The 61,577-nt window shown below is 50.1% G+C and overlaps 3 protein-coding genes and 1 long non-coding RNA gene across 4 annotated transcripts in view; all 4 read right to left on the bottom strand.

Annotated features, from left to right (window-relative positions):
- Nucleotides 1–2,834: 2,834 nt before the first annotated feature.
- LOC311345507 (fibroblast growth factor 18-like) lies at nucleotides 2,835–11,887 on the bottom strand (the record flags this gene model as incomplete). Its single annotated transcript, XM_084469929.1, is given in 7 exon segments — nucleotides 2,835–2,911; nucleotides 2,914–3,051; nucleotides 3,054–3,111; nucleotides 5,045–5,151; nucleotides 6,358–6,535; nucleotides 11,679–11,715; nucleotides 11,856–11,887. Coding segments are annotated over 7 exon segments (627 nt in total).
- Nucleotides 11,888–26,215: 14,328 nt separating this feature from the next.
- On the bottom strand, nucleotides 26,216–40,161 carry npm1b (nucleophosmin 1b; the record flags this gene model as incomplete). Its single annotated transcript, XM_084469954.1, has 11 exons — nucleotides 26,216–26,653; nucleotides 27,286–27,360; nucleotides 27,459–27,551; nucleotides 33,743–33,838; nucleotides 37,511–37,592; nucleotides 37,689–37,753; nucleotides 37,859–37,956; nucleotides 38,621–38,714; nucleotides 39,296–39,415; nucleotides 39,730–39,812; nucleotides 40,113–40,161. 11 exons carry the CDS (start codon nucleotides 40,159–40,161, stop codon nucleotides 26,603–26,605), a joined length of 906 nt encoding a protein of 301 aa, XP_084326080.1. The 3' UTR covers nucleotides 26,216–26,602.
- Nucleotides 40,162–46,989: 6,828 nt separating this feature from the next.
- Nucleotides 46,990–47,993, bottom strand: LOC311344614. The gene is made up of 3 exons (XR_014633632.1): nucleotides 47,708–47,993; nucleotides 47,498–47,563; nucleotides 46,990–47,130 (listed from the first exon to the last, which is right to left on the bottom strand). It is a non-coding gene; the product is annotated as an uncharacterized lncRNA (long non-coding RNA).
- A 10,988-nt stretch (nucleotides 47,994–58,981) lies between these two features.
- tlx2 (T cell leukemia homeobox 2) overlaps nucleotides 58,982–61,577 on the bottom strand; it is a 13,416-nt gene continuing 10,820 nt past the window's right edge. The window contains exons 4-5 of the mRNA XM_084469343.1: nucleotides 59,773–59,953; nucleotides 58,982–59,134 (exon numbers count right to left, since the gene is read on the bottom strand). Coding sequence (XP_084325469.1) covers nucleotides 59,123–59,134; nucleotides 59,773–59,953 — 193 coding nt within the window. The 3' untranslated portion in view covers nucleotides 58,982–59,122. The remainder of the gene's footprint in view (nucleotides 59,135–59,772; nucleotides 59,954–61,577) is intronic.

The raw sequence follows: 61,577 nt of genomic DNA, 5'->3' as shown, positions 1-61,577 counted from the left end.
CTTTCTCTCCTCAAAACGTCCATCTCTCAATGTGACGGCTTCTGTAAACACCATTCCAGCGCTCGCATTATAACACCGCCGCATTCCTGCGCACACAAACATCGGAAACACACGTGTGTGTGCGCTCAGCGCGGCGTCAGAACCTGTAGATGAAGGTGTGTGCGTTGATCGGGTCTGCATCGAGGTAGATGCGTTCCATCCCGCGCCCAGAGCCCTGAAGGTCCTCGGTTTGAACCGTCGGGTCGGCGACGGTGTGTTTACGTGAGCTCCTGACCCCTTGGAGATGATTCTGCGTCTAATCCCGCTTCTCAGAGCTAGTGTCGTACATCACTGAGCTAACGTTAACGCTAACTCTGCGGCGGCTAGTGTCATACATCACTGAGCTAACACTAACGCTAACTCTGCTGCGGCTAGTGTCATACATCACTGAGCTAACGCTAACGCTAACTCTGCTGCGGCTAGTGTCATACATCACTGAGCTAACGCTAACGCTAACTCTGCAGCGGCTAGTGTCATACATCACTGAGCTAACGCTAACGCTAACTCTGCGGCAGCTAGTGTCATACATCACTGAGCTAACGCTAACTCTGCGGCGGCTAGTGTCATACATCACTGAGCTAATGCTAACGCTAACTCTGCGGCGGATAGTGTCATACATCACTGAGCTAACGCTAACTCTGCGGCGGCTAGTGTCGTAGATCACTGAACTAACGCTAACTCTGCGGCAGATAGTGTCATACATCACTGAGATAACGCTAACTCTGTGGCGGCTAGTGTCATACATCACTGAGCTAACGCTAACGCTAACTATGCAGCGGCTAGTGTCATACATCACTGAGCTAACGCTAACTCTGAGGCAGCTATCGTCATACATCACGACGCTAAGGCTAGGGTCTGCGTCGGCGGCGGCTAGCTCTGGGAGATATAAATAGTGCGGAGGTGCGGGCGGTCCGTTTGAGAGCGTCTGACCTTAAAAGCAGAGCTCACACGTCGGGTTTTGTGTATAACATGCATACCTTGGCAGGAGGAGGGAGAAGGGAATGTACCGCGGCCCGGGGTCTACCTGCGCTGGGCGAAACATCCCAGATTCCACGAACCGTAACTCCCCTCCCAGCCGCGAGCCCACCAGACATTATAGCTCCGTGTTTTAGAATATAGTCCGTCATTTTATTAGCAGAGGCCAGATAGAACTCATCACATTGTATTTACAAAGAGAGGCAATAAATATCTTCATAATAGTCTTAAAATTACTTTGTTTACATTTGCTTAAAAAAATGAAGGGTTGGTACATGAGTTGGGAGGGGGGGGGGGGGGGGGAGGGAGGTTAGGAGTCCAGAGGAAGAGGAGGAGGAGGAGGAAAACGCAGCCTCCTAGGGTTCAGCAGAGGCCTGTGACCTTTGACCTCTGGCGTTCTGAACTGCGTCATGGGGGCTCTCTGTTTCCCGTAAGTCTCAGGTTGAAATCGTCCAATGAGATGGGAGGTCATGGGTGATGATGAATGATGATGATGATGATGATGATGAAGTTGATGATGATGATGATGAAGATGACCTTGTGGACAGCAGAGGTCAAAGTTCACCCAAACATCTGTCCCGTCATTTCACGTTTCCTTCATTGGACATGAATTGGATCTAATGTCAATCTGGTTTTGGTCGAGTTCTGTCTACACACAGAGGAAGATGATGAAGATGAGGACCGGGTTTGAAGAGGAGGAGGAGGAGGAGGAGAGAAGGAGGAGGAGGAGGAGGAGGAGGAGGAGGAAGAGGAGGAGGAGGAGATGAGGAGGGGGAGGAGGAGGGGGAGGAGGAGGAGGAGGAAGAGGAGGAGAAGGAGGAGAGAGGAAGAGGAGGAAGAGGAGGAGGAGATGAGGAGGGGGAGGAGGAGGGGGAAGAAGAGGGGGAAGGGGATAAGGGGAAGGTTGGGAGGAATCAAAGGTGAGGAGGAGGAGGAGGAAGGGAGGAGGAGGCGAGGAGGAGAGGAGGGGGAGCAGGGATTAAATTGTGCTGTGATGAGGTTGGAAGACAGCGGAGAATATGAATCAGATCAAACACAGCCCCCCCCCCCCCCCCCCCCGTAGTGTTTAAACAAGAGCGCAGAGCGGAGCGCTCCGCCGACTAGTCAAAGCACGTCGCCCTCCGCTCAGGGACGGCCAGCGACCGCGCATTCCACCCGGCTAGCCCGCGCGCGGTGGCCAAGCTAGCAGCGGGCGGGAGAGAGAGAGAGAGAGAGAGAGAGAGAGATGAGAGAGAGAGAGAGAGAGAGAGAGAGAGAGAGAGAGAGAGAGAGAGAGAGAGAGAGAGGCGTGGCTGTCAGGTGGGCCGGTCGTCACGGCCGCGTCTCCATGGCTCCTGATTCCACTGGAAAGTATGGAGTCTGCGTCGTCAGGGGCAACGCAAACAGAAAGCAACACGGTATTCCCATAAAGACTGCGGGGTCCGCAACGATGTCAGTCGCTCAGCGTCCCCAAGCAGGACCCCCGCTCACGCCGTGACCCAGGGTCTCGACCCGGCCGCGTCTCCAGCATCAGCACCACCTCAACCCCACCCTCCGCGGAGTCCCGCAAAGTCCACAATAAAAAAATAAAACCTCTTTGATTTCTCCTCCTCCTCGTCTCCGCTCCTCCTCCGGTTCCTCGTTCAAAAGCTCCTCAAACGTTCGTTTTGTGTTTCTTTAACCACAGACAAAAAAAGAGTTCTTTACAAAAATAATAAAACCAGTCCCTCGATAGCATCCCGCAGCGGCGGCGATGGTGGCGGCGGTGGCGATGGCGGCGATGGCAGGCGGCGGCGGCGATGGCGCGGCGGCAGCGGCGGGCAGCAGCGGGCGGAGGCTCGTCAGTTCCGCCGCGGGCGGATCTTTAAGCGGCGCACGCGGCGCGTTCCCTTGGTGACGGTGGTAAAGCGGAACTCTCCAGCGGGTCGGCCTTGCCCTTGGGGTGGCGCTTCATGAAGTGCACCTCCTGCTGCGTCTGCGCGGTGCGCGAGCCGTTCTTGGGCCGGCCCTTGCGGTTGAAGCCCAGGTAGCAGCCCTTGTACTTGGCCGACACCAGCGCGTGTAGTTGTTCTCCAGGAACTCCTCCACGAACACACACTCCTGCTTACGGCCGTCTTGCTGCGGGCAGAGAGAGAGACACTCTGGTTACTGACCGCCTGGTGACTGACCGCCTGGTGACTGACCGCTGTTATTGACCGCCTGGTTACTGACCGCCTGGTGACTGACCGCCTGGTTATTGACCACACTGTTACTGACCGCCTGGTGACTGACCGCCTGGTTATTGACCGCACTGTTACTGACCACGCTGTTACTGACCGCCTGGTTACTGACCAGCTGGTTACTGACCACCTTGTTATTGACCCCTGGTGACTGACCGCCTGGTTACTGACCGACTGGTTACTGACCACCTGGTTACTGACCAGCTGGTTACTGACCACCTGATTACTGACCGCATGGTTACTGACCACGCTGTTACTGACTGCCTGGTGACTGACCGTCTGGTTACTGACCACCTGATTACTGACCGCATGGTTACTGACCACGCTGTTACTGACTGCCTGGTTACTGACCGCCTGGTTACTGACCACCTGGTTACTGACCACCTGGTCACTGACCGCCTGGTTACTGACCACCTGGTTACTGACCACCTGGTCACTGACCGCCTGGTTATTGACCCCCTGGTGACTGACCACCTGGTCACTGACCGCCTGGTTACTGACCACCTGGTTACTGACCACCTGGTCACTGACCGCCTGGTTACTGACCACCTGGTTACTGAGCGGCTGGTTCCTCCAGGGACCAGGGAACCAGGACCTGGTTCTGTTAGACTCAGAGTACAGGTCTATGTTTCTATGACGATGAACACGGGGAGGGAGCCACAGACAGACAGGAAGTTAGAGCCACAGACAGACAGGAAGTCAGCCCACAGGAAGTCAACGACAACATGGCTGACAGCTAGACCTCTTGATGCAGGAGGCGTGCAGGTAGACTGTGGGCCTTCTGCCAGGTCTAGGAGTTCTGCAGGTCTGCTAGGTCTACTAGCACACGCAGTACGGTATGGTTTCCATAGCGATGCTGTTGTTGTTATGCTGGTCTGCATCAGACTCTTGTCAAACAGAGCGTGATGAGAGAGTGTGATGGTGCCATGGCAACCAGTAAGGACACAATGACATGTCACATGTGAGGGCCGTTGGGGAACAGGTTATGGAGCTGAGTGTGTTTCATCTGGAGTGAAAGAGCTAGCCTCAGACGTACACACACACACACACACACACACACACACACACACACACTGTTACACACAAACACACACACACACACACACACACACACACACTGTTACACACAAACACAACCACACACACACACACACACACACACACACACACACACACAGTTACACACACACACACACACACACAGTTACACACACACACACACACACACACACACCCCCACACACACACACACACACACACACACACACACTGTTACACACACACACGCACACACATACACACACACACACACACACACACACTGTTACACACACACACACTGTTACACACACACACACACACACTGTTATACACACACACACACACCTCTCCAGCACGTCCCCAACACTAAGACGGGTATTCAAAGGGAAGCGGTTGTCGTGGTAACCACATGTGTGATGTCATTGCCCTAGCTTACTGACGGCCACTTGCGGAACGATCACATCATGGAACAAGGGGCATGCTGGGTAATATCATTATCATACTAGGTCATTAAGGAGCAGGTAGGGGTTAGACAGTACAGAGACAGGTCATTAAGGAGCAGGTAGATGTTAGACAGTACAGAGACAGGTCATTAAGGAGCAGGTAGGGGTTAGACAGTACAGAGACAGGTCATTAAGGAGCAGGTAGGGGTTAGACAGTACAGAGACAGGTCATTAAGGAGCAGGTAGGGGTTAGACAGTACAGAGACAGGTCATTAAGGAGCAGGTAGGGGTTAGACAGCACAGAGACAGGTCATTAAGTAGCAGGTAGGGGTTAGACAAACCACTCACCCGGCCCACTATCTTCTTCTTGTCCGTCATACAGATGTAGTGCTCGCTCTCCTTGCCCTTGATGCGGATGTGGCTGCCGAAGGTCTCCGTCTCCACCACTAGGAGCGCTGGAGAGAGAACAACGCGTCAGACTCCCGCAGAGAAAGAACCACAACATAACGAATGGTAAACAGACAGCGCTTTTCTAACCACTCACAAGCGCTGCTCAACACTGCCTCACATCCACCCGCTCATGCACACATTCACACACCGACGGACAGCGGAGTCAGCCCACGCAGGGCAACCGCCAGCTCGTCAGGAGCAGTCAGGGTGAGGGAGTCTCGCCTCCAGGGGGGTGGAGGCGGGAGTCTGGGGGAGGAAGTGGGGGAGGAGAGGAGAGGAGATGAGGGAGGAGAAGGGGGTGGAGGTGGGAGTCTGGGGGAGGAGGGGGGGAGGAGAGGGGATGGGGGAGGAGAAGGGGGTGGAGACGGCAGTCTGGGAGAGGAGGGGGGGAGGAGAAGGGATGGGGGAGGAGCGGGGGGTGGAGGTGGCAGTCTGGGGGAGGAGATGGGGGAGGAGGGGGGAGGAGGGGGTCCCAGGTCAGGTTCCAGGGTGTCTTCAGTGGTCTCAGAGTTAAAATGATCCATTAGGTAAAGACACTGGTCTATTCACCAGCACCCTGGAGGGAGGGGGACACACACACACACACACACACACTCTATGTTGGGGGGTCTGTGTTGGGGGGGTCTGTGTTGGGGGGTCTGTGTTGGGGGGTCCTTGTGTTGGGGGGTCTGTGTTGGGGGGTCCTTGTGTTGGGGGTCCTTGTGTTGGGGGGTCTGTGTTGGGGGGTCCTTGTGTTGGGGGGGTCTGTGTTGGGGGGTCTGTGTTGGGGGGTCCTTGTGTTGGGGGGGTCTGTGTTGGGGGGTCCTTGTGTTGGGGGGTCTGTGTTGGGGGTCCTTGTGTTGGGGGGTCTGTGTTGGGGGTCCTTGTGTTGGGGGGTCTGTGTTGGGGGTCCTTGTGTTGGGGGGTCTGTGTTGGGGGTCCTTGTGTTGGGGGGTCTGTGTTGGGGGGTCCTTGTGTTGGGGGGTCTGTGTTGGGGGGTCCTTGTGTTGGGGGTCCTTGTGTTGGGGGGGTCTGTGTTGGGGGGGTCTGTGTTGGGGGTCCTTGTGTTGGGGGGGTCTGTGTTGGGGGGGTCTGTGTTGGGGGTCCTTGTGTTGGGGGGGGGTCTGTGTTGGGGGTCCTTGTGTTGGGGGGGTCTGTGTTGGGGGGGTCTGTGTTGGGGGGTCCGTGTTGGGCGGGCCCCTGTCAGCGGGGGTCCTGTGGGGGCTCCGTACCGAACTTGCCGCCGTCGTCCCCGTTGGCGTTGACCCTCTTGTCCAGCACCTGGACGTGCTTCCCCGTGGTGCGGCTGTACAGCTGGTAGATCCGCACCTGCTTCCGGCTCAGGTCCTCTGGGTTCCGCGTGTGGTTCTCGATATAGAACCTGAAGTCAGCCGAGGTCTGCTGGGACTCCTGGGGCGAGAGAGAGAGAGAGAGAGAGAGAGAGAGAGAGAGAGAGAGAGAGAGAGAGAGAGAGGTTTACATTAGGACTTATTTTAGCATCAATAGAGAGACTCCTCGGGCGAGAGAGATAGAGAGAGAGAGAGCTAGCGATAGGGAGGGAGGGAGGGAGGGAGAGAGAGAAAGAGTGTGAGAGAGAGAGAGAGAGAGAGAGAGAGAGAGAGAGAGAGAGACAGGGATAGTGGGGAGGGAGAGGGTGAGGGAGGATGAGAGAGAGAAGGGAGGGAGGGAGAGGGAGGAGAAGAGATCTCCGAGGAACAGGTGTTGATAGAAATGCTTTATGGGCTCCAAGACGTGGAGCTGGAGGGCGTGAGGTTGAACAATGTGGCGATTGTCCTGCGATCATCTGAGCTGATCTAGATGATCAGCATCTAGATCTATAGACCAGGACCAGCAGCATCTAGACCTGTAGACTCTAGATCTATAGACCAGGACCTGAAGTATCTATGTAGACACTAGATCTATCGACCTAGACCTGTAGCATCTAGACCTGTATACTCTAGATCTATAGACCTAGACCTGCAACATCTAGATCCGTAGACTCAAGATATGTTTAGTAAGACTTGAAGCATCTACATCTGTTGTTCCCAGATATGTAGAATCTAGATCTATAGACATAGACCTGTACAATCTAGATATGTAATACTTAGACTTGAACCATCAACATCTGTTGTACCTAGACCTGCTGCATCTAGACCTGTAGACTATATATATATATGTCACACTTAGACCTGTAGCATCTGGATCTATAGACCTAGACCTGTAGTACCTAGACCTGTTGCTCAACAAATATCTGCCCACAGGCGCTGAAGCGCACCATAAATTACATAACGGCTGTAGTAAAAAAAACACACAAACACACACTTACATACACACACGCACGCACACACACAGGAAGTGTTGCATTTAGATCCACCTGGCCAGGATTCTGAAGTTCACCTACAAAAGGGGTATGTGTGTGTGTGTGTGTGTGTGTGTGTGTGTGTGTGTGTGTGTGTGTGTGTGTGTGTGTGTGTGTGTGTGTGTGTCTGTGTGTCTGTGTAGGTGTGCCTTTGTGCATGTGCAGACTGAGTATGTGCAGACTGAGCATGCTCAGAGCATGAGTGTGCAGACTGAGCATGCTCAGAGCGTGCATGCTCAGAGCGTGCATGTGCAGACTGAGCATGTGCAGAGTGTGCGTGTGCAGACTAATGGTGTGTTTCAGATGCCTCGGACACCAGCCTTCCAAGTTGCAAGTGGGGAAATCTCCCAGCTTTCTTGCGGCATTTCACAAAGGCACGCCCCCTTTTGGTCCCGCCCCCTCGGAATTCTGAGAGTAGACCGAGTTCAGTGATGACATGCTCAACAAAAATGGCTGCGCCCATAAAGAGATTTATTTTCTCTGTATTTGTACTTTGTTGCTCATTTTAATCTCGATTTTAAATGCTCTTACACACTTGATTACATTGCTACTTTATTCCGGTCACCAATGTATGCATTGCACGGTCTTGCTGTGCGTGCAATACAATGTCAAGTTGTGTTGTTTCTTTTCAAGCTGGTTTGCTAAAGAGGCTAATGTAGCTAACAATAAACAACGACTAGCCAATGACATGACACGCTCACAAAGACGAACAGGAACGCTATAAGTGCTACGACACAGGAAATGGTTTCGCAAGTGCAACTCGGAAGGCTGGTGTTCGAGGCATCTGGAGCACACAGTGCAGAGCGCGCGTGCGAGACTGAGCATGTGCAGAGCGTGCGTGTGCAGATTGAGCATGTGCAGAGCGTGCGTGTGCAGATTGAGCATGTGCAGAGCGTGCACTTCCGATGAGTCGTGGATCCGTTGCCTTCAGCTGTTGATTTCATGATGCTGCTCTGAACTAAACACACCTGACACTGCCCTGTCATAAACCCTAGACTACCATGCTAAACTCTAGCTAGCGATTCTAACCTCTAGCTAACCATGCTCACCTCTAGCGAGCCATGGTGTTTGTAACTGCGGTACTACAGTGCTACAGAGAAGCACAGTACCCACTGAGGTACTACAGTACACACTGGAGTTCTACAGTACTACAGAACACACAGTACACACTGGTGTACTACAGTACACACAGTAGTACAGTACTGTGTGTTGTGCATGAATTAGTTCAAAAGAACTAGTTCATTGAACAAGTTCATTTTTCTATGAACTTTGAACTGAACGTAACATATTTTTAACTAAAAAACTTGAACTAGTTCAGATTTTGTGACATCCTGAATTGATGCTTAGGTCCAGATTACATGTTTATTGAGTTTATGAGATTGTAGTGATGGGCAGCAGGTAATGGAGAGGATTCATTTTAAAAGATAAGCACAGAATACTCACTCCCACAGTTTTTCTTCGGTTTCTTAAAAAAAACTGTTAATGAACTGAACATGAACTAGTTCAAAACTGAACTGGTGAACTATGAACGTGAATTTATTCATTTTCTTTTGTATGAACTGAACTTTGAACTAGTTCATGTGAAGTATCAACTTGCACAACACTGACAGTACTACAGAGAAACACAGTACACATTTGGGTACTACAGTACACACTGGAGAACTATAGTACTATAGAAAATAGTACACAATGTGGTACCAAAATACAGACTGGGGTACTACAGTACTACAGAACACAGTACAGACTGTGGTACTACAGTACTACAGAACACACAGTAGCAGTTGTAGACAGTACTACTAACTGCGTATGTATCTAAACGTCTACACCACCGTCCAGACCAACTCCAGCCTTCCAGAACCTTCTGGGCTGGTAGACACCCCATAATACTTGGCCCATCAGATAGGGAGCAGCCTGTACTCCTTAATGCAGGAGGTTTGATATATCACATATCACACGTCAAGATTAGAAAAGGAACGTCCCACTGAGAGCACAGAGGACTACAGATAGAATGGAGTCCGTTCCTAAAGAACTACAACACCCACTGATACCTCACTGAATGGAGATGGGGGGTGTAGCTTATATGAGTTGTCAAGCAGTCAGAAGTCCTGATATCCCCTGATAAACAAACACTAAACAAACAAATAAACAAACAATGAGTAAACAAACAAAAAGTAAACAGATACATGCACACTTAACAAACAGATTAACAGACACTAAACAAACAAATAAACAAACACTGAGGAAACAAACAAGCAAACAATCAGTAAGCAGATGAACACACAGATAAACAAACTCTGCTCCTCAGAGCCAAAGGACAACATTCTTACCCAGCAGAGCATGGTCTAACACACACACACACACACACACACACACACACACACACACACACACACACACACAACACAATACACAAAACACTGTGCTCCGACACAACACAACACAACACAACACCACACACTACTACACACTATAGCGCATCACACTGCAACACAAAACAACATACCGCAACACAACAAACCCCAACACACCACAACACAATGCACCCCAACCCAACAAACCACAACCCAACAAACCACAACACACAATAACACAATACACCACAACACAACACTGCACAAAGCACTGCAATACACCGCAACACAACAGAACACACCACAAAACACTGCAACACAACACACCTCAAAGCACCACACAACACAACACAACACAACACAACACAACACAACACAACAAGCTGTGGTGATCAGGATCCGATCTGAAAAACTGAAATGTTGCGCTATTTCCTCTCGTCCCACGGTCCGAGATGATGACGATTGATCTAGTTCTAGATCATTGATATTCTAGATTACAGTCAGATAGATCTAGTTCTAGTTCTAAATTATCTAGATTACACTCAGATAGATCTAGTTATAGTTATAGTTATCTAGATTACCCTCAGATAGATCTAGTTCTAGAATATCTAGATTACCCTCAGATAGATCTAGTACTAGATGATAGATTATACTCAGATAGATCTAGTTCTAGATAATTGATATTCTAGATTACACTTATATAGATCTAGTTCTAGATAATTGATATTCTAGATTACACTTAGATAGATCTAGTTATAGTTATAGTTATCTAGATTACCCTCAGATAGCTCTAGTACTAGATTATCTAGATTACCCTCAGATAGATCTAGTACTAGATGATAGATTATACTCAGATAGATCTAGTTCTAGTTCTAGATTATCTAGATTACCCTCAGATAGCTCTAGTACTAGATTATCTAGATTACCCTCAGATAGATCTAGTACTAGATGATAGATTATACTCAGATAGATCTAGCACTATAGATGATCTATTATCCTCAGATAAATCGAGTTCTAGTTCTACATAGATCTAGATATAGACACGCAGAAAAACAGATACATGCACTGTGAATATATTGCAAATATTATTACACAAAGTGTGCAGATCGCTATGAGGTTATTTTCTATATGGTTTGAATTCCATTTTAATTCTAATTTAATTAGATTCTATATCGATGTAATTGAATAAGACAATAGTATATTCTCCATCATTCTGATTGAACAGCATTAGAGGCCCTGGTCGATATAATAGCCAATCACTGTAGTTCTATATTATTATTGAATCAGATCAAAGTAAATTTGATTATTTCTATAATTATAAACCATTGTATATTACCTTGATATTGCGGTATTTCTGAGCCCCTGCGTTGATTCGATTTAACTCTTTTTTTGAGGCCCTCAAATTCATCTGCGCCTCATTTCTCCGGATGAAGTACAATTACACTCTGCTAAACCAATTAACGCTCAGAGCCTCTCTCACATCAGATCACAGCCTGCCTATATTATACATTTGGAGAATATCCTCTTTTTACTATCACATAAACTCATCATTTGCACAAATGTTCCCGTTTTACAGAATATGCCAGTGTGTCTCTCTGGGACTAATTCATCTGTGGTTTTTAACCGCTGAATTTACAGCGTGTCGTTAAACCGATCCGGGATCAATTATGGACTCAATAAAAAGAACCGCCACTCTGCGCTCCGAACCGTTCTGAACCAGGCGCGCACACTCTCTCTCTCACACACACACACACACACACACACACACACACACACACACACACACACACACGCACACGCACGCGGGCGCGCGCGCAGGTATATGAGGTGGGGGGGAACGTACCTGGAGTTGGAAATAGAGGACCAGCAAATGTAAACACCTGGAGAGGAAAGAGCGAGCATGAGGGGAGAGAGGGGGAGATAAGGGGGAGAGAGGAGGAAGAGCGTGTCATTAAGTGAACTCTACCTGGATGACGACATAACACGTTTTAGTTTTTCTATTGACGCGCGGAACACTTACAGGTACACGAGCCTGGACGGGAGGACCGACATGGTGAGAGAGACACCTGAGAGAGAGACACCTGAGAGACACCTGTCTCACAGATCACAGTCCGGGACGCGGACAGACCCGCTCCTCCAGGGCGGGCTCACGCGCACGGTTGAATTCCAGTGTAATGACAGATCAGCGCGGGGCGGCGGCGTCACGGGGCGCAACATCAGGCGGATATGATCCCAAACACCCCCGGGGGGAGGGGGGGCTGGAGCCCGCTGTCCCGGGACGAGGCGGTCCGAGCGATCAGTTAGCGCTCAAATATTCTCCGCAAAAAAAATATGAATTTGCACCGAAAAATAAAGAAGTAAAAAAAAAAGTAGAATAGCCACGTCAATCACGCGGAAAGGTGGATGCACGCGCCTCTACCTGTCCGCGAGCGGGGACCACCGCGGACCTCTCCTCAGACCCGCGCGTGCCTGCGGCGCATGACGACACCTGGCGACGGGCGGCGTGTTCTGTCAGAGCACGAGCGGCACCGGAGAACGGTGACAAGGGGGTCCGAGTAGACTCTGAACCGGCAGCACCGGGACCGGAGGGTCCGAGTAGACTCTGAACCGGCAGCACCGGGGACCGGGGAGTCCGAACGAACTTAGAACCTGCAGCCGTCAATATGCCTCAACCAAAAGGTTCACGCGCAGAGAAAGGGTCCGGTACGTGGTGGCGGGAACGAAAGGTCTCGTGGTCTCGGTATCCAGGGAGCTGCGGGTCGCGTGGAGGCGCAGCAGCGGCGGCAGCTCGTGTCCCGGTGACGCAGAGCGGAGTGTGAGCGTGCGGCGGGAGGTGGGTCCCGCGAGGCTCCGGTGGGTGGAAACGAGTCGGGCGGTCCGCACCTGATAGGGCGACCCGCCCGCGAGCCCGTCGGACCCGCGGCGGCTCCGCGCGTGCACGCGCACCAGGAGCGAGGAGGAGGAGGCGGGCGACCCGATCTGTTCATCGTTAAATATGAAATAGTTCGTGTTGTTTTTCGAACTTATACGGCCCGTTAATATGCGATATGAAATATGAACCTGTTGATGATAAAAGACACATACAAATCGTAGCGTTATGATGGAACATGCTGTACATTATAGGCCTATTATTAAATTATTATAATGACCCGTATTCGTGTTGTGTTATTAAGTGTATCATTATGAAGGACTGTCACGGAATTATTAATGTAAAATACGCCCCAGTATTAACCTTCAATAGGCCCGTTAGGCAATAACAAATGTGATATTGATTCAGTGATTCTATCAGGAGTTCCGATCATCCTAGTACGATGATCAGACCTCCTTTACATGATCATCTTGAACATTTTGTTTTTTTGAAGCACTGTTGTCGGACCTTTAAGGGGAAGGAAGGACAAGGTTCTTTGTGGAACCAGAAACGGTCATTCTATGGCATCCCTCTGAAGAACCGTTTTCGGTTCCAGTGAGCGCCTTTATTTCTCTGTGTGCTGCAGGAGGCGGTGGGCTGCGTCTCGGACCGCATCGTCTCTCGTCGTCACACTAATGATAAAGTTTGATTATGATATATTCTATAATGATTATATACTATGAAGGAGGTCTGAATACTGAACTGAGTGAAGTGAAGTGAAGTGGTGGACCTCATCGTCTCTCTCTCGGCGGGTTTGTGGATTGGAGCCCGGACGGTTTGATACGCGGCTCTGGAGGTCTGGAGGCCCGGGTCCCTTCCCCTCCAGGCCACGTGGTGTCTCCAGGTGAGGCCAGGTGAGGCCAGGTGAGGGTGATTGGAGAGATGACGATGAAGACGATGATGATGAGGATGATGAGGATGATGATGATGACGCTGAACGAGACGACCACAGAAAGTCACTCGATGTTTGTGACAGCCGTCAGCTTCGTGACGTCACTCCTCCATTACGGCACAAAGGAGGAGTTTATGGTTTAGGGATGAAGAGTTTATCTTCTGCAGATCGGTTCGGGTTCGGCTCGATATCTTCAGGATAAATTAGTACATCGTTGTTTAATAATAGACTTAGGCTATTGTGAGATTTATGAGCGATGGTTCGGGTACCTTGTTGAGGACGAGTCTGAACGGATCAGATATTAGTTGGCTGTATGTAAATCTGTTTTTTTTTTGCAGGCTGCTTATTGCTTCATATCACCGGAGATAAACAGCATAAATAAAAGCTTAACACGAAGATACAAAATAAAATACTCAATCTCAACTGAGACTTAAATTAACGTCCAAACGGGATTTCATTTGATTGTTGATTTTAATATAGGCCTACCTGATTCAAAACAACAATACTATTGTATGTCGTCATCCTCTGTTGGTTGGCCAACTGTTGGTTAGGGAATGAATAGTAGAGTGAGAAGGGGATGGGGGGGGGATGTGTGTGTGCGTCAGTGTTTGTGTGTCTGTATGTTTGTGTGTGTGTGTGTGTGTGTGTTTGTGTGTGTATGTGTGTATGTCACTGCGTGCGTGTGTTTGTTAGCTTGTGTTCATGCGTGCGTGTGTGCGTGTGTATCAGTGCGTGCGTGCGTGTGTGTGTATGTGTGTGTGTGTGTGTGTGTGTGTGTGTGTGTGTGTGTGTGTGTGTGTGTGTGTGTGTGTGTGTGTGTCAGTGTGTGTGTGTGTGTGTGTGTGTGTGTGTGTGTGCAGATGGGGGTCAGGTTACCTGAGGGATTAGATGAAGCCAAACAGGTCCTGGTTCACCTGGGCAGGTGAGGGGGGCGGGGCCTACAGGGTCCCCCCACACCTGACCAAGAACCACCGGAGACCACTGACTGACTGGATAGGACTGACTGACTGGATAGGACTGACTGACTGGATAGGACTGACTGACTGACTGGATAGGACTGACTGACTGGATAGGACTGTCTGACTGACTGACTGGATAGGACTGACTGACTGACTGACTGACTGACTGGATAGGACTGACTGACTGACTGACTGGATAGGACTGACTGACTGACTGACTGGATAGGACTGACTGACTGTTAGCTGGGTGGGTTAGCTGGATGGGTTAGCTGGGTGGGTTAGCTGGGTGGGTTAGCTGGGTGGGGGGCAGTCTTCCAGGCTCCCGATTGGAGAGAGGAAGTTGGGGTGTGTGAGGGAGCCGGGGGCCGGGCCCTTCAAAGGCCGGCGGGGCCCCTACGGCGGCGGCTGGTTAACCTGAGGACCCCCCCCCCCCCGACACCCCTGAACCCCCCCCACCCCCCCCCACCCCCCCCCCCACACTCTTTCATCTTCAACACGGACGGACCCACTTAGAGGGGTGTGAGTGTGTGAGTGTGTGTGTGTGTTTGTGTGTGTGTGTGTGTGAGAGAGAAGGTTTATTAAAACCACCCAGAAGATTTCTCAGGGTTATATCACAACAGAAGCCAAAATGCCCCCCCCCCACCCCCCCCCCCCCCCCATCACCTCCCTCTCATCTCTGAGGAATCAAGCGCACCTCGTTACTATACAGGGACACACACACACACACACACACACACACACACACACACACAAACATACAGACAGACACACACACACACCCACACCTCACACACAGAAGTGCTGGCGGGGGGTCGCGGTCGGGTCATAAGGGTGAGACACACAGGGGGAGGGAGAGGAGGGGGAGGGAGAGGAGGGGGGAGGGAGAGGAGGGGAGAGGGTGCTGTGTTCATGGAGTCATTAGAGGCCATTTGGCCAGCAGGGTGAGGAAAGCTGGGAGTGGTGAGAGGGTGAGAGGGTGAGAGGGTGAGAGGGTGAGTGTGGGATAGAGAGGCATACGACATGGTGGGTGAGTGGGTGATGAGGGGGCGAGTGGGTGAAAGGAAGCGTGAGTGTAGGGGTGAGTGGGTGAGTGTGTGAGTGGGAGAGGGGGAGAGGGAGAGGGAGAGGTGTAGGGTCTCCACAGGGGGTCCACGCTGGCTCCACCACTCCGACGGTGATCATCACCACCGTCACCTCCCGCCACTAACAACACGAAGACACGTGAACACATGAAGGCTGAGCCGGGATATTAGTCATTAGAGGTTTACAAGCCCAGTGTGTTGGACGGGCCTGGCCCCTGAGCCGGCCCCTGAGCCGTGTGGGGGCCCCCGGTCTGAGGTGTGGGGGCCCCCCCTCTCTGGGGCGTGAGGGAGGGGGGGGACCCCGCTCCTGGACGTGCCGGGTCTTTAGCAGGATGTAACGACGCGCAGCGAGAATCATATCCCGCCCCTCTCACCCCCGCACCACAAACAATCACAGAGAGAGGCTTTGAAGAGCCCCGGGAATCAAAGGGCACCGCCCGCTAGTGAACCCCTCTACCCCGGCCTCACTCGCCCACCCCCCCCCAGCCTCCATCACCCCCCCCCCCCCCCCCCCCCCCCCCGATGAGGACTTTGATTCTGAAGTAATTACTTTTAGGGCGCAGGGTGAGAAGTACTAAGTGAGTGTTCAAAGGCAGCCGCTGTCAGGGGACCAGAGGAACGCTTGTTCTGATTAACACCCAGACGGACGGACACACCGACGGCCCCCTCCCTCAGGTGGAATGGAGCACCCAGGACTGGCCTCTATCCCCCTGGGTCTACACCACCTCCGCCTCCACCTCCACCCTGGGTCTCCATCAGCTCCACCTCTACCCTGGGTCTCCACCACCATCACGACCAATCTCTCTAACCCCACTGCTCAACTCCTCCACCTCTACCCCGGGTCTCCACCACCTCCACGTCCACCTCCGCCTCCACCTTCACCCTGGGTCTCCACCAGCTCCACCCTGGGTCTCCACCACCTCCACCTCCACCCTAGTTCTCTCCCACCACCTCTCAACTCCTCTACCTCCACCCTGGTTCTCTCCTCCACCCTATTGACTCATAAGCAGACGGTGTAATCTAAAGGGATGTTTACATGAGAGCAGCGAGGCGTCAGGGCTCCTCGCTCTGGCATCGAACCCGGAACCTTCCGGACTGGAGAACACAGGCTGGTCCTGTGCTGCTCAATGGTAGAGCAAGACATTAACTCACAGGGCTAGGGTTCAATTCCCCGTCCAAGCCTCAACAGGGCATTAACTAGCTAGGCTAGGGCTTTGATTCCCACAGTTGCCACAGCATGCTCAGAATATAACATCTGTTGTAGGAACCAGAATTAGCTGGTTACCAGGGCGACCAGACCCTCAACCTGTGGGCTCCCCTCTGCACGCTTGCTTCCTCACGTCCATGCTTTCAATTAACCCCCCCCCCCCCGCCCCCCGAGCCCAGAGCGTGTTCTGGCTGGGGGGCCGCCGGTCGCCACCCAGGCCATCCCTCCGCCTCTGGAGCAGAACGCAGCAGATCTGTGGTTGAAGGTCAACCAAAGACAGACGGGCTTGGGGAGCTAATGAGGTCCGGCCCCTGTGTGGTCTCACCCCTCCCCGGGACCCACCAGGACCTCGTTAAGACCTGCTGGCTCCAGGACCAGAGACCCTGTTCAGGAGCAGAGACCCCCTCCAGGACCAGAGACCCTGTTCAGGAGCAGAGACCCCCTCCAGGACCAGAGACCCTGTCCAGGACCAGAGACCCTCTCCGGGACCAGAGACCAGGACCAGAGACCAGGACCAGAGACCCTGTCCAGGACCAGAGACCCTCTCCGGGACCAGAGACCCTGTCCAGGACCAGAGACCCTCTCCGGGACCAGAGACCCTGTCCAGGACCAGAGACCCTCTCCGGGACCAGAGACCAGGACCAGAGACCAGGACCAGAGACCAGGACCAGAGACCCTGTCCAGGACCAGAGACCCTCTCCGGGACCAGAGACCAGGACCAGAGACCAGGACCAGAGACCAGGATCAGAGACCCTGTCCAGGACCAGGACCTCATTAAGACAGAGTGGCTCCAGGAGACCGTTGGTAGAATTAATATTAATAATCTTTAGATATTAGATGCTAGATAGTAAGGTGTCTCTAGTTTAACCCATGGACCAATAACAACAGTGTAGTCTTTATATTCCCATTACAGAGATGGTTAAGTGTGGTGAAGGATAGAGCTCTAAACCTTAACCCTAGCTCTAAACCTTAGCTCTACACCTTATCTCTAAACCTTAACCCTAGCTCTAAACCTTAACCCTAGCTCTAAACCTTAACCCTAGCTCTAAACCTTAATTCTAGACCTTTGCTCTAAACCTTAACCTTAGCTCGAAACCTTAACCTTAGCTCTAAACCTTAGCTCTAAACCCTAACCCTAGCTCTAAACTGTAGCTCTAAACCTTAATCCTAGCTCTAAACCTTAACCCTAGCTCTAAACCTTAACCTTAGCTCTAAACCTTAACCTTAGCTCTAAACCTTAACCTTAGCTCTAAATGTCAGTCCCAGCTCCAATGCGCTGTCTCGCGCTCACCCATATAGGAGCATTGTTCTGACAATACACAAAACCACCATTCAAATGGAACAAGTCTGTAATCAGTGAAATACTAGCCTCTAGCCTTTGTAGAGGAGAGAGAGAGAGAGAGAGAGAGAGAGAGAGAGAGAGAGAGAGAGAGAGAGAGAGAGAGAGAGAGAGAGAGAGAGAGAGAGAAAATCCACCCATGACCAATCACTACTAACTACCTGTTGAGCTCTTAGCTTCACATTATTAAGGCGAGGACAAAGAAAGGGCCGTTCCAGATGTAGAGAGAGAGCAAGCGAGAGAGAGAGAGAGAGAGAGAGAGAGAGAGAGAGAGAGAGAGAGAGAGAGAGAGAGAGAGAGAGAGACACCAAACACCACTCACATGGCCATAGCAGTTTTTTTCACCCAATGAGTGTAAACAACTTGCTGTGGATAATTAGTTTAGTGCTTTGATATTCTTCACTAGTTCTATGAGGTACTTGTCCATCGGACTGGGTTCAGCTCTACTGAGTTCAGCTCTACTGAGTTCAGCTCTACTGGACTGGGTTCATCTCTACTGGGTTCAGCTCTACTGGACTGGGTTCATCTCTACTGGGTTCATCTCTACTGGGTTCAGCTCTACTGGACTGGGTTCATCTCTATTGGGTTAATCTCTACTGGGTTCAGCTCTACTGGTCTGGTCTCATCTCTACTGGGTTCAGCGCCACTGGGTCTGCTCCAGTCCAGTGGGCTCGCTGCTGGTACAGCCTACCGTACCATTTGACCAGTTTGTTTATTACATATTATTACATATTATGTACATCTAACATAACAGGTTTGTTTCAGACGGAACACACCGCGATGTTGTTCTTAGGGGAGCGAGTCCGGCCGGAGATCCATCTCCACCAGGAGAAGGATCTCCTGCCTCTGCTCGTAGGAGGACACGGGTGAGGAGTGGCCCACTCACAGCTCACAATGCCACCGCCACAAGATGGACTCCCCCACATGATGGACTCCCCCACATGGTCCATGGGCTACTCTTCCTCTCACTTCCACCGTTTCTCACAGGCCCCCCCCCCCCTCTCTCTCCAGCTCTGTTGTGGACGTTCTACTGGAACATAAACTCTGTTTTGGACTTATGTGACACACACACACACACACGTCCTCTCTCTTACAGCCATCCAGTGGCCGTCTGGTTGGACGTGATGCAGATGTTGGTTGCCTCTTGTTCTCCACCTCACTTAGAAACAGGATGAAGCATCTGCTGGATGACCAGATCAGAGCAGGTCAACATAGACCAATCACAGCTGAAGCCCGGACACAAAGACCAGGGTGGATCCAAACTTAGTCTGCATTAACAGTTTTTTCCACTTCTAAAGATCGGTCGGATTAAGGCCAACAGATAATCCTGTTTCTGTATCAATTTGATTAAAGCTGACCATTGCTCTTCTGAAAGCCTTTCAGAGTCAGAACCCCGTAGGCTCCAAGAGGCTTCTCACGAGGACAGAGTAACGATGGAGGAGAACAGCTCACAGGAGGAGGTGGAGGAGGTGGAGGAACACACCACCACCGGGGGGTCAGGTGGTGGCGGGGAATCAATCCTCTCCTCCCACACTACCCAGAACCCCCCACTCTGACCCCCAGCCCACCCTCTTCATCGTCTGAACCGGGGAGCGCTGGTGGAGACACCAGCCCCACCCCACCACCCCTCAGAAGAGACGCCCTGAGAGGGGCCCCTCCTGCTGGGGGGCCCCAGGGAGGGACCCCTGGTAGCTCGGGGCCTGCTAGGGGCCTTATTAGGGGAAGAAATCCTCTTTATCTCCGAGCAGTGAACAAACGCAACACGTAAATAGTGAATAGTGTCGTTTACATGATTGATAAACACTGTGGTGAGCCTCCCTGGTGAGTCTGTACTCAGACTCCCGGTGATGAACCCTGAGCCACTCGGTTCTATTAACCTCCTTACTGTACCGGCAGAGATATATTGTTGTTTCTCTTTCTTCTGACGAATGGACTTATTGTAAGTAGCTTTGGATAAAAGTGTCTGCTAAACGCCCTGAATGTAAATGTAACGCAGCGATCACGTGGCGTTAAACCCCCCCTCCCCCCCGCCCCCCGCCGCCGCCGCCGCGGCCCCTCCGGCCCCCGGGGGGGACGAGGATGTTTTGCTGGAGGGGCCCGAGGCGCCGGCTCCTCCCAGTCCTGGGCTCTGCGCCGGGTGGGCAGAGGAATGCACTCACATCCCCGCCATAGCCCGCCGCAGAGGTAATGCGCGGGCGTGTAGCGGCACGCCGGGCGGAACGCCTCCCCCCCAACCCCCCTCCCTCCCCCCCCCCCCCTCCCTCCCCCACAGCGGTAATAAGCATGCGGTGCAGCCGTCGTACCGGGAGTCGAACCCGCGACCCTCAGCCCTACCGGCCCCGTCTCAGCCTAACCACGACGAAGAGCCTCCACGCCTCTTCCTCCCATTTGGACAATTACTCCCCCCTGTGTGTGTGTGTGTGTGTGTGTGTGGAGGGGAGTGTAGGTCTGTGTGATCTTATGCCATGGTGTATGAGTGTGTGTGTGCGTGAGGGTGTGTGTAGTTGTGAGTCAGTCTGTGTGCGGAGTGTGTGTGTGTGTGTGTGTGTGTGTGTGTGTGTGTGTGTGTGTGTGTGTGTGCATGTGCGTGTGTGTGTCTGTAAGTGTGTGTGTGTGTGTGTGTGTGTGTGTGTGTGTGTGTGTCTGTGTGTGTGTGCGTGTCTCTGGGCACGAGTGTGTGTGTGAGTATGTGTACGTGTGTATGTTATCTTTGGGCACCACTGCCCTCGGGTGAGTGCGAGGGTGTGTAAGTGCATTTGTGAAACTTAAAAGTGAACGCTGTTATGTCAGAAAGGTCAGAGTGCACCAATAGTAGCGTAACCGTGCAAGCTTTCCCTCTCAAGCCCCTCAGTAAACACTGACGTGTCTCTAACCCCGTGGGTCCCACACTGAGGAGAGAGAACCAACAACATAACTGCTGCTCTCCTCCTTGACTTAACAAACATCCCCAGCCGTGCTGAGGCGTTGTGATTAAGAGTCCGACAGATCTTCAGTGGAGGAGTGACTGTGCTGATCGCAGCCCAGATTATACAGATCCCGACACGACCTGATTGCACCTGACAGCTCCACAAAAGCCTTTTGCCTCGCGCACACAAAAATGTTTACACAAGCGCGCCGTGTGACAATTGACGAACACGCTGCAGGAATTGTTATTAAGATGCAGTCAACTGTCAGAGCCGCCGCGGACGGAACAGTGCGCCTGCCGCCGCCGCGGGATGACAACGAAGGCTTCCTCTGGCTAGTGTAAACATACCAGCGGGATGCGTCCCCCCCCCCCACCCCACCCCACCCCCGCGGCAGGCGCCGCGGGAGCGTGGGCTACGTGCTAGTTAGCATGGGGTTAGGGAGCTAACATGTCCAGCAGCTCTGCTCGCTGCTTCCTCAGAGCAAAGGTCAAAGCCGTCCACCTGGGGGGGGGGGGGGGGGGTGGAGTGTCGCGTGCTAACTCTTAGCAGCGGATGGAGCGATGCATTGCTAGCACTTAGCATCGGAGCTAAGATATGCTGAAACTTTGGAGGAGTTATGGTTTGCTAACACTTAGCAGTGGAGCTAAGACAATGCCAAAGTTTAAAGTGGAATTAAGAAAGGCTAACACTTAGCGGTCGGCAAATTAGGCTAACACTGAAGGGTAGCGTTATGACATGCTAAAAATGGAGCTAAGACATTCTACACTCAGCAGCTGAGATTTGGCACGCCGACATTAAAGAGTATGAGTTATGGCATGCTCACACGACATTGCTATGTCATGCTAACATTTCCTAATGGTATGCAACTCTAACAGGGAGCATTTGAGCTAAGACATGCTAACACAGAGCCCTGGAGTTTTGCCACGCTAACACTTGACATGACACTATGACATGCTCACACCTAGCAGAGGCGCAAAGACATGCTACCACTTAGCATAGAAAATTGAATTGCTAGTGCATGGCCCTTGGTTCTATGAAGGTCCTTACTGTACAGATAGCGATATATTGTTGTTTTTCTTTCTTCTGGCAAATGTACTTATTGTAAGTCGCTTTGGATAAAAGCGTCAATGCTCAATGCCCTGAATGTAAAATGTAAACGTAAGCGAACCCTTTTCCTTCTGCACCGACGCACCCTGAGATCTGTTCCAGTTGAGTGTGAAGACAGTGATCTGTCACTCTCCACCTCGCGCTGTGCTATCCAAACTACAGCCTGCTGCAGACGGCCCCTGGGCTGTTGGAACAGAACAGAGAGCCAGCCAGCGGCCCCCGGGGCCCGGCATCACAGCTCCAAAGGGGAGGGTTCGTAACCCCCGGCTGGGAGGAGGGCAGGAGGACGACTAACTGGTGGAGAAGGTTGGGACCGTGGAGTCTGGCACAGTACAACCTGCTTCTGAATTAATTTGTGTTTATTTATTTTGATGATCGCTTAGCTGTGGAATGATTCAATATATATTATTGATTGAGGAGTACCTTCCATACAAACATATAATTTACATTTACATTGAGGGAGTGTAGCAAACTCTTTTATCCATAGCAACTTAAAACAAGTACATTTTTCAGAAGAAAGAGAAACAACAATATATCGCTGTCGGTACAGTAAGGATGTTCATAGAAACTAGTGCCAAGCACTAACATTGTTAGGTTTATCCATTTTTGAGGTGGTTAAATGTTTGTATATATATGATCAGTAACCTGAACCTGATTCCCTTTGATGTTATCCGTTGGTATGTTTTAGACTGATTTAGTTATAATCTCATAGTTATAGACCTCATGTGAACTTTTTTAGGCCCTCGTTGTCGTTGCGTGTTTCTACCGCCCCCCGTGGCGGAATAGTGCATCTGCAGGGTCGATGCGGTCAGGTTCAATTAGCTAGTGAGACAAATGAGTCTTAACATTAGAGGCGTTAGACAATTAAGACATGTCTTCAACACTCTCACCATGTAAACACCGATTATCCCGAATACACGTGTCCGAATGTGACTGATGGATTAGGCGAACTCCCATTCATTCGACCTATTGGGAATCAAACCAACAACCCCACTAGACCAACCTTTACAGACCGTGTGACTTGTTTACCCCAGGTTTCTCTATTTGTGTGTGTGTGTGTGTGTGTGTGTGTGTGTGTGTGTGTGTGTGTGTGTGTGTGTGTGTGTGTGTGTGTGTGTGTGTGTGTGTGTGTGTGTGTGTGTGTGTGTGTGCGCACACCTGTGGCTGCACATGTGCGTGTCTCGGGGCAGTGCAGTTGGTTAAATGCGCAGCCTGGAATTTATATGAACCACAACCAGAGTGTTTGTGTGTGTCTGTGGTGGAGGGGGGGTGACGGCGTGTGTGTGTGTCTGTGGGGGGACATGCGCGTGCCGCCCAGTCCCCTCCAGATGCGTCATCCTGCTGCTGACAACAGCTGGCAGCGACCCGTCGCCAACACTCACCTCGGATCTCGAGTCAGATCGTATCGATACACAGAAAACATCCACCAGCGCATCGGTCACTTGACCTTCTGTGCATTAGCGCCCCCAAGTGGCGACAGTGAAACGCAAATGTTTATTATGGTGAGAGTAAAATGGATAATTACAAAAACAAACGCAAAAGCGCTTCTGTGTAGAGGGTGAATACGTCAGATTCTTTACAGAAACATGTCAGTTCCTACTGAACTCTGGTTTAGCGGCAGTGTTGGACCAATCCCTTAAATACCAGTGGCATTACACGTGTCAGCTGAGTTGTGTAACCCTCCTAAATAACATGTTTTTATCAGGGACCTGAGACTGAAAGTGAGTCATAGAGCAGCAGACTGACGCGGTGATGGGGGGATTCACTTTATTTAGGGCAGTATAAAAACAAACTGACAGACAGACGATCACACATCAGTCTTCAGAGGACGACAATAAGAAAGTATATTTGTTTTAACGTTCCTGAATCAAACAAGATGAGTTCTGTCAGAGCAGGACTTGAAACCCACGGAGATCAAAACCCAGCGATATCAATCAGCGTGTCTGTGCACAGAGCCCGGGTCATGTCGCACACACTGACGCCGTCTCACGAGGAGTGGAGAGGGAGAGCACAACGAGGTGAACACCCCAGAGACACAAACCACTGCCTTCACGTCCTGCACACCGCTTCTGCACTGCACTAGGGTTCAGATCCCCTCACTGTGAAGAAGAGCTGAAGCTCACTGCACTAGGGTTCAGATCCCCTCACTGTGAAGAAGAGCTGAAGCTCACTGCACTAGGGTTCAGATCCCCTCACTGTGAAGAAGAGCTGAAGCTCACTGCACTAGGGTTCAGATCCCCACTGTGAAGAGCTGAAGCTCACTGCACTAGGGTTCAGATCCCCACTGTGAAGAGCTTAAGCTCACTGCAGTAGGGTTCAGATCCCCACTGTGAAGAGCTGAAGCTCTCTGCTGGTGGTTGGTTCAGATCCCCACTGTGAAGAGCTGAAGCTTGCTGCACTAGGGTTCAGATCCCCACTGTGAAGAGCTGAAGCTCGCTGCTGGTGGTTGGTTCAGATCCCCACGCTGTGAAGAATGACTGAAGCTCACTGCAGTAGAGTTCAGATCCCCCCCTGCTGCAGCCAGCCTCGGTAACTCAGTAAAGAAGGTAATATCACACGTTAATATTAACGTGTAATAACATTTTAGGTGAAGAAGTAAAATCATTCAGCTGAAGTCCAGGGGATCTTAAGTTACATTCTAGAAACATCTGTCAGTAGGAGCTGAGAGCGAGCGGTTAAAAAGGGGGAGATCATTAACAGAACACACAGCGCACACTGACGAAGAACAGCTACACAAACAAACGGCTCAACATCGACCAGGAGCCAAGAAGACAAGTTTGAGTTCTAAACCAATCAGAGCGAGTGATCAGAGGAGAGAGGCCTTCAGAGCAGACGGCTCTCCACTGAGGGCCGCTTCACGGACACGAGGAACCGACCAGTAACCGGGGTAACGATGAGCGCGGCCCCTGCACTGCACACGGAGCAACATGCCCATGCTGTGAGCGGGCCGGTGAAGACCGGGGCACCTGCTCATTAATGACCTGCTCCCCCTGGAATCCTGGTCGCTGGGGATGAAAGCGCTCGCTAAATGACTCCGTGATAGCGCGACACGGCCATCCGTCAGAGCGCAGATGGTCGTACAGCTGTGTTTACCGGGGGCTCATTATACCGCTATAATACGTGGCTTTAGCAGACTCTTTAATCCCCGGCGAACCCTCGCGTGCATGTCGTTAAGGGGCAGGCCGCGCAGGGACGCCCACAGGGAGACAGAGGGCTTTAGGTTCCTGCCCTCTGTCCACATGTGGTTCAGGTGTGTTTTGTTCTGGGATGTTGGGCTCTAATCCCCGCCTCCCGCTCCTCGGTGCTGGGTGGTGTGTCAGAGCAGCAGAACGCTGTCGCTGTGTGTTGTGGCGGAGCTCACTGCAGCTCACCGCTGAACCACAACACACAGACCAGGCCGGGAGATAAGCACCGACAAATTACACTCTACCCCGCTAAGCACGTCGCAAACACGCCTGCCCTCCCCCTCCTACTACTCCCCCCTCTCTCCTACTCCTCCCTCCCCTCCTACACCCACCTCCCTCCCTCCCACCCTCCCTACCTACCTCTTCTCCTACACCCCCTCCCTCTTCTCCTACACCCCCCCCCCCCACCCTCCCACCTCAGACCTGTAGCCTCTCCAGGTAGCCGGACTCCAACGTGGACAAAGTCCTTCACAAGATCCTAACTACAGGTGGAAACGCGCTGATGTAAATGAGGAGACAACAGGAGCACACACACACACACACACACACACACACACACACACACACACACACACACACACACACACACACACACACACACACACACACACACACACACACACACACACACACACACACACACACAGTGAGATGCTGATGCAGGTTGCCGCAGCAATGGGCCGAGCGGTCTGGACCAATCAGGGAGGAGAGACCACGAGCAACACTAAGTTGAAATGTTCGGACAGGATGCAAATGCATGTTTTTTTTTATGAAAATAAATCAACAAGGTCAATGTAAAATTATACATTAATTCATTAGTGCACTAGTACTAAATAACAAAAATAATAAAATAAAAGAATAATATAACCAACTTAGAAAGGTTAGAACGTATTCAATGTGGACATTAACATGACATGGGGTTCCCTGATACTGAAGTAGTCTGCAGTAGTCGTTTAAAGGCACATTCTGCAATATCTCCTAACGCCTGACTGACCAGAGTTAACGGGTTCACCTCTTAACTCTGAGCACACTTAAAGGGGCCCTGGTGACATCACAGGTGGGCCCCCCCACCAGGTTAACTAAAGAGGGGCCCTTTAAGGCGGAGGAGAGTGTACAGACTGCGCCTTTAAAAGCACCCAAACAAACGTTATTTAAAAAGATAAACACAAAGATGGACTCCTGTTACTTCTTCCCCTTCAGCGTCTGGACGAAACTCCACAGGTCCTTGACCACCTGGGGGAGGGAGGGGGAGAGGGGGAGGAGGGAGCGAGAGAGAAACTGATTAGGTCATCAGAATTGTACTGCCATCCACGAGACAAGGTGCTGCCATGTGGTCCGAGAGAAGAGCCGGACCGGCGCGGAGAGGAAAACTGGAAAAAAACACGACGCGGAGCGGCAGGCCGGCGGACCTGAGCTCTAGGCCCTCATTAGGACTGCGGGAGATACCGTGGCTCTAACTCTGCAGGGTAGAGAGTTGTGTCTGACAGCTCCCCTCCCCTCTCCAGCGGGCTGAGGGACCGTAACTCTTTCCTGAGAGCAGCACTCTCCGAGGAGTGAAAATTCCCAGAAGGTGGTGTTTACAGCGAGAATCAAATGTCTCCTCTTATCTCAGGAATCCCGTGGCGTGTTAAGCCGTGCATTTGGGTCATTAGCTGCTCATCACACAAACCACCGAGGGGATTGGTGGTGGCTCCGGTGGTGAGGTTATATTGAGGTGTAACACGAGCACACAAGCGGCCACACCATGAAACCTCCAGTATGCATGGAAGTGAAACACCTCTCCTCTTGGACCAAGCCTAAGAACTTTACTCTTGTGCACTTGATGAGATTTAACAAAAGTAACTCTGGTTCTGATTCCGACTCACCTTGGCGTCAGACAGCCTGAAGGAACTCTTGGCAAAGTTCTCAAACTTCTGCTCCGTCTTGGGCATGGGCTTCCCCTGGGCAGAGAGGACAGAGGCGTGTGATGTCATCAGCCCTGCAGGTCACATGACGGCGAGCCCTGACCCACCAGGAGGAGGAGGAGGCGGCGGCTTACCTCTCTGACGGCGGCGGCCAGCTTGCTCTTGATCTCGGCCAGCGCCGGCGGTTTGGACGGCCCGGCAGCACCGGCCTTCACTGGGGTCGCAGTCTGAGGGAGAGAGACCGTTGAAGGTGAGAGAGAGAGAGAGAGAGAGAGAGAGAGAGAGAGAGAGAGAGAGAGAGAGAGAGAGAGAGAGAGAGAGAGAGAGAGAGAGAGAGAGAGAGAGAGAGAGAGAATGAATGAATGGGCGGCATGTGGCTCTGGAGGCAGAGCAGATTGGCTGGTAACTTGAAGGTTGCTGATTCGATCCCCGGCTCCACCTCGAGTGTCGCGGTGTCCCTGAGCGAGACGCCCTCGCCCTGACCGCTCCTGATCAGCTGGCTGTCGCCCTGCGTGGCTGAGTCCACTGTCGGTGTGTGAATGTGTGCATGAATGGGTGAATGTGAGACAATATTGTAAAGCGCTTTGACCGGCCACTGGTTAGAAAAGCGCTGCATGAATGAATGCAGAATTCCGCATCCATTTCCATCAGCCGGCGTTTAAGAGTTCCAAAGTGTCCGCCAGGTGACTCAGTGGTGCAGAGAGAACCTGGGGCTCTTTCACAGGAGAAAGGCTCACCACCGTGCTTCTACTGCTACTGTAGGGAGACTGACGTGATCAGATTGAAAATTGAAAACTTTTGTTTTTAAGTGACATTCTGATGTAAAATGTAATATTTTAATTATTGAAATTACTTTTTATTTAATCGTTTAATCTGCGATAGGTTATCCAATAGGTTAACAAAGAGTTCTGAATAAGAGTCAGTCAGCCAACCAGACTCAGGACTTGAGTTACTAAACTAATGCCATGTTGTGTTTAACTCAACTCACAAAACATTCAGGTGATAAACCCTCGGAATTTCACCCCATAACTTCATTAGTGAGTTCATTTCGTCAGAAGTCACTCCTGCGGGGTGATTGGCTGTGGGGAGGTCATGTGACCGCACCATTCATCCCAGCAGCTGGCGCCGGATTAAAGCGCATAAAAGGACAACAGATTCTTGCCTAATTACGGCGCATTTACAGAGAACACGCCGGGTTCAAATGATCCCTTAATAAGCACCAAGCCGCGGAGGCCAGCCCAGAACCACGCAGTGCATTGTGGGAGTATTGTTTGTCAGAAGGGGAACCGTCAGAGTACAGGTCGTCCTTGTTGGTTGTTTGTGGAGGAGAGTCCATAAAACACAACGCTGTTCAGCGCCTCAGGGTTTAAGAGACGCCTCCGCTGGGGTGTATGGGAGCCACTGGTTAACGCGGGTTACCCTACCCCCCCAGACCGGGTCAGACACAGAGCCCCTACCCCCCCAGACCGGGTCAGACACAGAGCCCCCTACCCCCCCAGACCGGGTCAGACACAGAGCCCCTACCCCCCCAGACCGGGTCAGACACAGAGCCCCTACCCCCCCAGCAGGACCCCCTGCAGGCCTGAGACCCAGAACACTTTGACACACACACACACACACACACACACACACACACACACACACACACACACACACACACACACACACACACACACACACACACACACACACACACACACACACACACACACACACACACACGTTGACAGTCATAAAGTCCACACACATTGACTTACACGCTCATTCTCGCTGTCACCCTCCTCTTGACAGGAGACCCTCACCCTCACAGGAGACCCTCACCCTCACAGGAGACCCTCACAGGAGACCCTCACCCTCACAGGAAAACCTCACAGGAGACCCTCACCCTCACAGGAGAACCTCACAGGAGACCCTCACAGAAGACCCTCACCCTCACAGGAGAACCTCACAGGAGAACCTCACAGGAGACCCTCACCCTCAGAGGAGAACCTCACAGGAGACCCTCACCCTCAGGAGAACCTCACAGGAGACCCACCTCCTGACAGGAGAACGTCAGGACGAGGTACAGGAGAGGTGTTTGAATCCCATACGAGCTATAAGGGTGTGTGTGTGTGTGTGTGTGTGTGTGTGTGTGTGTGTGTGTGTGTGTGTGTGTGTGTGTGTGTGTGTGTGTGTGTGTGTGTACACAGAGGAGGGGGAACCCTAAGTTGAAACAGACTCCTTTCTTCCCAGCGGTTTATAGATGAACTCATCAGTGTTTCCCGTTCCCTCGCAGCGCACATCAAAAGAACCAAAAAACAGAAACAGGGACCAAAGAACCGCGTGAGCAGCGAGCAGCATGTGTCTCTGGCCCCGCGCCAGGGGGCCCCGAGTGGAGGGCCCGGGGGCCGCACGCCCGTGTTTATGAGGGGGGGGGGGCGGGCTGGACAGCTGTCGCCCCACAACAGCTGACAGGCAGACGCAGCCTCTCATCTGGCCCAGACGCTGATTACAGATGCTGCTTAATAGCCGCCGCCGCGCTGCTATCATTTGATGCTAGCGCTAGTCTGCGGCGTGCTGAACACAGGCCTGGAGCGGCTGGGAGCTACCTGCCACTTAGCTCGCCGGGGCTGGGAGTCAAGCGCAGATCCGCTGAGTTTGGTTACCCAGCGTAGGGGGGCTAGCGTAGCCTAGCTTAAGGTAGCTAATGGTTTAGAGCGGTTGACAGTTTCGTAGTGTTGTTGTACAATTTTGACCAAACAGTTGAACCTTTGTAAGTTTGGATGTTGTGCGTTTGGTTCTGCCTAGCACAGCTTACAGATGCTAGCATTACATTTATTCCATGGCATGCTTTGCTGGTTAGCCTAGCTCGGCTATCAGTTAGCCGATACAGTTAGCATTGTTGTCCCTAGCATGCGGTGGCGTTTAGGCCAGCAGACCTTACTGGTACCAGTAGTTGATTTACTTCCCAGCATGCTGTGTGGTTCAGCCCAGCAGCGCTAACAGCTCCCGCCGGTTAGCATCCAGGTCCCCACCACTTGACCTTTGCACCCCCCCCCCCCCCCCCCCCCCCTGCGTGTCGGAGGTCAGAGGTCGAACACAGGGTGCAGCTCAGGTAAACACAGACGGGTAACAGCGAGGGACGAGGGGGGAGAGGAGGAGACACCTGCTGTAAGCTCTTGTCAAACGGTTGGCTAACGACCACTAACCACTTCACCTGGCCTCCTCGCTCTCCCCCCTGGAGAGAGGAGGCCAGGTGAGGTGTCTTTACGACGCTGACGTCTCCTCCCAGCCATCCGTGAGGAGTGGGTCAGCCGCCCTGGGGTCCCGGACCCTGGCCCCCGGGGGAGACCCGCCTCCAGCAGGTGGACGCGGCAGCCCCCCCCCTTTGCCGTGCCCGGTTATGGAGGAATGCGTAGCCTTGGCACGCCGCCGTACGATAACCCTGGCAGCACATCAGAGGAGACGTCTAATGACCCTCAGTCACCTGCTCCTCACAAACACACGAGGAGCCGGGGATCGCCGGGGGGGGGGGGGGGGGGGGGCCATGGCCGCCGTGGGGCGGGGGGGCCAGACATCAAACACACACACCGGCTAATGAGAACGATCGGCGGGAGGGAGGGAGGGGTGAGCTAGTAGGGGTGTCGGGAGGAGCTGAGGAGTTGAGGAGGAGCAGGGGGCATGGGGAAGGGAGGAGGTGGGCGGAGGAGGGGATAGAGGGAGGATGGGATGGGATGTAAGGGGAGGTGGGAGGAGGTGGGAGGGTTGGAGGAGGCGCTGCTGGCCTTCAACCGGAGAGTAAACCAACACAGTGGGAGAGAGCCCAACGTACGGTCCGTCATCAGAGAGCCGTGGCGAGGGGTAAATGATCCCGTTACGTGATCCTGTTATGATCCTGACCCCATCTGGTGGTCCGGCGTGGAGATTCTTTGGCGGGGGGTGGGAGGGGGGGGTGCCCTTGAGCAAGCAGGCATGACGCCACCACAACACATTCATGAGCACACGCGTGTACAGGTGTCGTGGTCAGAGGTAACCCCAACGCGCCTGAGGACGCTCAGTGAACAGGGGGGGGGGTGGGGACGTTAACAGAAGACACGCTGGGATTTACGAGCGGCGGTCAGACACTCAGCGCTGAGCTGGCCGCGGAGGAGGGGGTCTGGCTGAGCGTCAGCAGGCCAGAGATCAGCTGGGGGGCGGGGGGGGGGTCACACTGATCACTAGCAGCCCGGTGTCAGGCTGAACCTCGCGGCTCCACACACCTCGTTCTGCTGCACATCGACCGTGAAGCAACGGGCAACAACGCGCAGCTCATAGTCAGCCAGCGGCTCATATCACCACGTCATCTGGACAGATAGAGCTCTCATACCTCTTGAAGGTCCCGTGGCATGCTATTTTATGGACGCTTTAATATAGGTGTTAGTGGGCCCCTACAGTACTTGAAGACGTTCAAGAAATTCAGCCTTGGTGCAGAGTTACAGCCACTACGAGCCAGTCCCACAATGAGCTCTCCACAAACATGCCGTTTTTAGAGGCGGGTCAAGGTGGAGGGTGGGGGTGTGGCCCTGAGCAGCTTGCGGCCACGGTACCATGCGCTAGTGTTTACAGTGGAACACTGAACACTCCTGGAGCTCTACATCTAAATAATATCATATTATATTTAGAGATCTATATAATATAATATATATCTTTGTTATATTATCATGGTCAAAAGCTGTTTGTGCCTCTGGATGATATTATGAATCTCAAACAACTGCGTCGGGTTCCCAGACGCCTCTGGTTCTTCCACTTCCACGTTAATATTAAGTACAGACTGAACCGCGAAATGGAGGAGAAGGGGATTGTTGCACGGGGCTGTCTCCCACTGCCGTGGCAGCGGGCAGCCTGCTGAACGCTGCCCGTTGGCCGGGGTTGTCTCCCGCCGGAGCTCCGCTGCCCACTGCCGCAGTAGCGGGTAGCGGGCAGCGGGCACCGGAGCCCCGGGCTCCGGCGGGAGACAACCCCGGGCAACGGGCAGCGTTCAGCGGGCTGCCCGCTGCCGCTGTAGCAGCCCGCCGCATGTGGCACACGCATGGTCCTAGCTCATTGTCTCATTGGCTGGCCAAATTCTCTGGGCGGGCCAAGCAGAGAAAGGGGAGGTAACCTGGTCCCGTATGACGTCATATGGGGCCAGCTCGCAAATTGACACGTTTCAGCAATCCTTTTTTCAAAGACGGAGCAAGATACCTACTTCTCGGTTTACACCTAATGCCATTTTTAGCTAATGGGGGACCATAGGGAGGCTAGGGGAACTCAACTTAATGTTGGAAAACCTCATAAATGCCGCTTTTCCACCGCCAGTACCTACTCGACTCGACTCGACTCGCCACGCCTTATTTGCGTTTCCATTGGCAAAAAAAGTACCTGGTACCTAGTACCGGGTACTTTTTTTTAGTACTACCTCCGTCGAGGTTCCATGCCAGCGGAGTAGGTACTTTTGTGTGACGTAAACAGGCTGCTGGTAACTGATTGGCCAGCGGCTGTAAATGGGAATATTCACTCAAGTTAAGTTGTGTCCGGCGTGGTTGGAGTCCACGAACCCGCTCCCGAGGGGGACACTGATCAGCGTTTCGCCGTGTGTGTCGCTCCTTTCCCGGGGCTAGAGTTAGGCTGCGCGTCGTTATGTGTGTCGGGCGTGGTTGTGTGTCCGGCGTGGCTGGAGTCCACGGACCGGCGTTTCGCTGTTTCGTTTCAGTGTCGTTCCTTTCCTAGGGCTCGAGTTTCGCCTCTATCAACGTTACCGTATGACAACAATAGACGCGCAGTCATTGCGCTTTTTTATTTTATTTTATTTCACATCATAACCTTTCCCGGGAATCAGGAAATAGTCTTGATCAGATTCAGATTTCCCGGGAATAGCGTCTCCCGTGATTAAAACCTAATGACGATCCGCCCATGGTGGAGAGGTTCTTTTCTACGACCCGCCCACATTGAAGAGGTACTTTTTTAGATGGAAACGCAACCAAACCGAGGCGAGTCGAGTCGAGTCGAGTTGGTACTGGCGGTGGAAAAGCGGCAAAAGTGACATTTTCATGCCATGGGACCTTTAAGATATAATATGTACAGATATAGCTCTAATACCTCTTAAGATATAACCTGTATAGATAGAGGTATCATTCCTCTTAATATATCACCTGTATGGATAGAGCTCTTATCTTTATACATAAGATGTATAGATAGAGCTCTTATCTTAATATATATGCTAGAGACACTGAACTCTAACCTAAGGCTCAGCACTTAACACAGGTCGAGATGGTTCTGTTTTCTGATTGGTTCAAAGTCGTGCCAGACAACCTTAATTACCAAATCAGCTGGCAACCACTTTTGACAGGCATCTATTTCAGCCAATCAGAGAGAAGAGATGTGGAGCAGAGTGGAGTGTGTGGGAGGGGGCGGTCTCTACCTTGCTCTGGGCTTTGACCAGCACACTTCCTGCCTTCCCCTGGGAGACGTTCTGATTGGCCGGGCTCTTGGGCTTGGTGACGGACGTCCCTTGGTTCTGTGGAGCAACAGAAGACCCGGTCAGGATCGCCACAGCACAGGGTACCGCCTCAGCCTGACTGCTCCTGACGAGCTGGCTGTCGCCCTGCGTGGCTGACAGCGCCGTCGGTGTGTGAATGTGTGCATGAATGGGTGAATGTGAGGCAGTATTGTTAAGCGCTTTGAGAGGCCACTGGTTAGAAAAGTGCTGTATGAATGCAGTCTGTTATTTGGAAATTGTGACAAACATTTGACGCATTCACTTTTGAATCTCTTCAATTTAACACATTGGACGCAATCCAAACCGAAAGCGCTGGAGGAACCAATCAGAAGGCGGCCCTTCTCCACCTGCCCCGACCTGTCCTCAAACCTGCCCGGATACCCTCTTCATCATCATCCTCATCGTGGTCATCATCACTTCCTGGGAGTGCTCTCAGCCCGACATGCTGCGACAGACCCCACCCCCCCCCCGCGTGCTGCACCTCGTTGACGTTGCACCGTGTGTCAGGGGGGGCGGGGGTGCCGCGCGGTCGAGGCTGAGCAGACATTCTTCCCGGCCTGTGTAATTACCCGTGTAGCGTGTTAGCTAAGTGCCGGTGTAATCACCCTGTAACAGCCCGGAGAGTACCTGTGTTTTCACACGACAGCCACCCCCGCCCCCCCCCACCACCACCCGCACCCCTGATCTGCGGTATTTGCTCTGGAATGGGGGGGGCTGTAATTGGCCGTGTTGACAGAACCGGTACGAGGTGATTACACACTTCCTGCAGGAGCGTGGCTCGCTAACCGTTTACCAGCCTCAGTGCCGCTACGTCTCCCTCGCTAGCACAGGAGCTCCGGTCCGCCGGGCAGAGGAGGCCAAACCGGGTTTTACCCCCCAACCCGGGCTCCACAGCGACCGGCTCCACTCCAGCCTTGGCCTACGGTGCCTGGGTCCATAGACATTATGAAGAGTGGACGCCGCGTCGACCGCTACGGTCAACTGGCGCTGACGAGCCGTAGGGCCGCCATCGTGGACGACCGCTCCGCTCAGTGTGATCCGTTTGGTGCAATGAACTGTCAGCGCATTTAATTCATCATACCTCCCTGAATACCAAACTTTTCACGCGGGTTGTTTTGCTGAAAAGGTCATACATGTAGCTATGATACAGGACACACGGTTTGGCGTGTTGTAATATTTCGTGGGCTTAACAGTAATAGAACATTCTGATATGATATGTCATATGATATCAGAATAATGGTTGTTGATGCCAAACTGTGTCTCCTCCTGAAAAGTAATCCCCCAGGCCCTGTTTGCACTGCCCTGCAGTGCTCTGGCATCTTGTGTCTTCTGCTGCTACGCAACTCGGAGTATGACCGGTCCAAGATGGCGGCCGCATTTCTTCCAAGCAGCCAATGCAGCGTCTACTCCTTAGAATGTCTATGCCTGGGTCTCTTTGCGCCGGGTCGCAAAGAGAAGACTGGGGGATGTAAACCCCGGAGTGGATTCTGTTCCTCTGTGGACCTGGAGGTTCACCTTCCGTTAAGGGCCAGAGAAAGGCCCTGATTGGTCAACAGCTGACCTATATCACTGGCTGACCTGAGACCAGAGCTCCATTCAACACATGGGAGAGACGCTGGCAAGGAGAAGGAGGAATGAAGGAGACGTGTAAGGAGGAGAGGGGATGGGAGGAGGAGGGGGAGGTGGGAGAGAAGTAGGATAGGCAGCAAAGAGAGGGAGATGTAAGGAGGAGAGGGGAGGGTGAGGAGGTGGAGGAAGAGGTGGGAGAGGGTGAGGAGTTGGGAGAGGGTGAGGAGGTGGGAGGGTGATCATAAGGAGGAGAGTGGATGGGAGGAGGTGGGAGAGGGGGAGGAGGAGGAGGTGGTGGGAGAGGGGGAGGAGGAGGCGTAGCAGCAGACTACAGTATATAAATCAGCTGATGAGTCAGTCGGCTCCCTGAGGCCTCACAACATCCTCTTTGATCTGCTGCCTGACACACACACACACACACACACACACACACACACACACACACACACACACACACACACACACACACACACACACACACACACACACACACACACACACACACACACACACACACCATTGCCAACAGAAAATATGTGTGCCTGGAAATCAAGCACACACACAAACACGGGAATCCAACACACACACACATACTGAGACAAACTCCAGGTGCAGTATGGGGCGGTAGATCAAAAGCAGTCGTGGTATAAACAGACTATGACAGAGGGACACAGCAATGCCTCACACACCCAGGGAGCCACGTGCACGCTCACAGCTGGAGTGCACGTGAACGAGTGCTGTAATACCTAAGAAGAACAGAAGTGCACTGCGGGGAAATGACAAACTGACACACACACACACACCCGGGGGGGGGGCGGGACTTTCAGTTACAAAGAGGGAGGGACTTCCGGTAGAGGGATATCCGTTCGTAATTTTTTTTGGATATTGTTACGTCAAATTATTAGTGTGAAACCTTGACTATTTAATTCTCAGCCTTTGTTGTTATGGTCGTGTTTTCAGTGTTGAGTGGCGAATACAGCTCGTACAGCTCGCAGTCAGGAAGTCTCGTTGCGGTAGACCGGGAAAACGCTCAATACAGGGACCCCTGTCCTCTGGTATTAGAGTATATATAGAGCATGTGTGTATACAGCACAGCTGCAGGATACTACAGTTAAAGGTTCTGGGTTTGAATCCCAGTGTCTGCAGTCTACCTGTAGGTACCTTTGAGCGGATCCATAAAGACCATGAACTGCCAGTCTGGTGGGACGGTAACCAGGCACCATCACTGGGCTTGGGATCATGGACGTGTGGTTTGTTTTTTGTGTGTGTGTGTGTGTGTGTGTGTGTGTGTGTGTGTGTGTGTGTGTGTGTGTGTGTGTGTGTGTGTGTGTGTGTGTGTGTGTGTGTGTGTGTGTGTGTCTCTCTCTCTCTCCAGGCTCCTACCTTCCCACGGCCGTGGGACACACGGCACGTGTGTTCGTGAGAAGGGAAGTGTGTGTGTGTGTGTGTGTGTGTGTGTGTGTGTGTGTGTGTGTGTGTGTGTAATTTGTCCTAGAGTGCGCAAAGTTTAATGTGTGTTAGTGTGTGTGTGTGTGTGTGTGTGTGTGTGTGTGTGTGTGTGTGTGTGTGTGTGTGTGTGTGATTACAGAGGACAGGTGTGGTATTATGTGTTTTACGGCGGTGAACAGCTGGACCGGGCGACACGCCGCACTGCGCGTTCCCGCCAAAACAAAATGGCCGCCGGTCAGCGGGTTCAGGGAGGGAGGGTCGGGGGTGTTATTATGGGATGCCCGCTCACCGGATGCGCGTGAGACTTGAGCAGATAGAAAGAAAAGGTTGTGTGATTATGGTCGCAACTATCGAGTATTATGGCCGTCAGCTCTGGGCTTGGCTGCCCCCTGGTGGACAGACACACGCAGTACTGTGTGACTCCCAGTACTTCACTACCCAGAATGAGTACTGTGATTTCTGCTGCACACAACCCAAACTAAATAGGATTTGTCACTAATGTTAACTCCAGAAAGTTTAGTCTAGAAATGGCTTGTGAGGGATGAGATCGGACAGAGATGAGTGTAACCCCCCACCGTGTGTGTTAAAGAGTGAAAGTAGTTTGATTTATATGGGACAATGATGGTTTGTAATAGTACAGACGGTTTGTATTGTTAGTTTGTAAGGACGTACCTTCTTAGGCGGCTTCACTGGGCTCTTCTGCACCTTCACATCTTCTTCTTCTTCATCACTGTCCTCATCGTCCTCATCATCACTACAATGAAATAGCACAATGATAAACACGAAGGAAGAAGGACCCGAACGTAAGCTGACCACGAGATAACGACCGCCGAGTCTCTTAACGACGTACTCGTCTTCATCTTCATCACTGTCATCTTCATCATCGTCCTCATCAGACTCCATCTTCAGTTTTTTCTGTAAAGAAATAATTTTAAAAAACATTTACGGCAGGTGGAGATACTGTAGGGCCACTCAGAGGTCACTCAGAGGTCACTCCTCTGTGGATGGGATTAAACTCACCGAGGAGGTCGGCTGTTTCCTAGACGACAGCGAGGAAGGCCTCTTCACGGGCGACGAGTTGTTCTCCTCCTCATCCTCGTCGTCGGACTCCTTTAGAACTACAGCACCGGTAGACATTACCCAGCATGCACCACAACGCCACATCATAGCCATAGGACACCATCTGAGTCCTTTACGACTACATCGCCGGCGGACATTACCCAGCATGCACCACAACGCCACATCATATAACTATGTCAACAAAGCATTAGTAAAAATAATCGTAAACATATATAACATGTATACGACCAATTACCACGGTTCGATGAATGGAGCAGTTTAACGTTGACATCGGACAAACTTTATTAATAACAATAGTAGTAGAGTAATTAACGTGTAAAGTATATGTGTAGGTAAAGAATAGGTGTTGGGTTGTACTAATGTTGTTGCACTGTAGTACTTTAGAGGTTGTAGTGTGGTACTTTTGGAGTACTTTAGTAGTAGTAGTGTAGTAGTTCTTCATTAGTAGTAGTGTAGCAGTGTATTTAAGTATGAATAGTAATCATGTAGTCGTACTTTAGTTGAGGTAGTGTAGTAGTACTTTAGTAGTAGCAGTGTAGTATTATTTTAGTATAGTAGTAATCGTGTAGTAGTACTTTAGGTTGTGTAGTACCGATGTAGCACTTTGGGAGTTCTGTTGTAGTAGTACTTTAGTAGTAGCAGCGTAGTCGTACTTTAGGTAGTGTAGTACTGATGTAGTACTTGGTGGTAGGGAGTACTTACTCACAAAGTGCTGTCCACTGATGTGGACGGGGCCGGAGCCCGACTGCAGCCGGAACACGACCGGGGGCGTGACCTCGAACCCACCCAGGCTCACCTGGGGAGGGGCGGAGCTTAGTGCTGCTCCTTTACTAGTAGTAGAGTGTGTGGGGAGGGGCGGAGCTTAGTGTTGCTCCTTTACTAGTAGTAGAGTGTGTGGGGAGGGGCGGAGCTTAGTGCTGCTCCTTTACTAGTAGTAGAGTGTGTGGAGGGGCGGAGCTTAGTGCTGCTCCTTTACTAGTAGTAGAGTGTGTGGGGAGGGGCGGAGCTTAGTGCTGCTCCTTTACTAGTAGTAGAGTGTGTGGGGAGGGGCGGAGCTTAGTACTGTTCCTTTACTAGTAGTAAAGTGTGTGTGTGTGTGTGTGTGTGTGGGGGGGGGGGGGTAGGGCTGTGCGATTAATCAATTTTTTTTGTGTCAAATTATCCAAAAAAGGTTTTTGTTTTTTTTCTATTTATTTTATTCATTAAATGTCTTATAGAAACTTATAGAACAGCTGGATACATATTTAAATGTTCTAATTGAACATTTTGTAAGGGGTTAAAAAGTTCTCAATTTCTAGTTCAAATTCAAGTTCTGAATAATCGTGATTTCAATATTGACCAGGGCAGGAGGGGGGGGACGGAGGGGGGGGGTCTCACCGAGGGCAGGACGGAGGGCTTCAGGACCACCAGCGGGACTTTGGTCTTCTTGCCGTCGAAGGTCAGCCCCTCCATCTCCACCGTGTGGGGCACGTCGTCAGCCTCCGCCCCCAGACACACCTGGAACGTCACCATGGAGACCGTCACCACGGGAACCGTCCCCACGGAAACCAACCCCAAGGAAAGCATCACCACGGAAACCAACCCCAAGGAAAGCAGCCTCCTGGAAACCATCACCACGGAAACCATCCCAACGCAAAACATCCCTAAAGCTGTACTGGCGAGCCCGTTGGGATGTTGGTGTTCTATTTTGCCGTTCACACCAGTACAAACTTCACTCTGTACTGGTGTGTACTGGTATCTTTGAGTTGAACACCCTGCACGGTCAGATATGACCGGAACTGAGGACGAACCCTGAGTGACAGACGACTCACCGCTTTGAGTGACAGCTGGTGCTCCGTGTCCTCGTCCTCCGCCTCCACGCGGAACTCCCTCTTGTCCGACCGGAGGGAGCAGCCTGAGGGGGACACCACAGTCAGGGTCCGCCACAGCCCCCGGAGGAGGACATGTTAGGACAGGACATGGTAGGAGTGGACATGTTAAGACAGGACATGTTAATAGAGGAGGCGGGACAACGCGAGGAGCGACACAACAAAAGGGCTGAAGTGGCGCGAACGGCTGCAGCCCGCTCGGCCTGCTGTCTTCGTATTAATGCTTTATATTATCACCTGTTATCTTCAACCTGCAGGAATAACATGTTAACATCACGGGCCGTGCGGCCTCATTCACACCGGTACGGTATAACGTGAGCGCTCACCGAACAAGAACATCTGCGGTCGGCTCAGATGAGACGTGTTGTCCTCCATCTTTGTGTTGTGGGGGTTTTACGGTTCCGTCAACCCGGGTGACGGAAAGCTCAGCCGACCAATGAGACGAGAGCACGGAGGTCACGGGACGCGATTGAGTTAAAGCCTGTGGGCGGGGATAATAGAACCTACATTACTGGTGCAGTTCCGTTGGATGACCGCTGGGGGGCACCGCTGTCCACATAGACATCTTATAAATAGACGCAGCATCGACCGCTACTGCCTACTGGCGCTGACGAGACGCGGGGCCGCCATCTTGGAGTGGTGATCCGCTCCACTCAGTGTAATTCATTGGCAGGAGCAATGAACTGTCAGCGCATTTAATTAATCTTACCTCACTGAATACCACTGATTTTCACGCGGTTTTTTGTCATACGTGTAGCTATGATAAAGGACACATGTTTTGGCGTGTTTTATTATTCATAGTTGGCTTAACAGTAATATAATATTATTATATGCTATAAGTGACCAGACGTCCGAGATCAAAACTGGGAATATAGTCCCCGAGAAGGGGGAAAAAACGGTCAGCTATTTTTAAGTAGAAGAAACAATATGATTGGGTTATATATACATATACGTATATCCTACATAAACAATGTATGAATACATTAGATATCTTAGGGACTTATAGACTGTATCTCTGTTGCTGCAGCAGCAGAGTTTATTCTGTCTTGACACTTTGTATTGATATTTTGTATTACATTCTTCCCTTAAATTATGTTTACAGTGATTGTTTTATATGTATTTTTTATGTATGTCGCTTTGGATAAAAGCGTCTGCCAAATACTTAAACATAAATAAACACATGAAAGTTTTTATATCAGCTAAAACCACCATCTGTTTCACTGGATTCAGAATAAAACCAAATTCTGTCTTACCCAACAATGTTAGTATTTCAATATTGTTACTTGAACGACTTATTCATGGTTCCAATTATACTGTTAAGAAAGTATTGTCTTATACTTTGCCTAAAATTAGACAAAATAGAACATTTCCTTACAAAGACGAATGGGGCTGGGGAACTAAGTTTTAACTTAATATTTGCCTTGTAGAATTCAGCAAGATTAAAAGTGCAAATATATCAATAAAAATTGGGAATTATACACAAGTTAACATTCAATTCTATTTTATTTATAGAGCGCCAAAACATTACACGTCTCACGGCGCTTTACAGAGTATTGAACATTCAGAGAGAGCCCATGAGTAACAGGGGCGAGGAAAAACTCCCTAGAATTGGAGATACATATAGGAAGAAACCTCGAGCAGATCCACGACTCGAGGGCCGACCAATCTGCCTAGGGTCAGTTACAGGGCAGTGAGGTTTGTATACATGATAAATGAATAGGTTAGTTAGGTGTAGAGAATAGAACATGGTGTTTAGAGCCACCTGGGGTGTATGTTTCAAAGAGGTGGGATGGTTACCTTACCAGTATGATAATGCATGAATCCCATTTAGTGTCAGAAAGTTCAAATAGTCTAGTGTAGGGATGAATTGTCATAGGGATTAGGAATTGTCATAGGGCAGTAGTGGATCGCTAGGCAGCGCAGGCCAGGAATCCGGTCAAGGGGACAGCAACAGGCGATGGTAGGGCAGTCATAGGGATGGGACTTCAGGTGCGATGAGGGCCAAATACAAGGATGGCTAATGACTGGTAATGGTTTACCTCACAAGTGAGGTAAGGGGGAAGAGAGAGATATATATATATAGAGTGGGTTAGTATTGCTATACGTTTCATGATGGTTACTATTAAGTGTATCAATGGTACTATATAGTGTTACACTATAGAAAGAAAAGGCAAGAAATGTTATATATTGATATGATTTATCAAGTCTCAGTTCATAGCCGGGTGAACACAGTAGTTCAACAGTAATCCCAAAAATTACCCCATTCCAGTTGTCAGGTAAGTGTGGCAGGACCTTATCCTGTTTATCATACATTTCACGAAGGTGGGCTACACAAAATTGGGTTGGAAAGCTAGACTAGCTATACTGTATAGCCACTGTCCATCTGATTGTCTAGTTAGCTAATATCATCATACGTGCTTTTACTGGCTTGATATTCGATGCTATGGTTAAGATTAGGTTTAGGGTTAGGGATAAGGGTGAGGATTAGGATAAGGGTGAGGATTAGGGTAAGGTTGGGGTGAGGGTAAGGGAGGCGGGCGGTTAGGGTATAGGGGAGGGGAGAGGTTAGGGTTAGAGGAGGGGGGGGGGAGGTATGAGTAAAGGAGGGGGGAGGACAGGGGAGGGGGAGGTAAGGGTGTATGGGGGGGGGAGGACAGAGGTCAGGGTATAGAGGGGGAGGTTAGGGTATAGGGGAGGGGAGAGGTAACCTTACCTCATTAGGGTAACATGCATGTGTATAATAAAAATTACCATACAACAAGCCACACAACCAGGTCATTTTAAATGATTTTATATCATAAAACATCAGTATACATTTCAACATCTGTGCACACAGTGAAACAATTCTGGGATGTGATTAAAAAAAACAATGGTTCATCATGAGACCATCTGACCCTAACTCTGTCCCTAACACTGAACCATGAGGAACCCGCGAAGGAACCCTTGAGAAACAAGGAACCCTTGACAACCCGTGACTTAAGTCACGTCCTGCGAGGTAGAAGTTGCATCTGAAGTCTCCACCGTCCAGCTCCGACGAGGCACCGTCAGTGGGTCACTGAAATGTTGCAAGAGGAAAAACACAAATCGTTAGCCTCGTAGCATAATCTATGTTGCTAGCCATAGGCCAACAATGTCAATGAGGCTACCAATGTCGATTACACTATGAGGCTAATGATATAGATAACTCTATGAGGCTAGCGATGTTGATTATGCTATGAGGCTAACAATACCCATTATGCTATGAAGCTAACGATATCCATTATGCTATGAAGCTAACTATATCCATTATGCTAGGAGGCTAACGATGTCCAGCTAGGCAGCTAACCAGATTCCGGGTCTCCCTCCAGATAGGTGGCTCCTCCTCCATAATTTTGTCCATGATTTTTTTAGTTTATATAATTTGTTTTGAAGAAAATACTTTTGTTTTGAGAATTCTACACTAGAAACACAGTGGTTCAAATCAAATTTTAAACTTCAACATGAAACATGCACACACTTGGGAATTTGTAATTCAGGAATATAGTAAAACATTCTGTGAATTTAACAGCATAGCTTTGGTGGTGAAACGATGTAAAAAAAAAAAAAACCTGTTGGTATTAACCTTCCAAAGACTTGAGCAGTCCCATCGTAGTCCTCGTCTCGCTCCTGGTGGGTCGTCAGCTTAATCTGTTCACAATACAAACACACATTAAAAGGGTGATGTTACGTTACCAAGTGTGACCAGCTGTTACGTTTTAGTGTCCACCTTGATGTACGCTGGATATACTATAGTAGTAGCAGCTGATGTGACCTTAATTACTTCAAATCACAGCTTTGGCTAAAATTCACAGAATGAAAAATCTGAAGGAAAAACTAATGAAGACCCTCTACGATCGTTCAAAATAATTAAAAAGAACCTCCAGGTGTCAAGTGTTTAGTTATGGTTACCCTCCGGTCCACAGCCTCCGGTCCAGCCTGGTGCCCCATGCCTGGTCCAGGGGGATCTGGATACCCTCTGGTCCAGCCTGGTACCCCATGCTGGGTCTAGGGGATCTAGTTACCCTACATTATAATTAAGTGCGAGAAAAGCACTAGACATCCATATTATTATTATTATTATTATTATTATTATTAACCCTGGTGACCCATACCTGGTCCAGTGGGATCTGGTCACCTGCTGGTCCTCAGCCTCTGGTCCAACCTGGTCCAGGAGATCCTGTGAAGTCAGACAGCATCTTTATAGACCCGTGCACATCGCTGTCTCGAATCTAACTACCAACCCCCCCGCAGGAGCCCCTTACCTTGAGCTGGAACGACGATTGAGATCTTTGGGTGCTTTTGTCGTCTTGTTGCAAAATACAGCCAACAGACTTACCTTGAGCAGATCTAGTAGTTTGTTGCTGTTGGTTCATGTACAAATAATTTACTATACATTTCATATCCCCCCCATTTAGCAAATAATTCCCACCCATAAACAAGGCTGACAACAGTACAAAATAACAAACTGTTCTCATGCCTTTTGTCTACTTCCTTACTACTCTCTAAAACATTGCATGCACATCGCATGAGTGTTGCCTTACTGATCAGGGTGTGATCTGAGTGACCAGAGATGCATGCTGGGATACTGTGCCATCTGACGCCTACAGTTCTGTAGAGGTTCCCCCTCAGGAGAAACCAAGTTTTCAAAAGGCTGTCGTGACATCAGTTACATGACCTGGAACGTCCGTCAAGACCGAGACAGGGACTCCCCAAGGAGAAACGCCAAAGGGTAGGCTGTGAGGCTCCCCCTCTCGGCGACTAGAATACAACAGCTCTTACAGGAGAGAATCATGGCGCACATTTCAACGTTCCTCTTCATAGACCTTGAAGCCCCAGTGAGGCTTTCTTCACCTCTTCTGAAGAAGAGCACAACTGCAGCTCGACAGGGACGCTAGTTGGGATGTTTCCAAGATGGTTTCCGATTCAGCCCGAGAAATACTTGGATCTCAGGGCAGGAGTACAGGAGATCCAGAGGGCTTGCCAGCAGTCCATCATGTTGAGGTTAGGTAGGGAAGCCACGTTGCAGAACGTTTCATCTTCCATCTTCAGTTAGTTGGTTGGTTTCTCATCCGATTCTGTCCAGTCGGAATGCCGTTAGTTCATCATCCATTGTACCAAGTAGCCATTGTCGCTTCCCATTGTTTGCATGATTCAGTCACACTACAGTCCAAGCTGCATGACACTCAAGTCATCCTGTCCAGTGTGTAGAAGGTCGAATTGAGATCCAGATGCTAGATCGCTCCAGGCTCTTGCTGTATTGAACACCCACTTTGTTATCCTCTTTGATTTAGGCCAGACTTGAGTCATCAGAAACATCAGACCAAATGACACTCAAGGGTGTTTCAGGAAGAGTAGCATCCTCCTATAGCTGAAAATTAAAATGTTCAGGTAATACAAGCCAAGTAGAAGTAGAAAAATTTCCCCTCACACATGTGGTGCCCAGTACCAGGTTAAAGATTGCCCCTCTCACTTAGTGCCACATGCAAGGTTAAAGATCACCCCTCTCACACTTAATGCCCCGTGCAAAGTCAACAATTGCCCCGCTCACACTTAGTGCCCCATGCCATGCAAAGATTGCCCCTCACACTTAGTACCCCATGACATGCAAAGATTGACCAGTACCAGGTTAAAGATCACACCTCTTTATTTTCAGTTATTAGATTGTGTATTTACACAAACAATGACAATACTCAAAGGAATACAAAGCCAAACGAGAGGAGAGACCAGTGGAGGGTTTGTAGGTCTTTGAGAGAGGAGAGACCAGTGGTGGGTTTGTAGGTCTTTGAGAGAGGAGAGACCAGTGGAGGTTTTGACAGAGACCAGCGGTGGCTTTGTAGGTCTTTGAGAGACGAGACCAGTGGAGGGTTTGACGGAGAGACCAGCGCTGGGTTTGTAGGTCTTTGAGAGACCAGTGGAGGGTTTGACGGAGAGACCAGTGCTGGGTTTGACGGAGAGACCAGTGGAGGTTTTGTAGGTCTTTGAGAGACCAGTGGTGGGTTTTCAGGTCCTTGAGAGAGGAGAGACCAGCGGAGGTTTTGACAGAGAGACCAGCGCTGGGTTTGTAGGTCTTTGAGACGAGACCAGTGGCGGGATTGACGGAGAGACCAGTGCTGGGTTTGTAGGTCTTTGAGAGACGAGATACCAGTGCTGGGTTTGTAGGTATTTGCGCCCTGCCCTTCACAAAGAAAAGAGAACTCTTCCCGGGGCTCCCGCCAGCTTCTCCGGGGTCGTTTGCGTTACCGCACTGGACGCCTCGCGGCGCCTATCTCCGCCTCTCCAGATTTGGGAATCTGAACCCGACTCCCTTTCGATCGACCGGGGGCAACGGAGGCCATCGCCCCGCAGAGACGAGAGACCAGTGGAGGGTTTGTAGGTCTTTGAGAGGAGAAACCAGTGGTGGGTTTGTAGGTCTTTGAGAGGAGAAACCAGTGGTGGGTTTGACGGAGAGACCAGTGGTGGGTTTGTAGGTCTTTGAGAGAAGAGAAACCAGTGGTGGGTTTGTAGGTACTTGAGAGCGGAGAGACCAGTGGTGGGTTTGACGGAGAGACCAGCGCTGGGTTTGTAGGTCTTTGAGAGAGGAGAGACCAGTGGAGGGTTTGACGGAGAGACCAGTGGTGGGGGGGCTAGGGCTTCAAAGCGTACGGAGGGAAACGTTGGAACGTGCTCCGTGGTTCTCAGGTGCAGGAACCAGGTTGGGTTCTAGTTGCTGAGAGGGACAGCCCTCACATCTCGCCCCCTGGTGTGTCTCCTTGAGGAGTCCCCTGTCTCCATCCTGAAGGACGTTCCAGTTCATGTAACTGACGTGACGACGGCCTCTTAAACACTAGGTTCCCCTGAGGGGGAACGTCTACACAACTGAAGGCCTCAAACAGCGCAGAACCCTCGCATGCATCTCTGGTCAGTCAGTCACACACCCTTATCAGTAGGACAACACACATGGGATGTGATGCAATGATGAGGAATGTAGTAGGAAAGTGGACGGATAAAGTATCTTCTAGGGACGAATGAGAACGGGGGGGGGAGAGAGAGAGAGAGAGAGAGGGGGCGGGGCCAGAGAGGGGCGGGGCCAGAGAGGGGCGGGGCCAGAGAGGGGGCCTACGTGGGTCAGGGCAGGGCCTACGTGGGTCAGGGCAGGGCCTACGTGGGTCAGGGCAGGGCCTACGTGGGGCGGGGCAGGGCCTACGTGGGGCGGGGCCTGAGAACTGGTTCAAACTAAACACTGTCAGCCCACAGCATTAAAAGAAAATGTTGTGACTTACAGTTCGCAGTTTCTTCTTCTTCGTGGTTCGATCGTGATACTCACAGAATCTGTTTCTTCTTCTTGAGCTGTGAAGGAGAGCAACAAGATTAGTTTTACGGCGTGTGTGTCTGTGTGTGTTTTAATTAGTGATTAATCCAATAAATCCAAATAAGTTATTAAAATAAGTTATTTTTCCCATCTAACTACGACGGTAACCGAGTGCGGAGTCATTGTGTGACGTCATGGCCCCGCCCCCCTACGTCTTCCGCCGCCAACTCCGTCATGGAGTAATTGATAAATATCTGCAGCCGCGTCACCCGGCGAAAAATATAAATTAACTCAATTAAAAACAGCTTACGACGACATACATCCAGAACTACTATTATTCAACTTATCAAGTAGGCCTAGAGTAAAAAACAATTAAGATAAATTATAAATAAGTGTCCTACTCACAGCAGGTCCGGATGTAGCGGGCCGTTTTACTTCAAAAAGTGTTCGTTAATTAACCCGACGGTCAACCTGGAAAACAAAAGGACCAGACGGATCATTAGTTACTTTTATAACTTCAACCGCACGTTTCTAACCATGTTTCGGTTAAACTACTAAAATAACGTCAATATTAACCGTGTAATGGAGACGGCTCAGCGTCTTTTTCAATCTAACCTGTTTGATGTGGTGGAGCCAACAGCTGACGGAGCGCGAGCAGCAGCAGCACAGTGAGGCTCAATGGAGACGCAGCGCGATCCGCACCGAGACCCGCGAAATAATCAGCGGAACTACATGCAGGTGTGTGTGTGTGTGTGTGTGTGTGTGTGTGTGTGTGTGTGTGTGTGTGTGTGTGTGTGTGTGTGTGTGTGTGTGTGTGTGTGTGTGTGTGTGTGTGTGTGTGTGTGTGTGTGTGTGTGTGTGTGTGTGTGTGTGTGTGTGTGTGTGTGTGTGTGTGTGTGTGTGTGTGTTACAAACTGGGTTACGACGTCTTAAGCATGCAGTGAAAGTATCAGAGGCTCATTGATTTCTATTGGAAAAATAATACATACATTAGATATCTATATATCTTAGGGACTTATAGACTGTATCTCTGTTGCTGCAGCAGCAGTTTATTCTGTCTTGACACTTTGTATTGATATTTTGTATTACATTCTTCCCTTAAATGATTATGTTAGTGATTGTTTTATATGTATTTTTTATGTATGTCGCTTTGGATAAAAGCGTCTGCCAAATACTTAAACATAAATAAACACCTGAAAGTTTTTATATCAGCTAAAACCACCAATCTGTTTCACTGGATTCAGAATAAAACCAAATTCTGTCTTACCCAACAATGTTAGTATTTGAATATTGTTACTTGAACAACTTATTCATGGTTCCAATTATACTGTTAAGAAAGTATTGTCTTATACTTTGCCTAAAATTAGACAAAATAGAACATTTCCTTACAAAGACGAATGGGGCTGGGGAACTAAATTTTAACTTAATATAAATAAAATGCAAATATATCAATAAAAAATTGGAATTATACACAAGTTAACATTCAATTCAATTGTATTTATAGAGCGCCAAGACATTACACGTCTCACGGTGCTTTAGAGTATTGAACATTCAGAGAGAGCCCATGAGTAACAGGGGCGAGGAAAAACTCCCTAGAATTGGAGATACATATAGGAAGAAACCTCGAGCAGATCCACGACTCGAGGGCCTGACCCATCTGCCTAGGGTCAGTTACAGGGCAGTGAGGTTTGTATACATGATAAATGAATAGGTTAGTTAGGTGTAGAGAATAGAACATGGTGTTTAGAGCCACCTGGGGTGTATGTTTCAAAGAGGTGGGATGGTTACCTAACCAGTATGATAATGCATGAATCCCATTTAGTGTCAGAAAGTTAAAATAGTCTAGTGTAGGGATGAATTGTCATAGGGATTAGGAATTGTCATGGGGCAGTAGTGGATCGCTAGGCAGCGCAGGCCAGGAATCCGGTCAAGGGGACAGCAACAGGCGATGGTAGGGCAGTCATAGGGATGGGACTTCAGGTGCGATGAGGGCCAAATACAAGGATGGCTGATGACTGGTAATGGTTTACCTCACAAGTGAGGTAAGGGGGAAGAGAGAGAGATATATATAGAGTGGGTTAGTATTGCTATACGTTTCATGACGGTTAGTATTAATAAGTGTATCAATGGTACTATATAGTGTTACACTATAGCGAGAAAAGGCAAGATATGTTATATATTGATAATATGATTTATCAAGTCTCAGTTCATAGCCGGGTGAACACATAGTAGTTCAACAGTAATCCCAAAAATTACCCCATTCCAGTTGTCAGGTAAGTGTGGCAGGACCTTTTCCTGTTTATCACACATTTCACGAAGGTGGGCTACACAAAATTGGGTTGGAAAGCTAGACTAGCTATACTGTATAGCCACTGTCCATCTGATTGTCTAGTTAGCTAACATATATTACCCCCCCCCCCCCCCCCCCCCCTACACAATCTGGACTGTGGTCCTAACTTTCACCCCTGTTGGCTTTTACAATCTTTATCTTCATCATTTATTTCAACTTAATCTTATTCAAGTACAGTGTTTCCCACACATAGGCCAATGTGTGGCGCTGCGCCACAGATTGAACAACGAGCGCCACAAATTGATTCCGCTTTTCTTATTTATTTTTACTTGAAAGCGATTTTTAAATATAACTCCGCCAGCCCGTAATCGCGCCCCCGTAATGCTGCCAGTCCGACACGTTATCTTTATCTTCATTTATTTCAACTTAATCTTATTCAAGTACAGTGTTTCCCACACATAGGCCAATGTGTGGCGCTGCGCCACAGATTGAACAACGAGCGCCACAAATTGATTCCGCTTTTCTTATTTATTTTTACTTGAACGCGATTTTTAAATATAACTCCGCCAGCCCGTAATCGCGCCCCCGTAATGCTGCCAGTCCGACATGTTCCCATTCCGACAGTCCTGTGCGCGTATGCAAATTAGCCATGTGCGCCAAACAGAAGAAGGGCCCTATCTCGCGACCGGCGCAATTGACTTTCTACACCGACGCATGTGTCGTTGCTAGTTTGCACCCTATGGAGCTATTACTGTTGCAATATTATTTGCAAATGCGTATCTCAATCTGTGTGTGTGTATTCAGATCTGTGTGTGTGTATTCAGATCTGTGTGTGCGTATTCAGATCTGTGTGTGTGTAATATGATCTGTGTGTGTGTATTCAGATCTGTGTGTGCGTATTCAGATCTGTGTGTGTGTATTCAGACCTGTGTGTGTGTAAAAAAAATCTGTGTCTCAGATTTGCAAGTGAAGTCTGCAAGTGCATGCAAAGATCTGTGAATGTGAACACAGATCTGTAAGTGTACATAGATCTGTAAATGTGTAAACCGATCTGTAAATGCGTACATAGATCTGTAAATGTCTGTCATCACTTACAACTCAGGCAGGAGCTCTCCATTGGCTGTGTTTTTACACGTGAATTTTGCAACACTTCTGCCGCGGCAGATCTGTGATCTGCAAATGTGTAGAAATGAGATTTGTCTGTGACCTCAGTGTTCCTTTGCCCTGAGCTCAGGCTCACAGGCTCACGCTGCCTGGCTGCAGTAGCAGTACCGCCTACACACCACCAGTCGGCGCGTAGCACCCAGTGATGATAAGCGTGTCACTTGGGGTCATTTCATTGCGCTCACGGTTGGCGTTGTGTCGAGTGTATGGTCGGGAGGCAATACCATGAATTCAAGAGTGTTCGCTGTAAGTACAAGTTCATGTTTCAACAGTAAAAGTGACACGCTTATCATCACTGGGTGCTACGCGCCGACTGGTGGTGTGTAGGCGGTACTGCTACTGCAGCCAGGCAGCGTGAGCCTGTGAGCCTGAGCTCAGGGCAAAGGAACACTGAGGTCACAGACAAATCTCATTTCTACACATTTGCAGATCACAGATCTGCCGCGGCAGAAGTGTTGCAAAATCCACGTGTAAAAACACAGCCAATGGAGAGCTCCTGCCTGAGTTGTAAGTGATGACAGACATTTACAGATCTATGTACGCATTTACAGATCGGTTTCCACATTTACAGATCTATGTACACTTACAGATCTGTGTTCACATTCACAGATCTTTGCATGCACTTGCAGATTTGTCTTCACTTGCAAATCTGAATACAGACACAGATTTTTTTTACACACACACAGGTCTGAATACACACACACAGATCTGAATACGCACACACAGATCTGAATACACACACACACATCATATTACACACACACAGATCTGAATACGCACACACAGATCTGAATACACACACACAGATTGAGATACGCATTTGCAAATAATATTGCAACAGTAATAGCTCCATAGCACCCGGCGCAAAGCTGATTTTCCCCCGCAGCAACCAGGCACCACTACACTTGCATGTTAAATATTATGATGTCAAAGATTATTCATACGTGTGAAACTGCATAGAAATAGCGTGTGGATTGTGGAAAAAAAAAATTTCCATAGGGCTGCATGAATGAACATGAATGAAGTATAGTAGGCTATGCCATGCGTTAAAATAATAATAATAATAATAATAATAATAATAATAATAATAATAATAATAATAATAATAACAATAATACATTCGAGCAAAGTATATTCCAGGCTTCCAAAACAAAATCTAGTTTTAGGGTAAATGATTGGTTAAATGATACAGCGGTAAGTTGTACTTTTAAATCAATGCATCTGCAAAGACCGTACAGCAAACATATGTTCTTGACCCAGACATCGTGTACAAGCCCATTACTTTTAGGATTGATGAGTATTTGATCGTGAGAAAACATAGTTTTACCGCGAGTGAGTATTTAATAGAATGAATGAATGCGGGTGATGCTTGGTGCGCGCCCATCTGTCTAGACACACGCAAATTAAACTTAAAATTTTCGAAATTTTAGGTGAAGCCGAGCTTCCCTTGCAGTCGAGAAGTCGCCACTACGAAAGAATGCAATGCAACTAGCGGGATCTAAACAAACTAAGCTCCAGCGAATTACTACAATGAAGAAGTAGTGGAGAATGGAGAAACACAGCAACTCTAGCCTACTCTCAACCAAAATAAAAAATAATCGCCGCCCGGTGCAGCAGTGTGAACTGCCCGGTTTTTAGAACGTCTCAGCCCGTCTCGTCGCAAGGCGTCGCAAGGAGTTGCGAGTTGCAAGCAGTTGCGTCGCGAATCTTTGGTCTGAACTGGCACACTGAACTGGCACATTGCTACCTGGTCTGTGGGAAACACTGAAGTACGTAATTTTTTCATTTCATTGACAAGCAATTCAATTATGGTCATACTCTTGTTTGCTAGCGGCTACGATTTCAGTAGGCTTACTATTGAAGATCTTTGCTCCTTCTCAACTCTGTGGTAATATTTTTTTCACAAAATACAACCAATAGTACGTTAATGTTAAATCTTACTTGTGAAAAGTAATCCCCTGATTCCTATTTTCGACGGTCCGCTCATTTGAGCAGGAACACCAGCCCGGCATCCTTGTTCTCTTCTGTAGACGCGACCTGTCAGCTGTCTCAGCTCAGGCTGCTCATCACCACTCCAAGATGGCGGCCGAATTTCTCGCGTCACAGCAGCCAATGCTGCGTCTACTTATAAGATGTCTATGGCTGTCCAGGTTATAAATATAAACCACATTAGTGGTGCAGTTCCATTGGATGACCGCTGGGGAGCACCGCTGTACAGGTTAAATGTACTATAAGCCGGGACGCTGCAATACACTATAATATGTTCAAGTTACACGTCCAAGAACATGACCTATATGGTGTAAATGTGTGGGGTTTTCAACCCTGAGTGCTTGGACGTTCTCTGATTCAATTACTTTTTAATTAAGTAAAGATATTATTCATAAATAAAAATAGGTAGGATTTAAAATAGGCCTAATAATAATGATAAAATACATACCAAGTTATTCAGTATATTATTTTTGTTTTTGTCAGTGTTCTTTATTTTTCTCGATGAATTAAAAGGATCCTCGCAGAATAAGGCATCTTAAAGTGTCGCCTTCAAAGTCATGTTATCTGACCCTGTATTTTAATCCTTTTGTGCTTGAAAAGTAGCCAATGACTTCCTCCCAGGTAGACGAGTTTACAATAAATTTTTCATAGAACGCCATTTTAAAACGTTCCACGCGCTGCAGCCGACGTTGAACGTGACGTCACGCGGGAGAGTTTTGTGTTCCAGATACCTCGGACACCAGCCCTCCGAGTTGGAAGTGGGGAAATCTCCCAGCTTTCTTGCGGCATTTCACGGAGGCACGCCCCCTTTTGGTCGGCCCCACTCGGAATTCTGAGAGTATACCGAGTTCACTCTCAACAAAATCGAGAGTGGCTGCGCCCGTTAAGAGATTTATTTTCTTGGTATTAGTACTATGTTGGTCATTTTAATGTTGATTTTAAATGCTCTAACACAGTGGTTCTCAAACTTTTTATACTGCGTACCATCATTAGGAACAATGTTATAAAATATAACAAACTACAGTAGCGTAGGCCTGCGGCCCTATTCTGCTACACACAGTTCACGCCGGAGGCACATTTAGTCTTAAAATATATATTATTTATTGTCAACTGTGGTCAGCTGTACAAAGTGGTAGCACTAGAACAGACACAGAGACACACACACACACACAACAAGTGAGAACATTAAGAATAACAACTGTGTACCAACAACCTGTTTGAAAATGTAAGGCTAAATACAAATAATATTGAAAGTTGGCCAGCCAGCTGATAACTGAACTTCCATAAGCCTCATGAGACGGGCGCGCCTGCCTCATGCCTCAGGTCAGCTTCAGTCTCAGGTGTGGCTCAGCATCAATCCTGCTTCTGTATTTTGTTTTTATGATGGAAAGTGAAGACAAGAATTTCTCGCACTGATGTGATGTGGTCAGCTGATATTGAAACAAAAATATTACAGGAAAGGCAAAACTTATTTTAAACTCTTTTAAAAATTTTAATGATCTCTTGGTTAACGTATTTCCATTCATCCTAGTATTTTGATATTATTATGTTTTTGTTGTATGTATGTATGTATGTATGTATGTATGTATGTAGTAATGAATGATTTTTTGGAAACTCTTTTGCGTACCACTTAATAGCGCATCACGTACCACCAGTGGTATGCGTACCATAGTTTGAGAACCGCTGCTCTAACACACTTGATTACATTGTTACTTTATTCCGGTCACCAATTTATGCATTGCACGGTCTTGCTGTGTGTGCAATACAATGTAAAGTTGTGTTGTTGGTTGGTGTAGCTGGTTTGCTAAAGAGGCTAATGTAGCTAACAATAAACAACGACTAGCCAATGACATGACACGATCACAAAGACGAATGGGAACGCTATAAAGGCGCGTTCATGCTCCTGGTAATAACGAGAAGCCTCGTCAGTGATGATGCTCACGCTTAAGCGTGTTCCCAACAGTGACCGTTCACGTGCGCTGCGTTCGGAATCTGAGAACGCATCAAGTTCTTTACCGCAGGGTTTTTTTTTCCGATAAAAAACAGTCACTTACTAGGATCAGTTTCAAGTTTGCATTCCTTTATTTCCTTGTAGCCTATCCCCTACTATCCTTTTGTTTTTATTTATACAAACTGGGCAACTCTGTTATCAAAATCTGGCCCCAGTTGCCCAACGGAAGTAGAATCATCCGAGTTCATGAGGTGTCGTTCACGAGAACATTCCAACGTCGTTTTCCCCATAATTCCCAGTAATGCACTGGGAACGCACCATATGTGCACCATATGTGCTACTAGACAGGAAATGACGTCACAAGTGCAACTTGGAAGGCTGGTGTCCGAGGCATCTGGAAGACACCATCATTCCAGCGGCAGCTGTGCGCGCACACAGTTACCGCTGTTATTAAAGACAAAACAAATACAGCGCAGGCCTATTATTATCGATCCGTAGATAATGAGAGTGGGGGGAGCCTTACCTCGGATGGAACTCTCCGATAGTTATTGATTCGTGTGGACGATTTACTGTTCGGTTGTAGGCGCTTAAAGCTGGACCCATTTTAGACAAAGATGGCGGCGTTACGGGCCGTTGCCCGGCCGCCATTTTCCTGTTGGTGCGCCTTTAACATCCGTCTGTCTTCGGAGCAATAGTTTGCCTGTGTGTCATCACCCTGAGTAGTTTATTTGTGTCATTTATTTTAATTTCTCCAATGACTCATTTTTTTGTTTGACGTTTCACGCATGAGATAGATCCATTGTAGTTTGTTAGCTCATCTGCTCAGGAGATGACAATCTAGAACCCGGGGACGCGCCCACGTGACACACACCGTGGTTCACCACAGTCCCGCCCGTGTTCCAGCGCTCACGGCCGCTGTCTGTGTGACTGAGCAGCTATGGGCCTGGTTCGGCTAGCTAGCTGGTCCACCTGGCGGCCATCTTGGTGCCAAATGCTATCGGGCTGATGGAACTGAACGCGGAACTCTTAGCGTGTGTGTATACATGTGTGTTTGTGCGTTTGTGTGTGTGTGTGTGTGTGTGTGTGTGTGTGTGTGTGTGTGTGTGTGTGTGTGTGTGTGTGTGTGTGTGTGTGTGTGTGTGTGTGTGTGTATACACATGTGTGTGCTTTTATGTGTGTGTGTGTGGGCCCGGTGTGTATGTGTGAGTGTGTGTGGGTGGGTAGATGGGTGTTTGAGTGTGTGTGTGTGTGTGGGTGGGTAGATGGGTGTTTGAGTGTGTATATGTGTGTGTGTGTGTGTGTGTGTGTGTGTGTGTATATACATGTGTGTGCTTTTATGTGTATGTGTGTGTGTGTGTGTGTGTGTTTAGGTTTGCGGGTCCCATTCCACAGTTCTTCCCAACATTCCAGCTGTGCTCTGCTTTCCATCAAACATTCTGAAGGTCTGACATCTCAGATAAATATGTGAGAGGGCAAACCCGTTTGTTTAGTGGCAACATTTTCAAAGTAAGATGTTTTCTAACGCGCAACCTCATGCTAAAATATAAACAGTCCGAGATACCTTTCAACACCCCCCAGCTCAGAGGCTCTTGGCAGCCATGATGATGTGGTGTTCGACTCATTGTGAAATAAACAATGTTTCCCTCCTCCAGCGCGTTCAGGTATAATAGTTACGCTGTCAGAGCAACGCGACGGACTGAGAGCTGTCAGCTCTGAGCTGTCAGCCCGAGGCCCCAGAGCTGAGAACGTTCTGCTTTAACATCTAAACGGTTTGAGGAGTTTATACATGAAACAGATCAGACCAGACCAGAGGGGAGAGACCAGGACTGACATAGAGAGAGGGAGGGAACAGAGAGGCAGAGAACAGAGAGGGAGAGAGAGGGAGGGAACAGATGGAGAGAGATAGAGAACAGAGAGAGAGATAGAACAGAGAGAGACCAGAGAGGTAAGGGAGAGACGAGGGACAAAATACATTGTTTTTTCTCTCTATTGTAAATTAGTGTTATAATTTGAATAGGAAATTGACAAAATAGAGAAAAGAGGTCATCAATAATTAGAATGTGATCAATATGGATTTTATGCATAGGAAAAGAAAAAAATAGCTCAACAGTGTTATTCCTGTGTATTTTAATTATTTAATGAGAACTCAGAAATGGCAATCTAAGGCGTTACACCCACATATTGAATCACGTGTGTACATCATCGAATTCCACCGTCCTGCGTCTTCATCCGCTTTAAGACGAGCAGAACCTTTGGCCGTCCTTCCGTCGGCTATTACGCGCTCTCATACGCAGATCGTCGCGCTACACAACGTGTTGTGCGACGCGTCGCGCTGCAATACGCAGCACGTTGCGCTACGTGGTGAACCTCAGAGCTCCGGCTCCGCTCAGGGCTCCATGACGTCCCTCGTTTTATTCCGCATAACCCGCCCCCCAGGCCGCGCAACGAACGCCTGCGCCACCGTGTCAGAGAGAGGTGAGGCCGTCACACGTTAAACCCGCTTCCCCCCCGCCGCCACGGGTACAGACACAGCCCGGCAGATGTTGGCAGATGTTGGCAGACAAGACACCGGCGCTGGTTGTCTTTCAGCAGTCGAGTGAATGAATGCTGCTGAATGCTGCTGTTCTGCGTCTCCCCGGGAAGTAGGGGCCATTAAAACGTTATTAAAGCGGTGCTAGTCATAAGCAGATGGGCACGCCGATAATCCACAGCGGAAAGTAGCCGTGTTGAAACAGTTGTGTCGCGCGCCGCCGCGAGACACAGGGACGCGGGTTCGATTCCCTGAGCGCTGACGGGCTCGGACATGGTGTTGCTGCGCGCAAAGGCGGTGTTTTGGTATTCGGAGGGGGGGGGGGCCGTGTTGAAACCCGACGGCGGTAGGAAGTGGGATCGCTGCCCTCCTGAGCCGGGGAGCCGTCGGTTGAAGACGGAGATGAGAGGAGATAAGGAGGGGGAGGAGGGGGGAGGGGGGTCGGGGAGGGAGGAGAGCTTTAAGCACCTGTAGCGAAACACAATGCGGCCTTCTCAAAACAGCCCGCAGAGGAATGTTTGTGAAATGAGCTAAGAGCTAAGTCACGTCTTCGTGGGCTGTTGAGACAGAGAGATGAAAGAGGGGAGAGGAGCGGGGAAGGAGGGAGGAGGAGAGGAGGGAGGAGGGAGGAGGGAGGAGAGGGAGGAGGGAGGAGGGGGGAGAGGAAATAGGGGTTGAGCGCCCTGGAGAAACACCCGGCCTCTGACACGATCTCAGCCAGGCAGAACCCCCTCTCAACGGACCGCTAGCAGCCATTGACGCTGGATACCGAGAGCTAGCTTCTGGAGCTAGCCTCTGTAGCTAGCCTCTGGAGCTAGCCTCTGGAGCTAGCTTCGGCAGCTGACCTCTGGAGCTAGTGACTGAGGCTGGTGAATGAAGCGAGCCATAGCAGCTAGCAACTGAAGACAGGGACCGAGGCTAGCAATGGAAGCTAGTGTCTTGCACTAGTGCAAGATTAAGGCACTCTGGGGCGGCCAATCACGTCTTCTGGGTGTTCGGTGCCACCCCAGACATGCCGCTGCAAAGCTGGTATTTATTCCCGTGATGCATCCTGTGAGATCCCAAGACCCACCAGGATCCATCAGGGCTTCAGCCACACCCACCCTGACCTCAACCACCTCTAACCCACCAACCCATCGCTTATTATCTGTGTTCTGCCGACCCTCCCAACATCCAGTCTGAGCCGTCGGCTGCTGTTCCTTTAAGGTCTGGAGGACCGCGGCGACCTCACCTCGATGTTTACAGCTTCTGGCAGACAGGAAGTGAGTGTATTGTTGTTGTGATTGGCCGATAAGGGCGGTGTGTGTGTGTGTGTGTGTGTGTGTTTACAATGGTGGCCATGGGTGGCCATGTTACACAGAGCACCACTGGGGAGATGGAGATCTCTCAAACACAGCAGCTTTATGTACCGATACGTCGGTACATAAAGTCGTACCCCGACGTTGGGGACAGCACAACAGAGCCTATATCTACCCAACTATCAGCTCTCTCTCTCTCACTCACTCACTCTCCCCCTCTCTCTCTTTCTCTCTCTCTCCTCATCCTTCCATTATCCATCCATCTCTCTCTCTCCCTCTCTCTCTCGCTCTTCCCCTCTCTCTCTCTCCCTCTCTCGCTCGCTCTTCCCCTCTCTCTCTCTCTCCCTCTCTCTCTCTCTCACCCCTCCATCGATCTACGGGACACCACGCAGACACAGACAGAAAGAAAAAGCCAGCAGAAGAGTGATGTCATCTTTTCAAAAAGTCACGGTATCATTTAATATAAAACACCTTTTAAACGACGACAAAAGGGGGGTGGGGGGGGGGGGGGGTGGAGCCACCTGCCCCACCACCCCCACCCCCCCCTCCCAAACTCCACCTCCTTCTCGTTAGGGGACCTCCTGGTCGCGGTCCCTAATGTACACGATAATGTACACAATGAAAGGCCTGAAACATGCATCTACTACGTCGTACAAAGTCAGAAGCCAAAAAAGGGGGTTGTGTGTTCCCCGCCGCCGGGCAGGTAGAGAGCAGCGGGGCCGGGCGGTTCCAGGGGCCGCAGGGGCCCGTCCTGGAGGGTCCATCATGTGAGGCCGGGGCCCTTGACGGCCAGGGGCCCTCCGGGGCTCTAGACCGTCAGCTGAAGGGAGAGCGAAAATCTGGCGTGAGGCAGGGAAACGGTTCAGAGAATACAGACATGGTAGAGCTGACCGGGACAGACCATAATAAGGCTGGGCAGCCTCCACACACAGCCTCACAGTATCTGGACAGACCATAATAAGGGGTGTCTCTGCCCCACGCAGGGACACAGTTTCTGGTACCATGTATCCCAGCATGCTTTGCAGATCAACAACACACAGAGGAAAATGGCGTCCTCCGTTGTCCGGATTTTACACGGAGAATTTCCGCTCAACACATTTTGTCTCCCCATGCTGTCTCAATGTCTCTCTACCCTCTTGCTCGTTCTTGTTCTTTCCCCTCCCTCTTTTACATTTATTATTATTATCACTCCCCCCGCTCTCTCTCTCTCTCTCTCTCTCTCTCTCTCTCTCTCTCTCTCTCTCTCTCTCTCTCTCTCTCTGCCCAGGGCTGCAGGTTCTCTCTCCCCCCCCCCCTGTCTCCCCCCTCTCCCCCCTCACCTTGTGGTCCTCGGCCCAGGGCTGCAGGTTCTCTCTCCCCCCCCCCCGTCTCCCCCCTCTCCCCCCTCACCTTGTGGTCCTCGGCCCAGGGCTGCAGGTTCTCCCCCCCCCCCCCTGTCTCCCCCCCCTCCCCCCTCACCTTGTGGTCCTCGGCCCAGGGCTGCAGGTTCTGCAGGGCGTACAGGGAGGAGTTGTGCAGGCAGAGCGGGTCCTGCTGCAGCGGCTGGCTCAGGGTCTTCTGGAAGGCCTCCTGCTGCAGCTGCAGCATCAGCCGGTTGGCCTGCTGTCGCTCCGCCTCTCGCTCCTCCGCCGTCTGCCTCCTGGGGGAGGGAGGAGGAGACAAGGAGACTCAGAGAGGAGACAAGGAGAGGAGGAGGAGACAAGGAGACTCAGAGAGGAGGAGGAGACACCAGACTTATAGAGGGGGAAGAGGAGAGACGCAGAGCGGAGACAAGGAGAGAGGAGGAGAGGAGAAACAGAGACTCAAAGAGGAGACAAGGAGACTCAGAGAGGAGACAAGGAGAGGAGGAGGAGACAAGGAGAGGAGGAGAGGAGACAAGGAGAGGAGGAGGAGACAAGGAGACTCAGAGAGGAGACAAGGAGAGGAGGAGGAGACAAGGAGAGGAGGAGAGGAGACAAGGAGAGGAGGAGGAGACACCCGACTCACAGAGGAGGACGAGGAGAGACGCAGAGCGGAGACAAGGAGAGAGGAGGAGAGGAGACACGGAGAGAGGAGGAGAGGAGACACAGAGACTCAGAGAGGAGACAAAGAGAGAGGAGGAGACGAGACACAGAGACTCAAAGAGGAGACACAGAGACTCAGAGAGGAGACAAGGAGAGAGGAGGGAGGAGACAAGGAGAGACTCAGAAAGGAGACACAGAGAGGGGAGGAGAGGAGGAGACAAAGAGAGGAGGAGAGGAGACACAGAGAGGAGAGGAGAGCGGAGACACCAGACTCTCTGGTCTCTCCTTACTGATGCCTCTTGGTCGTATAGATCAGTGGTTCACGTATAGATCAACTGTGTTGTTCATTAAGCCATGACCCCAAAGAGCCAAAAGTCACTAATAGTCAATGACACCTGAATTACCACAGAAACATTAGTTCATTCCTGGGCTGGCATATGTTGTGTGATCAACTCAGAACTCCCTCGAGTAGAGAACCACGATATATAGTGACATTAGTGTCCTAACACTACTGCTCAGAAACAGAGAGACATACCACCGGTAAACAGAACCACCATAGTAGTTACATGAATAGTGTCCTAACACTACTGATCAGACAGGGAAACAGAGAGACATACCACCGGTAAACAGAACCACCATAGTAGTTACATTAGTGTCCTAACACTACTGATCAGGGAATACCACTGGTACATGGAGAGCCATTAGTGTCCCAAACTAGTGTGGAGACAGGGAAACAGAACCACTGGTACACAGACGGTGAGACATGTTTCAAATGATATCCTTTAAATAAATGCAGACTAATTTATGAAAACCAGTGTCTCTCTCTCTCTCTCTCTCTCTCTCTCTCTCTCTCTCTCTCTCTCTCTCTCTCTCTCTCTCTCTCTCTCTCTGCTAACCTAACCCTGTACACCAAGGTAACGTGTGTAATTATACACAAATAACATCTATGTCTGAAGGCTGAAATTAATTTAAAACTAATACTTTTGGGATGGGGAAGCTGCAATATAGGAGACCAGGAGGAGTGGATCTGTATCCAGTGAAGAGATGAAAGGTGGACTAAGATAACGCGGACCTAGGGGGGAACACCTACTTCAAGGCCTGCTGCATCCATTAACCGCGCGCTGTTCACAACCTCATTATCATGATCCGATTCACCGGGTTCTGATTGGATCACGACCTCGTTAGGAGCAGAGCATCCGCGCGGACACTTCCCTCTCGCGCGAGCACAGGTACACGCGCGCGGTACACAGGCGCGAGGAC

The sequence above is a fragment of the Micromesistius poutassou genome, assembly GCF_964030765.1.
Source record: "Micromesistius poutassou genome assembly, chromosome: 6".
Classification (NCBI taxonomy): Eukaryota; Metazoa; Chordata; class Actinopteri; order Gadiformes; family Gadidae; genus Micromesistius; species Micromesistius poutassou.
Note: the sequence above shows the minus strand (reverse complement) of the source record. Positions and strands in the feature narration are given on the sequence as shown.